Consider the following 71827-nt stretch of genomic DNA (forward strand, 5'->3'; position numbering starts at 1 on the left):
GTTGAAGTTAATATTTCAATCAAATACCCGAGTTGAGAGATATGAAGTCTCCAACAAGTTCTATAGCTAAAAGATGGAGGAGAATCGCTCAACTAGTGAGCATGTGCTCAGATTGTCTGGGTACTACAATCGCTTGAATCAAGTGGGAGTTAATCTTCCAGATCAGATAGTGATTGATAGAATTCTCTAGTCACCATCACCAAGTTAGTAGAACTTCGTGTTGAACTATAGTATGCAAGGGATGACGAAAACGAATCCCGAGCTTTTCATGATGATGAAATCGATGAAGGTAGAAATCAAGAAATAGCATCAAGTGTTGATGGTTGACAAGATCACTAGTTTCAAGAAAAGGGCAAAGGGAAAAAGGGGAACTTCAAGAAAAATAGCAAGCAAGTTGCTGCTCAAGTGAAGAAGCCCAAGTCTGGTCCTAAGCCTGAGACTAAGTGCTTCTACTGCAAAGGGACTGATCACTGAAAGTGGAACTGCCCCAAGTATTTGGCGAATAAGAAGGATGGCAAAGTGAACATAAGTATATTTGATATACATGTTTTTGTTGTGTACTTTACTAGTGTTTATAGAAACCCCTCAGTATTTGATACTAGCTCAGTTACTATGATTAGTAACTTGAATCGGGAGTTGCAGAATGAACAAAGACTAGTTAAGGGTGAGGTGATGATGTGTGTTGGAAGTAGTTCCAAGATTGATACGATGTGTGTTGGACAAGGGGTTTGGGGCACGGCCCCTCTCTCCCTTCCTTCCCCTCTTCCCCCCTTTCCCCCTTCTCCTAGTTGGACTAAGAAAGGAGGAAACCTACTCCAACTAGGAGTAGGAATCCTACTCCCTGGCGCGCCCCTCCAAGGGCCGGCCTCCTCTCCTCCACTCCTTTATATACGGGGGCAGGGGGCACCCCATAGACACACAAGTTGATCCACGTGATCGTTTTCTTAGCCGTGTGTGGTGCCCCCTTCCACCATAATCCTCGATAATATTGTAGCGGTGCTTAGGCGAAGCCCTGCGACGGTAGAACATCAAGATCGTCACCACGCCGTCGTGCTGAGGAACTCTTCCCTGACGCTTTGCTGGATCGGAGTCCGGGGATCGTCATCGAGCTGAACGTGTGCTAACATTTGGAGGTGCCGTAGTTTCGGTGCTTGATCGGTCGGGCCGTGAAGACGTACGACTACATCAACCGCGTTGTGCTAACGCTTCCGCTGTCGGTCTACAAGGGTACGTAGATCACACTCTCCCCTCTCGTTGCTATGCATCACCATGATCTTGCGTGTGCGTAGGAAATTTTTGAAATTACTATGTTACCCAACACTGCACATATCTCGTTCTCAGGGCACACCGGATAGGTCAAGCTACGAGTAAAACCAGCCCTCGAGTTGCCCCGAGGTGGCCCTGCAGGCTGCCCATTTCGGACCAACACTCAGAGGAGCACTGGCCTGGGGGGGTTAAAATAAAGATGACCCTTGGGCAGGCCTACCCAAGGGAAAGAAAAGGCTAGGTGGCAAATGGTAAAACCAATGTTGGGCCTTGCTAGAGGAGTTTTATTCAAGGCGAACTGTCAAGGGGGTCCCATTATAACCCAACCGTGTAAGGAATGCAAAATCCGGGAACATAACACCGATATGACGGAAACTAGGGCGGCAAGAGTGGAACAAAACACCAGGCATAAGGCCGAGCCTTCCACCCTTTACCAAGTATATAGATGCATTAATTAAATAAGAGATATTGTGATATCCCAACAAAATATCCATGTTCCAACAAGGAACAAACTCCAATCTTCACCTGCAACTAACAATGCTATAAGAGGAGCTGAGCAAAGCGATAACATAGCCAAACAACGGTTTGCTAGGACAAGGTGGGTTAGAGGCTTGGCTTAGCAATATGGGAGGCATGATAAGCAAGTGGTAGGTATCGCAGCATAGGCATAGCAAAAGAGCAAGGAACTAGCAAGCAAAGATAGAAGTGATTTCAAGGGTGTGGCCATCTTGCCTGAAATCCCGCAAGGAAGAAGAACGAGTCCATGAAGAAGACAAACGGACGTAGTCGAACGGTTCCTCACAAACGCGACGTTATCGGAACCAACCCGAAGAAGCAACACCGGAAAGAAGCACACAACATAGTAAACAAACAGGCATAACATGACATGATGCACAACCCAGTATGATGCATGTCAAGATTAAAATGTTGTTAACATGTCAAGAGGTGAAGCATATGCAAACTACCTATTTAGGCAAGTTTAAATGAGGCGGAAACACAAACAACAATTTCGAAAAATCCCCCATATGCATATTTCAAATTTGGTACTGTTCTGCCTAAACCATATTTTATAATTGTTAAACATGCAAAGTGATGCCACCATGTTAAACTAGGCATTTTTCTACCCCATTTACACATAAAGATTATTTAAAACCGAGCTACGGTTATTAAGTTATGAAATAAACTATTTTAACATGTCATTGTGCAAAACAATGCAAACAACAATTTTAATCAGTTTTTTAACAGGGATGGAAGTTGCATATTGTTAAAGAACATGAAAAACTGAGCAAGATGCACATATGACATGTTTCATTTGGATGCATGGATATTTAGTTATGAGCATTTTAAACTGATGGCATTATTGTAAATAAGAATGCACTGGGAAATGGTAAAATGCACATACTGAAAAAAATATGCACGGGCCCGATTCAACGCACTGTGCAAGCCCGGTAGCAGATCGGACCCAAAGCGTGTGAGAGAGAAAGCAGGGCAATAAAAAGAAATAGAGGCGCCTGAGATTCAAACTCCAGACCTCCTGGTTGGATACTAGCTGCGCTAGCCACTGGGCTAGCTATGCATTCGTGATAAAACGAGCTCCCAGGCTATTTTGAGCTATACAGGAACGGGTCGAGCTTGGCCATGGCTGCACGGCGACAACCGACGGCGAGGGCAGGCAAAAGCGACGGCCGTTGGGGTTATGAACCTGCGGCGGGCGTGCGGAAACAGAAGACGGTGCACGCGTGCTTACGGAGAGCTGCGAGAGGGGCCGGAGCATAAGCCTCGAGCAGAAGCTCGTCCCGGCCGAGGCACGACGTGCGACTATGCGGCAGCTGCTGGGCGTGAGCGAAGAAAAACTGGCAAGGACGCGAGCATGGCGCGGGTGCAGACAAAGGAGGGGGGTGCAGTGCAAGATGCTCACGTGCATGCGGGGCTTCTATGAGTGTTGGTGAAGTGTGTGGACTCGCTGAAGATGCATGCATTGGGTCTCAACCAAGCGGAGCAAGACAGAGAGATAGGGCCGGGCTTGCAGGTCGAGGCGCTCGGCCACGGCCATGGCCACGGCGGGGCGTGCGTGCAGCACTTGAGGCAAGGCTGCAGCGAGGCGACGAGGTGAAGCGAAGCAGGGGACCGAGCGAGGCGAGTGGGGACAAGATCCGATGGGGCACGGCAGCGTTTCTCTGAAATTTTCAGAGAATCGCCGGAGCAACGAGGGCACGACGATGGCATGGATCTAGTAGTGACTCCGGTGACCTAAACGCGACAGGAAGAAAAGGGAGGGAAGCAGGTATACCTAGCTCACCCTAGGACACGCAGACGGCCACGGAGACGAACCAGCAGCGACGCGGACGACCTCTGAACCCGACGCGGTTCCTATCCGAGGAAGAAGGAAGAAGGGAAGGACGCCAGGCGCGTGACTTGGCGACGCAGAGGAAGCAGACGAAGTAGAGGAAGAAGATCGCGGGGCCCTTGGACCCTTCTTGCTCCAGGACTTGCTTGAAGTTGAAGAAGACAACGAGGAGGCCTCACAAACAACGGCGGAACACGCTTGGTGGGTCTCTGCTCCTCTGTTTCCTTAGGAAGAAGGAGAAACAGAGGGGAGGAAAAGGGTGGCGGCGGCGAGAGGGAAACCCTAGGGGCACAGACGCCAAGCGGGACTTCTTATAGGTGGCTAGGAGGGGTGCGGACGGCGAGACCTCGACGTCCGTGAGCCTCCTGCTCACGGCGCTGCTGCTGCTATACTCTGGAGGAAGGAGAAGCCTTGAGGGAGGGAGCAGGTGGCCGTTCGGCTCGGCTGGGTCGGGGAAAGAAAGTCCCAGGTGGGCTTCGGCTGGGATTGAGGCCTTCCTTCCTTTCTTATATTCTGCCTAAAAACAAATAGACACCTCCAAGATTGAAAAGGGCATGAGTTTTGGGAAGGAAAGGCTCAGAGACAAAAATATATATGGAGTCCTAGATTTATACATGATTTTAATGAATTGACTTGGCAATTTTTAGAGGTAGAAAAATAATCCAAGTTTGAATTAAATTCAAACTTGAGCCATTTTTTAACCCAACCAAAACAACTCCAAAATAAATGAAATTTGACAGAGAGGTAAAAGGCATGTAGCAAGATTTACAGGAAAGAAGTGAACATTTTACTAGGATAGGAAAATGCCACTTGCAATAAATGTGTGACAATTGAAAAGAAGAAGCTAGTCATGGGGTGTTGCACTAGATGATGGTTTAGATGGAAGGGCAAGATGGAACAACAAAGAAGATGAAGGAGAAGGAGTTCACAAAGATAACAAGCACATGAGAAATATGTACACTACAATGATGATCATGATGCAAATGCAACAAAAATGACAAAGGCCATATCACATCATGAAGCATGAATCAAAGCAAGTGAGATGACCATGGCAAACAAACAAGGATGGCACAATGCAATATAATAAAAGATGAACATGATGCAAGAAGCAAAAATGATAAGGCACTCAACATGATCTTGGCATAAACATATATGAATGAAATGTGCAAAAAAATTATGATGAACGAAGTTGAAAGCACTCCGATAAGAAAGAGGAATAAGAACGAACCGATTTGGGTAGCACTCCGGTTGAAAAGAGATGAGAGACTTGATAGGATGAAAAGGACTTGAGCAAAAGGGCAAAACACTCTGGTTAAATGGATAAGCAAAGGAAAAAAACATGGTCTTCACAAATTCGAGATGATGTCCGAAAAGAACAGCATCACAAAGCCTCCGGAAGAAATGAAAGAATGGAATGGAATGGACGGAGGGAAACAAGATCTTGAGAGAGCATGCTTACAAGAAATGCTGGAATGGAGTTGTTGGATTATCCACAACGAAAAGGAAAAGGCTTGACATTGCCTTATGGAATATATCTCAAAATTATGAGGTGACAAGCTGCCACTCACGAAAAGCGATTGGATTGATATGAACAAGGAGATGAGAAACTATATCACCGGGAGGATAAATGAAGAACTTGGGTTATTTGTGAGCACCATAAATAGCAACAATCCTTAAGGAAAAGCTTTAGGTGAAATATAACCCAAGATAATTCCAATGAAGAGATTGGTGGATTTAAAATACCTCATTCTTAACAACATGTGAATCATGAAACATGAACTCAGATTATCAAGAATGACATAATACCACCTCCTGATACGGTAGAAAGAATTCCACTCCGGATTGTGAGATGAAGAATGCTTGAGCTCCTCTAAAAAGAATGTTGATGAACACTTAGAGACGAAATTAAATCCTTGATGAACCATCATGTAGAACCTTCATGAAGAACTCCGGTAAACAAAAGAATGGTCAAACGGAAGAAAAAGAGGTTGAAAACACAAGGTGAAGCCTTGCGATGATTTAGATGAATGTCCGTGGTGAAATAATTGAAAAAGGTTGGAACTCCGAGAAAAAGAGAAGATGAAACAATTGAAATCAGGAATTTGATGAGCCTCCGGAATAGAGAATTGATTTCACACGATGAAACAAGAATAAGAATTACATTATGCTTATCCTTCACCAATTCAAATTGATGACAAGCAATGGAATTGGAATACTACTTATTCTCGTAGAAAGGATTTAAGATAGATATAGCGCAAACTTGAGAAGGTCTTCAACGAACCACCGGTAGGATTTGGAAACAACGAATGAATTGATATGATAACCAAGGAAGAGAACTCTTGAACGAACCACCGTAAGAATTGAAAATGAACGAAGTAAAGGGATGAATCACCATAAGAATTAGAGAACGAATGAGGATCCTTGCTGGGATTTAGATACAACTGAAACGAAGATATCACGAGCTAATTAGAGAATATTGAATGATGCACCGGTAAGGTTTGGATAACGAGAGCTGAAAGCTGAGATGAATACTTCTGAGATGATGGCCTCCGGAGAATCAAACTGAAAAGACTCTTGAATTTCTCCGGATGGGTGAAAAGAGTTGTCACAATCAAAAGCAATTATGAGAGGACGGCATCAAGCTAGAATCACGACTCTTTGGGAGAACGGATAAGATTTGAAGGAAAACTCTTCTTTGGTCTTCAAAATCTGAGAATGACGATGAGAAACACCACCTTGAGTTGTTGAGGCACTCTGGAATGGAAATTAGAAAGGTTGAACCAACGATGAAATGAATTTGAAAGATCTTGGAGAAAGGCAATTGACTGATGATAACTCATTCTTACGTCAAACTTAGAAAAGAATTTGAGAATAGCTCCGGGAATATAACAAGAGTCAGGTAAGATCCTGGGAAAAGACCTGTGGGTTAGGGCCCACTCAAAAGATACACCATTGAGATGATTACTTGAAAAGAGAGATGCACCGATTGAATTAAATGGCTTGAATGAGATAACAATCTCGAAAGAGCTTGAACGAAAGCAGAGTGGAAACACGAATCTTCTGAGATATCTTCAGCACTCCGGAACAAATGAATAGCTAGGAGTGGATGATTAAGAGGTGCACCGACATGAGAAGGTATTTGAAACGATAAAAGGATATAATCGACAAATCTTGACTTGAATCCACCAGAGATGAAAAGAATGAAGAATGATGAACTTGTGGAGCATCTTCATGAGAATCACCGGGTAAGAACGTTGATTGAAAAGAATGGAGAGACTTCACATCCATAAGTTGGATACTTGATAAAGAAATCTGAGTCCTTGAAGAGACAAGGGTGGGAGGGTGGGAAAAAACAAAGGCAATTTGGGACGGATTAAGCAACACCATTGAGAAGACTGATAATTGATCTTGCTGATGTTGAAATGATCGAATCCACTTGAAGAGGGGCACACCGGTTGAAAAGAATTGACATGACAATCTCGATAACGAGAAGGATTGGTATTCACCTCGGAGTATGAGAACACCGCTTAGGAAAGGTATGGAATCAACATTTGACTTCGAAGCAACTCGAATACCACAACTGAAAACAAAACAAAGGATTGACTTGCAAAATAAGCCGGAACAAACATATGATAGAGATTTCGTCCGAAGTTTTTGTGGTGCGGCCTACACGGGCTCGATCGTACAACACCATCATGTACAAGGCAGTGCGCATGACATACAAAGCGTCCCCGAGTCGGCATAGCCAAGGACTCTTTAAGACACAATGAGACCACTGTAAAACCAACCGTGGATAGGCGGACCACTAGACGTCGAACCCCAATTTCGTATCGTACATCTGTCAGAAAGATATCCTAGGAGCTATTTGAATTCCCACTTATGAACTCCTGAAATTTTCCGGATATGCAATCAGGTGTTGGGGATACAGGGGAAGCATAATATCTCACCCAAAACTAGCAAATCCTACATCCAGCTGTATCCATCCTTCAACACATAACCAAGAAACCTTCGGAAATCGTTTACCTCAACCTTCGAAAAGCATCCGTTATACGAGTTATGGCAATACTCCCGAACTCCCGCCCCAGTACTGGGTGGCATCGAGGTTATCTCACCAACAACTGCATAAAAGAGATTTTTTATGTCGGCGAAACTCAGGTATTCCAGAATCTCAATGATAAAATTGTGACGACAACACCTCGGAGCTCAACTCCCCGGGACACGGCCACAACCCTTAAATGTCAGGAGGCACCAAGAACAATGTTCTCGTCACAAAACCATCGGAACGATTCCAAGATACCTGCGTGATCCTAATTTTTTTTAGTGAAATGAGAAGAGAAGAGTCAAAACTCTATGTCAGGAGGCCTCACCGGAGCGACGAAGGGACTGAGGAGTAAAAACAATCCTACTCTCCGATATATATAATCCTAAATGACTTAATTTTTTTCTAGACTCAACAACGCCAGCAATTCGATCAAGCAGGGGAGCTCCTAAAGTCGGGGAAGGCTCTGATACCAACTTGAAACGCCCTCGATGCGGCTATATCTCCCACGTGTCGAAGCATGACTTAGAGGCATAACCGCATTGAAAGCAATGTCGCAAGTGAGGTAATCTTCGCAAACAACCCATGTAATACAATAAAAGGAAAGGTACATAGTTGGCTTACAATCGCCACTTCACACAATACATGAATAAAGCATTACATCATCCAGATACAATCAAGGTCCGACTATGGAACCAAAATAAAATAAGACTACCCCAAATTCTACACAGATCCCCGATCGTCCCAACTGGGCTCCACTACTGATCAACTGGAAACGGAACAACATAACAAACATGATCTTCATCGAGCTCCTCCTTGAGCTCGGTTGCGTCATCCGTACCGTTCATCGGCACCTGCAAGCTGGTTTTGGAAGTAAACTATGAGTCACGGGGACTCAGCAATCTCACACCCTCGCGATCAAGACTATTTAAACTTATAGGAAGGGTAAAGGTATGATGTGGAGCTGCAGCAAGCGACTAGCATATATGGTGGCTAACATACGCAAATGAGAGCGAGAAGAGAAGGCAAAAGCATGGTCAAACATCTATGATCAAGAAGTGATCCTAGAACAACCTACGTCAAACATTACACCGACACCGTGTTCACTTCCCGGACACCGCCGAAAAGAGACCATCACGGCTACACACACGGTTGATGTATTTTAATTAAGATCAACTTCGGGTTTTCTACAACCGGACATTAACAAATTCCCATCTGCCCATAACCGCGGACACGGCTTTCGAAAGTTCAAATCCCTGTAGGGGTGTCCCAACTTAGCCCATCACAAGCTCTCACGGTCAACGAAGGATATTCCTTTTAGCGGGAAGACCCGATCAGACTCGGAATCCCGGTTACAAGACATTTCGACAAGGTAAAACAAGACCAGCAAAGCCACCCAGATGTGCCGACAAATCCCGATAGGAGCTGCACATATCTCGTTCTCAGGGCACACCGGATAGGTCAAGCTACGAGTAAAACCAGCCCTCGAGTTGCCCCGAGGTGGCCCCACAGGTTGCCCATTTCGGACCAACACTCAAAGGAGCACTGGCCCGGGGGGTTAAAATTAAGATGACCCTTGGGCAGGCCTACCCAAGGGAAAGAAAAGGCTAGGTGGCAAATGGTAAAACCAATGTTGGGCCTTGCTGGAGGAGTTTTATTCAAGGCGAACTGTCAAGGGGTTCCCATTATAACCCAACCATGTAAGGAAAGCAAAATCCGGGAACATAACACCGATATGACAGAAACTAGGGTGGCAAGAGTGGAACAAAACACCAGGCATAAGGCCGAGCCTTCCACCCTTTATCAAGTATATAGATGCATTAATTAAATAAGAGATATTGTGATATCCCAACAAAATATACATGTTCCAACAAGGAACAAACTCCAATCTTCACCTACAACTAACAACGCTATAAGAGGGGCTGAGCAAAGCGGTAACATAGCCAAACAACGGTTTGCTAGGATAATGTGGTTAGAGGCTTGGCTTAGCAATATGGGACACATGATAAGCAAGCGGTAGGTATCGCAGCATAGGCATAGCAAAAGAGCGAGGAACTAGCAAGCAAAGATAGAAGTGATTTCAAGGGTATGGTCATCTTGCCTGAAATCCCGCAAGGAAGAAGAACGAGTCCATGAAGAAGACAAATGGACGTAGTCGAACGGTTCCTCACAAACGCGATGTTATCGGAACCAACCCGAAGAAGCAACACCGGAAAGAAGCACACAAATAACAATTCCGAAAAATCCCCCATATGCATATTTCAAATTTGGTACTGTTCTACCTAAACCATATTTTATAATTGTTAAACATGCAAAGTGATGCCACCATGTTAAACTAGGCATTTTTCTACCCCATTTACATATAAAGATTATTTAAAACCGAGCTACAGTTATTAAGTTATGAAATAAACTATTTTAACATGTCATTGTGCAAAACAATGCAAACAACAAATTTAATCAGTTTTTTAACAGGGATGAAAGTTGCATATTGTTAAAGAACATGAAAAACTGAGCAAGATGCACATATGACATGTTTCATTTGGATGTATGGATATTTAGTTATGAGCATTTTAAATTGATGGCATTACTGTAAATAAGAATGCACTGGGAAATGGTAAAATGCACATACTGAAAAAAATATGCACGGGCCCGATTCAATGCACTGTGCAAGCCCGGTAGCAGATCGGACCCAAAGAGTATGAGAGAGAAAGCAGGGCAATAAAAAGAAATAGAGGCGCCTGAGATTCGAACTCCAGACCTCCTGGTTGGATACTAGCTGCGCTAGCCACTGGGCTAGGTATGCGTTCGTGATAAAACGAGCTCCCAGTCTATTTTGAGCTATACAGGAACGGGTCGAGCTTGGCCATAGCTGCACGGCGACAACCGACGGTGAGGGCAGGCAAAAGCGACGGCCATTGGGGTTATGAACCTGCGGCGGGCGTGCGGAAACAGAAGACGGTGCACGCGTGCTTACGGAGAGCTGCGAGAGGGGCCGGAGCATAAGCCTCGAGCAGAAGCTCGTCCCGGTCGAGGCACGACGTGCGACTATGCGACAGCTCCTGGGCGTGAGCGAAGAAAAACTAGCAAGGACGCGAGCATGGCGCGGGTGCGGACAAAGGAGGGGGGTGCACTGCAAGATGCTCGCGTGCATGCGGGGCTTCTATGAGTGTTGGTGAAGTGTGTCGACTCGCTGAAGATGCATGCATTGGGTCTCAACCAAGCGGAGCAAGACAGAGAGATAGGGCCGGGCTTGCAGGTCGAGGTGCTCGGCCATGACCATGGCCACGGCGGGGCGTGCAGGCATGCAGCGGGGCGTGCGTGCGGCACTTGAGGCAAGGCTGCAGCGAGGCGACGAGGTGAAGCGAAGCAGGGGACCGAGCGAGGCAAGCTGGGACAAGATCCGATGGGGCACGGCAGCGTTTCTCTGAAAGTTTTAGAGATTCGCCGGAGCAGCGATGGCACGACGATGGCATGGATCTAGTAGTGACTCCGGTGACCTAAACGCGACAGGAAGAAAAGGAAGGGAAGCAGGTATACCTAGCTCACCCTAGGACACGCAGACGGCCACGGAGACGAACCAGCAGCGACGCGGATGACCTCTGAACCCGACGCGGTTCCTGTCCGAGGAAGAAGGAAGCAGGGGAGGACGCCAGGCGCGGGACTTGGCGATGCAGAGGAAGCAGGCGAAGTAGAGGAAGAAGATCGCGGTGCCCTTGGACCCTTCTTGCTCCTGGACTTGCTTGAAGTTGAAGAAGACGACGAGGAGGCCTCACAAACGACGGCGGAACATGCTCGGTGGTTCTCTGCTCCTCTGTTTCCTTAGGAAGAAGGAGAAACAGAGGGGAGGAAAAGGGTGGCGGCGGTGAGAGGGAAACCCTAGGGGCACGGACGCCAAGCGAGACTTCTTATAGGTGGCTAGGAGGGGTGCGGATGGCGAGACCTCGACATCCGTGAGCCTCCTGCTCACGGCGCTGCTGCTGCTATACTCTGGAGGAAGGAGACGCCGTGAGGGAGGGAGCAGGTGGCTGTTCGGCTCGGCTGGGCCGGGGAAAGAAAGTCCCAGGTGGGCTTCGGCTGGGATTGAGGCCTTCCTTCCTTTCTTATATTCTGCCTAAAAACAAATAGACACCTCCAAGATTGAAAAGGGCAGGAGTTTTGGGAAGGAAAGGCTCAGAGACAGAAATATATATGGAGTCCTGGATTTATACATGATTTGAATGAATTGACTTGGAAATTTTTAGAGGTAGAAAAAAATCCAAGTTTGAATTAAATTCAAACTTGAGTCATTTTTGAACCCAACCAAAACAACTCCAAAATAAATGAAATTTGACAGAGAGGTAAAAGTCATGTAAAGGTTTACAGGAAATAAGTGAACACTTTACTGGGACAGGAAAATGCCACTTGCAATAAATGTGTGACAATTGAAAAGAAGAAGCTAGTCATGGGGTGTTGCACTAGATGATGGTTTAGATGGAAGGGCAAGATGGAACAACAAACAAGATGAAGGAGAAGGAGTTCACAAAGATAACAAGCACATGAGAAATATGTACACTACAATGATGATCATGATGCAAATGCAACAAAAACGACAAAGGCCATATCACATCATGAAGCATGAATCAAAGCAAGTGAGATGACCATGGCAAACAAACAAGGATGGCACAATGCAATATAATAAAAGATGAACATGATGCAAGAAGCAAAAATGACAAGGCACTCAACATGATCTTGGCATAAACATATATGAATGAAATATGCAAACCAATTATGATAATGCAACAAACCTAGTAAATACACGTCAACAACTAAAAAAATGGAAGGGCAACTAAAGCATCGGTCTCGGGGCGTTACAAACGTCCTCTAGGTGGATCCGAGTGGAGTCTTCGAGTCCCGAGTACATCCACATCGGATGGTCACGGGCTTGGAGTGGTTGGATGCGTCGACTGAGAAAGACCTCCAGCAGGTCCATACCAGTCACTCCGTCGCGGACAAGTTGGATGACCCGCTCGACCAACACCTTCACCTGCGCCTTCTCTTCCGGGATCACCCTCAAGGAGGAGAGCTTCTCCACTCAAGCCAAGGAAAAGGGGGGAAGTCCAGTCGACTGACCCGGGGTCGGCTGGTCCTTGCAGTAAAACCAAGTCGACTGCCAGCCCTGGACCGAGTCGGATCATAGCTGGGAAGGTGCTCTTATTCCTCATTTGGATTCCAAGGCCCCCGCACATCTGTATCATGTGCGTCCTCTCGTCACTCGGGTTGGCCTTCTTGACCGACTGGGAGCGACATGTGAATATGTGCTTGAAGAGACCCCAGTGCGGTCGGCAACCCAAGAAATTTTCGCACATTGACACGAAGGCAGCAAGGTACACAATGGTGTTTGGAGTAAAGTGGTGGAGTTGAGCCTCGAAGAAGTTCAAAAAACCACGAAAGAAAGGGTGGGGAGGCAAAGAAAACCCGCGGTCGACATGAGTGGCGAGGAGAACGCACTCACCCTTCTGCGGCCGCGGCTCGGTCTCGTTCCCCGTGAGCCGCGCCGATTCGTGGGGGATCGGTCCCCCCTCAACCAGATCGTCGAGGTCGTCTTGGTTGATCGTCGAGCGGATCCAGTCGCCCTGGATCCAGCCTGGCGGCAGGCCGGACCTTGACAAGGATCCACCCCGGCTGGTCCTCTTTCCTTTCGCCTTCGCCGTCGCCTTCTTTGCGCGCTCCAACGCCACCGTCTTCTCCTTTCCCATGGTAGCGGATCAAGTCCGAGAGGGGCTACGACGCCGAGAGCAAAAGTAGGTGCAGTGGAGAAATATGAGGAAGAAGAAGGAGAATGAGGGCGCACTGTTCAAAAGCCCGGTCCGATGCCTTTTATAAGGACACTTTCGAGTGACTGACTTGTAGGCCCGGACGATCTTATCAAATCCCGCAACAGTCACGTGCGTGATACGTGGCAAAAAAGGTGGCACGGGAATTGAGGTGACCTACCTAATCCGTCCTGATTACCACGGCCTTGCCCGTCCGGCGCGTTTCCCAAAATTCAAATCCCGCGAAATCCGCGGACAGCAGAACAACTTATCAGACGGAAGACATCCCCCACATCATCACTCGAAACTCTTCGGTAAAAATTCACTCGACAAAAGCTAAGAATGGATCAAGGCGACTGAAAAAGAAGTTGGTATTGTCCCCTTAGTTCATTGATCCAGAACAAGATATATTCATAGCACGAAAAATGAGTCGGAAGTGTTCTCAACTCCTTCCTCACTCAAACCTTGATCCATTCGGGGGCTAATGATGAAGCTATGTACCTAGGGTAGGGTCATGGATCTGTCCAAGATACTCTCCCCAAGGGCATCTCTAAAGGAACCAGAAGCATTCGAAGAAAAATCACCATCCACTCGACCATGAAGCTATGTTCCACTCGACAGTCTCGAAGACACTCGACCGTATAGATAAGCACTCGACTACCAGAAGATCTAGAACCACTCCACTCTACAACGGTCGGGAATTAAGTCATAGCTTTAATGGTCATTACGTATCTTTATTACAGGCGTTATCAGTAACATCTTGATGTCTACTACACAACCTTCTTCTTGTAGACGTTGTTGGGCCTCCAAGTGCAGAGGTTTGTAGGACAGTAGCAAATTTCCCTCAAGTGGATGACCTAAGGTTTATCAATCCGTAGGAGGCGTAGGATGAAGATGGTCTCTCTCAAGCAACCCTGCAACCAAATAACAAAGAGTCTCTTGTGTCCCCAACACACCCAATACAATGGTAAATTGTATAGGCGCACTAGTTCGGCGAAGAGATGGTGAAACAAGTGGTATATGGATGGTAGATAAAGGTATTTGTAATCTGAAATTGTAAAAACAGCAAGGTAACAAGTGATAAAAGTGAGCGTAAACAGTATTGCAATGATAGGAAATAAGGCCTAGGGTTCATACTTTCGCTAGTGTAAGTTCCCTCAACAATACTAACATAATTGGATCATAAAACTATCCCTCAACATGCAACAAAGAGTCACTCAAAAGTCACTAATAGCGGAGAACGAACGAAGAGATTATGGCAGGGTACAAAACTACCTCAAAGTTATTCTTTCCAATCAATCCGTTGGGCTATTCCTATAAGTGTCACAAACAGCCCTAGAGTTCGTACTAGAATAACACCTTAAGACACAAATCAACCAAAACCCTAATGTCACCTAGATACTCCATTGTCACCTCAAGTATCCGTGGGTATGATTATACGATATGCATCACACAATCTCAGATTCATCTATTCAGCCAACATAAAGGACCTCAAAGAGTGCCCCAAAGTTTCTACCGGAGAATCACGACGAAAACGTGTGCCAACCCCTATGCATAGGTTCCCAATGTCATGAAACCCGCAAGTTGATCACCAAAACATACATCAAGTGGATCAATAGAATAACCCATTGTCACCACGGTTATCCCACGCAAGACATACATCAAGTGTTCTCAAATCTTTAAAGACTCAATCCGATAAGATTACTTCAAAGGGGAAACTCAATTCATTACAAGAGAGAAGAGGGGGAGGAGAAACATAAGATCCAACTATAATAGAAAAGCTCGCGATACATCAAGATCGTATCATCTCAAGAACACGAGAGAGAGAGAGATCAAACACATAGCTACTGGTACATACCCTCAGCCCCGAGGGAGAACTACTCCTCCTCGTCATGGAGAGCACCGGGATGATGAAGATGGCCACCAGAGAAGGATTGCCCCCTCCGGCAGGGTGCCAGAATGGGTCTAGATTGGCTTTCGGTGGCTACGGAGGCTTCTGGCGGCGGAACTCCCGATCTATTATGTCCTCGGATGTTTTTAGGGTATATGGAGATATATAGACGGAAGAAGTACGTCAGGGGGGACAAGAGGGTCTCACGAGGGTGGAGGGCGCGCCCAGGGGGGTGGACACGCCCCCCTGCCTCGTGACCTCCTCGCAGATCCCCCGACATGCACTCCAAGTCTTCTGGGCTTCTTTCCTTCCAAAAATGAGTTCCGTGAAGTTTTAGGTCAATTGGACTCCGTTTGGTTTTCCTTTTCTTCGAAACCCTAAGATAGGGTAAAAACAGAAACTGGCAATGGGCTCTGGGTTAATAGGTTAGTCCCAAAAAATGATATAAAAGTGTATAATAAAGCCCATAAACATTCAAAATAGTAGATAATATAGCATGGAGCAATAAAAAATTATAGATACGTTGGAGACGTATCAGCATCCCCAAGCTTAATTCCTGCTCGTCCTCGAGTAGGTAAATGATAAAAACAGAATTTTTGATGTGGAGTGCTACTTGGCATAATTTCAATGTAATTCTTCTTACTTGTGATATGAATATTCAGATCCGAAAGATTCAAGACAAAAGTTCATATTGACATAAAAACAATAATACTTCAAGCATACTAACTAAGCAATTATGTCTTCTCAAAATAACATGGCCAAAGAAAGTTCATCCCTACAAAATCGTATAGTTTAGTCATGCTCCATTTTCGTCACACAAGAATGCTCTCATCATGCACAACCCCGATGACAAGCCAAGCAATTGTTTCATACTTTAGTAATCTCAAACCTATAAACTTTCACGCAATATATGAGCGTGAGCCATGGACATAGCACTTTGGGTGAAATAGAATAATGAGGGGATTATGTGGAGAAGACAAAAAGGAGAAAGTCTCACATCAACGAGGCTAATCAATGGGCTATGGAGATGCCCATCAATTGATGTCAATGCGAGGAGTAGGGATTACCATGCAATGGATGCACTCGAGCTATAAATGTATCAAAGCTCAACAAAAGAAACTAGTGGGTGTGCATCCAACTTGCTTGCTCACGAAGACCTAGGGCACTTGAGGAGGCCCATTGTTGAAATATACAAGCCAAGTTCTATAATGAAAATTTTCCACTAGTATATGAAAGTGATAACATGAGAGACTCTCTACTATGAAGATTATGGTGCTACTTTGAAGCACAAGTGTGGTAAAAGGATAGTAACATTGTCCCTTCTCTCTTTTTCTCTTATTTTTTGGGCCTTTTCTTTTTTTATGGCCTTTCTCTTTTTTGGGTCTTCTCCTTTTTGGGGGCGTTCTCTTTTTTTTGGGCCTTATCTTTTTTATGGCCTTTCTCTTTTTATGGCCTTTCTTTTTTTTATTTTGTTTATTTATTCCTCACTTGAGACAATGCTCTAATAATGATGATCATCACACTTTTATTTATTTACAGCTCAATGATTACAACTCGATACTAGAACAAAGTATGACTCTATATGAATGCCTCCGGCGGTACTGGGATATGCAATGAATCAAGAGTGACATGTATGAAAGAATTATGAACGGTGGCTTTACCATAAATACGATGTCAACTACATGATCATGCAAAGCAATATGACAATGATGATGCGTGTCATAATAAATGGAACGGTGGAAAGTTGCATGGCAATATATCTCGGAATGGCTATGGAAATGCCATAATAGGTAGGTATGGTGGCTATTTTGAGTAAGATATAAGGAGGTTTATGTGTGATAGAGTGTATCATATCATGAGGTTTGGATGCACCGGAGAAGTTTGCGCCAACTCTCAATGTGAGAAAGGGCAATGCACGATACCGAAGAGGCTAGTAAGGATGGAAGGGTGAGAGTGCGTATAATCCATGGACTCAACATTAGTCATAAAGAACTCACATACTTATTGCAAAAATCTACAAGTCATCGAAAACCTCGGTACTATACGCATGCTCCTAGGGGGATAGATTGGTAGGAAAAGACCATCGCTCGTCCCCAACCGCCACTCATAAGGAGGACAATCAAATAACACCTCATGTTTCAAATTTGTTACACAACATTTACCATACGTGCATGCTACGGGATTTGCAAACTTCAACACAAGCATTTCTCAATTTCGCAACTACTCAACTAGCACGACTTTGATATTATTACCTCCATGTCTCAAACAATCATCAAGCATCAAACTTCTCTTAGTATTCAAAACACTCATAAGAAAAATTTACTAATCTTGAATACCTAGCATATTAGGATTTTAAGCAAATTACCATGCTATTTAAGACTCTCAAAATAATATAAGTGAAGCATGAGAGTTCATCTATTTTTTCAAAATAAAACTACCACCATGCTCTAAAAGATATAAGTGAAGTACTAGAGCAAATGACAAACTACTCCGAAAAATATAAGTGAAGATCAATGAGTAATTGAATAATTATGCCACTATATGAAGACTCTCTAACATTTAATAATTTCAGATCTTGGTATTTTATTCAAACAGCAATAAAAGCAAAACAAAATGACATTCTAAGAATGGCAAGATCATGTGAAGAAGCAAAAACTTAGGATCAACCGAAACTAACCGATAATTGTTAAAGAAGAAAGGTAGGATGCCAACTGGGGCATCCCCGAGTTTAGACGCTTGAGACTTCTTGAAATATTATCTTGGGGTGCCTTGGGAATCCCCAAGCTTGAGCTTTTGTGTCTCCTTAATTCCTCTAATATCATGGTCTCCCTAAATCTCAAAAGCTTCATCCACACAAAACTCAACAAGGACTCGTGAGATAAGTTAGTATAAACCATTGCCAAAACCTTATCATACTCTACTGTAGCGAATCACTAAAATTGTTATTCAACATTGCATATTAAATGCCTCTGCATATTTAATAGTCCTATCCTCAAATATAATTATTAAAGAAGCAAACATATGCAAACAATGCAAACATAACAGCAATCTGCCTAAACAGGATGGGAACGACTAGAACAGAAGAAGAGGTCTAGGTGCAAAAATAGAAAAATCGACTCTGGGCCGTCGGATGGATCATGCATGGTACAGATTGTACTGAGTGGAATCTGTGCGCACAATTGCCATTCGAGTCCCCCGCTCCTAACTATTTTCCTCCTGACACCCTTCTTCTTCGAGTCCCTCAGCGGCAGCGCAAGCCCCCTCCAACCCTATCCCTCCGCCGCACCAGGCCGATGCCGCCGCCCGCCGATGATGATTGGCGAGCTCCTAGAGGATCTACTCCTTACTTCCTTAGACAGTAGCCGCTGATACAGCACGCCGCCCGCCCGACCGCGAACCCCCTTGCAACGGCGACGTATCCATGACCACGGTGGTGAGTTCCACCAGTCCTCAAGCTTTCTTCCCCCTCCCTCCTTCACAGAGTGCAGAGCCACCACACGGCTGACTTCCTTGCAGAAATTCCTCACTCCCCTTGCCCCTCGCTATTATCTTTCTTGTGTGGTGCATCTGTTCCCCCTCGGATGGCCCCTCTTCTACCCCCTTGCTTGTTCTCTCATGAAATTCCCGCAAACCGAGCCACCTCTCAAGCTCCAATCCCCTTCCTGGATGCAAGAAATCTGGTCTCATTTTCCCTATATATATATTGCAGATCACTTTGGAGCTGTAGCCATTTTTTTGCGACAAAGCTGTAGAAGAAATTTAGATGCCAAACCAGATCAAGTTTGAGGTAATGAGCATCATTCTGGTGTCATGGGAAAAAAATCGTTGTATGTGCTGCTGATTTTGTACCATTGTTTCAGCATATATGGACGCATCTTCTTTATTACTGAATACCTCTCTTTTGTGTGTCTTGATTCTGAAGCATATGTAAGCCTGGTTACTCCGTACTTTGATTCTGAAGCATGTGTGAGGCTGCTGTATTTTTGGACAGTGGATTTATAGAGATTGTGACTGTCACACAGGGAAGACATTTGATTTCCTGTGTTCTTTGGGTCCACATTGTTCCTCGGGCGTTATGCTTACGGAAATATATGTTCTCACGCTGATGTATTCCTCCGATGGTAGGCATCGGAGTAGAGTAGGAACTAAAGTTTAAACTACATAATTTCTCCCTAACGTCTGGCCTAGAAGCAATGATCTCACTCCTGACTTTGTAACTTTCACGTCAAGATCCAGTGATGGAGGGGAGCAGTGCGACGTTGCCTTTAGTAAAGCTGATAGTTCCAATTATCTCAGCATGTGCACCAGCACTATCAGGTGAGAACATCGGTCTAAGAAAGTAAAGAATATGTTGATGCACCTGACATTCTGTTAATCCTGTGTGCGATGTTGTTTGCTAAAAAATTGTTTGCAGCCATGGAATTTGTCAGCAGTGCTCAAAATCAACATTAATTCCTCAATGCTTCTCATTGATGATTCCAGTATACCGAAAAAGAAACAATCATTCTCTCAAGAGGTACACACACTTTCAAAATTTATGTACTTTAGTTTCTTATGTCTATCAATGTTAAATTCCATGACTTCATTCATGTTTCATAGGAAAGTATACACCCCTATCATGTGCCATGTCCATGCCAAACCATTGGCCTTGCAATTTGACTGACCTATTTGTTATCACTAGAGCAAGTATGCATGTTCATGATTTAGGATTAATTCTTCTTCCATGACACATGCCTTTCTCTTTTCCTGTTCACTTATATCTCTCAAGATGTTGTAGTTTTCTTGTTATTACAAGGTATAATATAATGCATGTCATCAGTAATCTGCATCAGTAGGATAGTCATAAAACCCCCTTTCTTGTTTGTCGTCGTTGCTACTTATGAAATTATGCTTTTTAGATAATCGTTGAAACCTGTAATCTGCTAACAGGGCCGTACCTCCTAAACACGGGGCCCAGTGCGAAGTCAAAATTTAGACCCATGTGTACAAAGCCTATAACATTTTTTATTAAGATATAACCCTAGTATATTCGTGAAATAAAGGTAATCACTAGTACAGTTGTACAATTTTCTTAGAGTTAGTCTTAGGCAGGCCATAAGGAGATCCAGTGAATGTTTTTTATTCTTGAGAAGGTGCAGGAGGTGGGAGTTGGGCCTGGAGTGGTTCCGTGGTTAATTTGGAGTCTAGCAGCCAGCCGCTTAGTCCATTTTACTTTGATGTCTACTGGTCCATTAGTCTTTAATTCCTAAAGCTGTACGTAGAAAAAATGGGGGCCCTGTGCAGCTCCACAGGTTGCACATGTGAATGTACAGCCCTGTCTGCTGATCTTAGCTCTATACATGGATGTTCAGGCAGTCATTCCGTGTGGATCTGTAAGCCATGTTAAAATTTTGTCAAGGCACCCAATCAATTCTTTTGCAAGCTAGTGTGCTTGCAAATAATCTTGCAAGATATTTTTCATACAAGATGACCTAGTGGAGTAACCAAATAAAAAGTATCGAGTTCTTTTCAGTAAAAAGTACTATAGTGATGATGTTATGTTAAGTGTAGAAAAACATACATATTTGTTAATGCTTCACAATGTCAGGAATAGACATTGTGATGTGTCTATTATTATACTTGGTACATGGTTCACTGGTTATATTAGGAAGAGTCTCTGCTAATATTGTTCTTGTCAAACTCATGACCAGTTTTGAGTGATTAAAATGTCCAATGGCTCCGAGGGTTCAACACACCATTTTATCGTACAATATGCTCTTTTCTTATTTGTACATACAATAGGCTATTTGAAAATGCCAAGGTTTTATAAAGGATGGATTTCTAATAGCACAGTTAAATAATTGTATTGCCTAATTCTGCCGGTTGTGGCGAATCTCTAGAATGCACTAGAGTGGTTTTTCCTATACAAGATAAATAATGTTTATATAATTTGTTCATTATTGGTAAGTTAGGATTATCCACAAAATAGTTGGCTTGTCTGTGAATTCCAGCATAGAAACATACTTTTGTATTTGTGATGAATGCGATTTCTTCTCCATTTTTCCTTCAGTGTGGTATATATGTGCATGAAACACAGTCAGATGCTGTTGTTAATGCATTTGATTAGCTCATGATTAAAAAGTTTTAAGTATGAATGTACGACACATACACGGACTTGCACTAACTGAATCATATTTGCTCCGTCCCATCTCTCACAGGACAAGAAGCTCGATGAACAAGAAGCATTGCATCTAGAGGCAACTGTCGTGTGCCATCAAGATATCAACGTTGATGCAATTTTTAATGGCAATTCTTGTTGAGCAATGATTATTATACTCCTTCAGACTTAGCCTTGCCCGTTATGTACCAAAGCTGATGCAATTTTCACTAGCAAGGCTTGTTGATCCTGTCATGTTATTTATAACTTGATATGAATGTATTTTGTTATGTCTGGGATGTTCCACTTTGACATGTACTAAACAAATTAGTATTTGTGCCTGGAATGGTCCATTTTAACATAAAGTGCCTGTGCCTATGATGGTGGCTTAATTTTTGTCATGTACTCGAATATCTTTGAAAAATGTTGACATACTCTTGAGTGACCGCCATGTTCTAGTTTCTTGCATAATTAGTTTATATGGTAAAACCCACTATTGTACTTAATAGAGGTGCAAAGGGAAGGAGCATGAATGAACGCTGTGAAGACATGGCATTTGTTTTTGTCAGAAGATATGGCATTCTTACCAGTAAGAACAGAATGTTTGGACATGAAAAAGTAGAGGTAGTTACTGCAAAAGTCTATTTTACATCTAACTACTAGCAAGGGGGTTTTCATAAAATGCACATTAAGTACCCTAGGATCCCTCCACTTGAATCTGTACCATCCACACTGGATCAGACGGCCCACATTCATTTTTCTATTTTTGCACCACAAGCTGTGATTCTATTGTAGTCGCTCCCAAACAGGATAGTCTGTAAAGAATGCAGTAACATCCATACTTCCCTAGCTCCAAAAATTATGAAAGAAAATTCTCACTGTAGTAAATTTATCAAAGCTTAATATGCAAAGGGTTTCAACATTTTATCACATTCTGACTTTTCTAGGGAAATTATTACAACAACAGTAAACTTTCTGTTTTCAAACAGCAACATGTATACCTGTAACATAGGCATAGTAAAGGCTATCAATGCCACATTTATTAAAATAAAAGATGCAAAACATTATTCTAAATAACAGCAAGAAAATCCTAACAAAATAAATTGACGCTCCAAGCAAAACACATATCATGTGGTAAATACAAATATAGTTCCAAGTAAAATTACCGATGAATGAAGACGAAAGAGGAGATGCCTTCCGGGGCATTCCCAAGCTTAGGCTTTTTGGTGTCCTTGGATATTACCTTGGGGTGCCTTGGGAATCCCCAAGCTTAGGCTCTTGCCACTTCTTATTCCATAGTCCATCGAATCCTTACCCAAAAACATGAAAACTTCACAACACAAAATTTAACAGAAAATTCGCAAACTCCGTTAGCGAAAGAAAACAAAACACCACTTCAAGGTACTGTAATGAACTCATTCTTTATTTATATTGGAGTTAAACCTACTGTATTCCAACTTCTCTATGGTTTATAAACTATTTTACTAGCCATAGATTCATCAAAATAAGCAAACAACACATAGAAAACAGAATCTGTCAAAAACAGAACAGTCTGTAGTAATCTGGATCAAACGTATACTTATGAAACTCATAAATTCTAAAATAAATTGCTAGACCTGAGGAATTTATCTATTAATCATCTGCAAAAAGAATTAACTAAATAGCACTCTCCAAATAAAAATGACAGCAATTCTCGTGAGCGCTAAAGTTTCTGTTTTTGACAGCATGATCAACAAGACTTTCTCCAAGTCTTCCCAAAGGTTTTACTTGGCACAAACACTAATTAAAACATAAAACCACATCTAAATAGAGGTTAGATGAATTATTTATTACTAAGCAGGAGCAAAAAGCAAGGAACAAAAATAAAATTAGGTTGCCTCCCAACAAGCGCTATCGTTTAACGCCCCTAGCTAGGCATGATAATGACAATGATGCTCACATAAAAGATAAGAATTGTAACATAAAGAGAGCATCATGAAGAATATGACTAGCACATTTAAGTCTAACCCACTTCCTATGCATAGGGATTTTGTGAGCAAACAACTTATGGGAACAGGAATCAACTTGCATAGGAAGGTAAAACAAGCATAACTTCAAAACTTTAAGCACATAGAGAGGAAACTTGATATTATTGCAATTCCTACAAGCATATATTCCTCCCTCATAATAATTTTCAGTAGCATCATGAATGAATTCAACAATATAACCAGCACCTAAATCATTCTTTTCATGATCTACAAGCATAGAAAATTTACTACTCTCCACATAAGCAAATTTCTTCTAATGAATAATAATGGGAGCAAACTCAACAAAATAATTATCATGTGAGGCATAATCCAATTGAAAACTAAAATCATGATGACAAGTATCATGGATATCATTATTCTTTATAGCATACAAGTCATCACAATAATCATCATAGATAGCAACTTTGTTCTCATAATCAATTGGAACCTCTTCCGGAATAGTGGATTCATCACAAAATAAAGTCATGACCTCTCCAAATCCACTTTTATCACTATAATCATCATAAATAGGAGGCATGCTTTCATCATAATAAATTTGCTCATCAAAACTTGGGAAAAAATATCATCTTCATCAAACATAGCTTCCCCAAGCTTGTGGCTTTGCATATCATTAGCATCATGGATATTCAAGGAATTCATACTAACAACATTGCAATCATGCTCATCATTCAAATATTTAGTGCCAAACATTTTATAGATTTATTCTTCTAGAACTTGAGCATAATTATCCTTTCCATCATACTCACGAAAGATATTAAAAAGGTGAAGGGTATGAGACAAACTCAATTCCATTTTTTATAGTTTTCTTTTATAAACTAAACTAGTGATAAAACAAGAAACTAAAAGACTCGTTTGCAAGATCTAAAGATATACCTTCAAGCACTAACCTCCCCGGCAACGGCGCCAGAAAAAAGCTTGATGTCTACTACACAACCTTCTTCTTGTAGACGTTGTTGGGCCTCCAAGTACAGAGGTTTGTAGGACAGTAGTAAATTTCCCTCAAGTGGATGACCTAAGGTTTATCAATCCGTAGGAGGCGTAGGATGAAGATGGTCTCTCTCAAGAAACCCTGCAACTAAATAACAAAGAGTCTCTTGTGTCCCCAACACACCCAATACAATGGTAAATTGTATAGGCGCACTAGTTCGGCGAAGAGATGGTGAAACAAGTGGTATATGGATGGTAGATAAAGGTATTTGTAATCTGAAATTGTAAAAACAACAAGGTAACAAGTGATAAAAGTGAGCGTAAACGGTATTGCAATGATAGGAAATAAGGCCTAGGGTTCATACTTTCGCTAGTGTAAGTTCCCTCAACAATACTAACATAATTGGATCATAAAACTATCCCTCAACATGCAACAAAGAGTCACTCCAAAGTCACTAATAGCGGAGAACGAACGAAGAGATTATGGGAGGGTACGAAACCACCTCAAAGTTATTCTTTCCAATCAATCCGTTGGGCTATTCCTATAAGTGTCACAAACAGCCCTAGAGTTCGTACTAGAATAACACCTTAAGACACAAATCAACCAAAACCCTAATGTCATCTAGATACTCCATTATCACCTCAAGTATCCGTGGGTATGATTATATGATATGCATCACATAATCTCAGATTCATCTATTCAGCCAACACAAAGGACCTCAAAGAGTGCCCCAAAGTTTCTACCGGAGAATCACGGCGAAAATGTGTGCCAACCCCTATGCATAGGTTCCCAATGTCACGAAACCCGCAAGTTGATCACCAAAACACACATCAAGTGGATCAATAGAATAACCCATTGTCACCACGGTTATCCCACGCAAGACATACATCAAGGGTTCTCAAATCTTTAAAGACTCAATCCGATAAGATTACTTCAAAGGGGAAACTCAATTCATTACAAGAGATAAGAGGGGGAGGAGAAACATAAGATCCAACTATAATAGCAAAGCTTGCGATACATCAAGATCGTATCATCTCAAGAACACGAGAGAGAGAGAGAGAGAGAGAGAGAGAGAGAGAGGGAGAGAGATCAAACACATAGCTACTGGTACATACCCTCAGCCCCGAGGGAGAACTACTCCCTCCTCGTCATGGAGAGCGTCGGGATGATGAAGATGGCCACCGGAGAAGGATTGCCCCCTCCGGCAGGGTGCCGGAACGGGTCTAGATTGGCTTTCGGTGGCTACGGAGGCTTCTGGCGGCGGAACTCCCGATCTATTATGTCCTCGGATGTTTTTAGGGTATATGAAGATATATAGGCGGAAGAAGTACGTCAGGGGGGCCACGAGGGGCTCACGAGGGTGGAGGGCGCGCCTCCCTACCTCGTGACCTCCTCACAGATCCCCCGACGTGCACTCCAAGTCTTCTGGGCTTCTTTCCTTCCAAAAATGAGTTCCGTAAAGTTTCAGGTCAATTGGACTCCGTTTGGTTTTTCTTTTTCTTCGAAACCGTAAAACAAGGTAAAAACAGAAATTGGCACTGCGCTCTGGGTTAATAGGTTAGTCCCCAAAATAATATAAAAGAGTATAATAAAGCCCATAAACATTCAAAACAGTAGATAATATAGCATGGAGCAATAAAAAATTATAGATACGTTGGAGACGTATCACGTCTCCATCTTTATGTACCTTAAACCCTTTGTAATTGAGGGCGGGAGGGGTCTGGCAAACTCTATATAAGCCACCCTCCTCCTCAGAGAAAAGGGTTCGCACCCCCTGTAACACATACGGATATAATCTAGTCGATCGCCTTCGGGCTCCAAGACGTAGGGCTGTTACTTCTTCCGAGAAGGGCCTGAACTCGTAAAACTCGCGTGTACAACTCCTCCATAGCTAGGATCTTGCCTCTACATCCCTATTCCCCATTCTACTGTCAGTCTTAGAACCACGACAGAAGGTGCCGGAGGAGGTGGTGGAGGAGCCGCCCATCGCCGCGTGGAACCCTCGTCTTGTGGGCCAGTGGTGAGCTGGTCGTGCACGACTCCAGAGATGGCTGACTCAGTGGGTGTCGGCCCATGGTCAACCATGCTGCCGCGGTAACCAGAGCAGGAGCAGGAGCCACGGGAGGAGTTGGTGCAGACGCTGTCGGCGCCTCCCATTTGGCAGGGGCCGCCAGCCCACCTTTTGCAGCCACCTCTCTACGTTGATCTCATCAGCGACGACGATGAGTAGGAGGGCGGCTCCTGAAGATGACGGCGGCCACTGGCGACGGGCTTTTATCTAGTTTTTTATGTCTTTTATTAAGTTTTAGTTTAATTAAGACCGATCTTGAACTTGGGTACCATGGACGTATGGACGTTTATGTTTATATTTATGTTTTCATATTATTTGCAAGTTTTTTTAAATAAATCGAAGTCTACAAACTCGGACGGTTTAGGACGAGAAGTGCCGATTAAGCGCATCGATGGCCACGTAACCGCAAGCGAACGGTTCTGTCCATTTTCCTGCCTCAAACGAACAAAAAACGAACGAACAAAACGTCTGTCAGAGATCGTGCATTGAAGTTGCTGCAGCCTCATAGTTGACCGAAGGGTGAAGGCTGACCGGAGCCCCACGGACCGCTTCCTCCGGAAAAAGTTTGGCGGAGACTCCCACCACGTATGCCATACCTGGAAATTTCTTTTCTTAGAGAGAGAGGCCATGCCACGATTTGACAACACACCTTTACCCTGCTAGTCTGCCCATGCCACAGGCCTGAACCCAGCTAGCAGTACACAGGCTCGTAGGAAAGCATGCTGAGTACTGAGGGTGAGTTATTTCAGACGAAAGGGCCTCGGTTGCCGTGAAGACAGTGAAACAGCAAATGCTGAGGTCTTTTTTCTTTTTACATGAATGAAAATGAATGCTGAGGTCTTCAGAAGCTGGACTGGTACTGCTGGAGCTGGACGAGCTCCCTCCGCTCAGCGTTGTCACTCCACATACTACTACTGGCAGAGACCAGCCGAAGGCGGCGAGAAGGAGAAGTAAAGGCGGCAGGATAAGCAAGGTAGGAATCGCAAGATAAAAATCTTAAGCATCGTATTTCCAGTCCCAGAATGACTCACCGGGTGGCTTCTTTCGATTCAGTTGTCGATGCGGTTGGGGACGGCGGTGATTCTTTCTGAAAATCCTCTTTCTTCTGTTCCTTTACTAGTGCTAAATAGTGGTAGTAGTAGACTAGTAGTAACTCGGATGATTTTGACCATCCTTTCCTTGGCCTTGGTGGCGTGATTCTGAATGCGACATCGCATTTCCCTTTGTTAGTAACATGGTCAATACAAGTACATTTGTGCGTGGAGAGATGGGGGAGGGTGTGACGGCGACGTTGTGATACATGCCGGTGCACAGCGCGACGGCCGTGGTGGCCCTGGCGTGCTCTCGGTGGGGCCGAGGGAGCTCCCAACACGCCGGAGAATCGGCCGCCGGCGAGGTGGTTTGTGCTGGAGAATCGTTTTTTTTTCTTTCTTGCAGGTCACCACGTCGGGGCGTCAGTTGGCAGAGGGGAGGCCCCATGGGCCATGGGGAAAAGGATAGGAGGCGGCGTGAGGTTGGCGAGCTGGGGACGAGCTCAGCTCGGCCAGATGAGAGAACTTGGGTTCCTGGAGAAATCTCTTGTCCAATCCATGGCGAATCCTCTTCTCATCCATTAGTTGTGGCTTGAATCAAAGTCCCTTTCTTCAAATCAAACTAAAAAATAAAAATAAAGAATAGACCTCTCCCTAAACAAACCCTAGCCACCAGCCCACCACACAGATCTCCTCCTCGCTGGCGGATTCAGTCGGCCTCCCTCGCCCCCGTTGCCTGTTTCGGTTGACAGGAGGCGGAGGAGACCTTGAATCTTCACGCTCGTGTGGCCTCTGTCTACTTTTTTAGGTTTTAGTGTCCTCGTGTCGATTGTTTGGGCAGTGGAGGCGTTGGCGCGGTGGAATAAGTAACTCCGGCCCTTCCACGTTGCGGCGACGATGGTTCTAGCGTCGCCGCAGGACGCGAGTATTGGTGTTTACAGATCCGGTCTGTCGGGTTGTGGGGAAGAGTTGTCAAACAACAATGCTTATGCGGTTATGCCTTGGTTCGCGGTCGCTTCGGAGGTCTCGTCAATAAGATCCTGAAGCGGTGCTTTCGGCGTTTATGTGGGATTGTGTCTCCTTGTCCTGTCTTCGCCTTCGTCTTCAGGTCGATAGCTCGTGCCTGTGCCTCGGATTGTCGTTGTCGTTGTTGTCCCCTGGCAACGTCTGGTTACTTCCCGGCTGCAGTTACAATGACAGAATGACTCCATGGCTATGGACTATGGTGATTCAGAGCAGGTGATGTATCTAGCCAGGCTCAAGGCAAGCCATCAATGCAGGTTGGGATAGGATGACAAATTCCCCTCGGGCCGTTTGTAACTCTATTATCTTCATCAAAGGGTGTTCTTGTAAAGGTTGGACTTGGTTATATATAGACGTGCCCTTTTTTTTTAAGAATCAAAGTTCCAAATTCATATTGAGGAGTACATGAATATCGGGTCAAGTACAAATCTTCTTATTGTTCATGACATAATATCCTCTTACCACCTATCACTGTAAATTAATTTTGCACTGCACAGGGGCGGCTAAAAGGATGGGCATATCTTTTGGAAGCTGCAAGCTGCCGGATGAGCAATACTACAAGCATTTGGATGATGAAAAGAAGTATTTCTTGGTGCTTATGTTGGGTGATTTCCAAGATTCGATGGTAACCCTCTTACCTATATGTGTTTTCTAAGACCAATGATGTTTCTACTATCTACGTACTACTTTAGATTCTGTGTTGCAGTCAATTCCTTTGACAGGCAGACTACTCAGTTAGTTCACACCAAATTTCCACATAGTTTTTTTTGGGCAATTACAAGTAAGAAAGTCATTATCCTTGTTTTTTCTAAGATTAAGATACCGGTCAGGTAAGAAAAAGGCAAAGAGGACATACCTCGATTATAACTAGTGTCATTTGGATCTTGCGCATAGACTTTCCATCAAAAAATTATTTCTTTATCAAGATTTATCTTTCTGCAGATAATCCCGGAAGAAGTTGTGCGGCGCTTGAAAGGTGAGATCCCAGGAGAGATCAAGCTAGAAACCCGAAATGGTTACGGTCACACTATTGTGGTTGCCAAGAACCAAGAAAAGCTTGTTCTTACAGTGGGTTGGCGGCAATTCATCGAAAACTATGATCTACAGATTGGTGATTCCTTAATGTTCAGATACAAAGGGAACTCTCAGTTTAATGTCATGACCTTTGATAAGCTTGGTCGTGAAAAAGCATTATCAGTTGTTCTGGATCCTTTTTTGCATCGGGTCCAAGACAAGCGCAACGAGGCACATGAAATCGGGTTAAATATTAAACTTTATTATTCACTGCTTCATTTCCTGGTACCAAATTTCACTTGAAATATATTTTGCACGGCAGGTCTTCTAAAAAGATGGATGTGCCTTCGGAAAGATGCAAGAGCCGGACTGAATATCACTACGCAAACTTGGATGATGAGAAGAAATATTTCTTGGTGCATATGATGGGCGATTTTCAACAGGAGATGGTAAATTCATATTCAAATACAGTAACACCCTTTTATCAGTTACTTTGTTGTTTTTCTGGATTCCAATGATTCCAATGATTTGTGTACTTTCTAATTTAAATTATATGGAGATATATATTGCTTTAGAGGTGTACACAAACTATATATAGTCTTTGCAACTTTTTTGTTATGTCTCATGTTAATTTGATGCTTGGATTGAATCCAGCATGGTAGCACGTTTAGTGATGTTTGTTCACAAAAAGCGTCCTCATCGTTTAAAGTAAAGATATGCTTTAGGCATTCACATTGTTACTAAGATACTAGTCTTATTCATTTCCCTTGGTATGTCAGATATATTGAACAGACAAAATATGCTTTGATTACAGAGAGTATCTTTTTCATCCTGTTTACGGTCCATTTTTCAAACAAAAATATTGCTTGTTTCTCTCCAGATCATCCCAGAAGTATTTGTTCAGCGCTTCAAGGGCGAATTCCCAAGAGAGATGATACTTGAAACACAAAATTGCCACAGTTACGTAATTGGAGTTGCCAAGAACAATGGAAATCTTGTCCTTACAGTGGGATGGGGGAAATTTGTTGGGACCTTTGGTCTAGAGATGGGTGACACCATAGTATTTAGATACATTGGGAACTCTCGATTTAATGTCATAATCTTTGATGAACTTGGCTGTGAGAAGGTATCATCAGTTTTTGTGGATCCTTCTCCACCTCCTGCGCAAGAAAGACGAATAAGTGCTACTGATACTGTGAAAAGTTCTCATTTTCGTCCTCAGGCCATACAAACGCAGCCATTTAGCATAGGGAAAGAGATGCCAATGGAGTCACCACGCCTCCAAATGGAAACGGACAAGTCATGTCAAGACAAGAACACCGTGATAAGTACTTCCTCCTGCGAGTCATCAGGTCTCAGTTTACTATTGTAGATATATCTTCCCTTGCAAATCATTCTCATATTTTTGTAGCTAATATTTAGCCCTATTTCTTGGCACAGGAGATTGTTTCTCCTCTGAAGAAGAATATGGAGTACGTGAAGATGAAGAAGAATATGGAGTACGTGAAGTGCCTGGTTCCAATTTCACCGTCAGGAAGAAGAAGGTCAGGCTATCTTCAATTCAGAAGGAGCAGTTGAAGGATGGTTACATTACCGTGAACAAGACCAAACTAACTCCAGCTCAGAAGGAAGTTGTGAAGCATAAGGTCCATTCCATAGACTCAGAGATCCCCATCTTTGCTGCTGTGATGCGCAAGTCTAACCTCAATTCAAGATTCAATCTGGTGAGTTCCATTTTTTTAATGTGTGTCCTGCATCGATCATCTAGCTGCCTGTGTAAACTGTTAAGTGCTGCTTATGGAATATTAATGAAACATTATCTCATAATGCAAATTCATAACCAGTCATGTCTGAATTTAAATACAGATTGAAGATTGCTTCCTAATATCGTACAAATTTAGGAAGCAATTCAACATGTTATTTTACAGAGTTTTTTTGCCATTATCTGCTAACTCTTTTGGTCACTTTAAACAGACTTTTCCCAGACACTATGCTAAGAAATATCTCAGAGAGGAGCCAAGCATGTGTCTTCGGCGGCGGGAAAGGAAGTGGGGGGTGCGGTTCGGTGAAAACAATGGTGGTAATAAGCTCAGGATCGGATGGAAGCAGTTTGTAGAAGGCAACAAGCTGAAGATGGGCGATATCTGCCTCTTTAAACTGTTGACCGATGAGAGGGGAACCATGACGGTCTTTATCATCCGCGCGAAATTTGTCAATTACTGGGCACGTCTCAGTGATGCTGACCGTGAAGCAGCGTTCCAGAGAGGGGCTCTTGCTCATCAGGCTGATGGGGCGCGTGCTCCTGTCTCAAGGTTGCTTCACATCGCTAAAACTGAAGCTATGGAGGATGATGTTGTTGCCCCTGAGTGCCTGATCGCTGAAGCAAAAATCTGGCGTGGTGTGGGTTAAACGAGTGATCCTATATATCGATCATGAGGCCTCAGTTACATTGTACTCCCTCAGTTACATTTGACTTATATTTCGAAACGGAGGGAGTAGATTTGTAGTAGAAACTTGAAACTGTTCTGATGCTCGACCTACCTCTGTATTTTGTTCGTTATTTCTGTTGGCTGTAGTTTTAGCTGCCTTTTAATCCATTGCACGTATGGAGGCTGTAGTTTTAGCTGCCTTTTAGTTTCCTGTTGCACGTATGGAGGCTGCTTTTGTGGTCGCTGTTTATTTCGTTAGTTATCGTGGTGATGGTGGAACCCGGTCCTTCGCTGGCCGTTTGGAAGACAATGGATGCCAAATCCAAATTGATCGATATGCCATGCTGAGCACTGGAGCGCCACCGTCCAGCAACAGGAGACAGACAAACAGCATTCAGCTGCGCCATATGGCCAACATACAGGACACACGACAGCATGCAAGCACCACGTACACCACCATGCATTTACACGTCCCCGATACCAGACCGCCACGTGTGCAGTTACCAGCAAGCCTGCAGGAAAGGAGGCAGGCAGGCTCAGCTCATCAGTCAACAACGACGCTACAGTCTACAGAGATCCGACCCACCTAAAACTGCCAACGAAACAGTCAAACAGAGACACTCTTCCTGTAATCGGGCGCGCCGCTCTGCCCATACCTGCAGTAGTATTCAGGTACAGATCCGGTCGCCCCTTTGTAATCTTGTGTCGTGCATCGGTGTCTTTATACGAGTATAACAGAAGTCGGTTATACGGACGGAGTACTATACTTTCAATTGACACCTATTACAGATTTACAGTTATATACTCGTACTGTACATGATGCCATAAAACACCGCGTCAAGTATCTACCGTGTTGTAAAAAGGCCACGCTTCGGTTGTTGTGAAGACAGTGAAACAACAAATGCCGAGGTCTTTTATCCTTTTACATGAGTGCTGAGGTCTTGGGGAGTTGGATCAGTACTGCCGGGCGAGCTCTCTCCGCTCAGCGTCGTCGTATCCTACAAGCAGAGAAGCAAGGCCAAGAAGGAGAACCAAGGTGACAAGATAAGCAAGGTAAGAATCGGGAGATAAAATCTAAGCATTGTATTCCCACTCCCCGGGGTGGCTTCTTTATTTCGATTTACAGTTGTCGATGAGGGTTGGGGGTGAGGCTGATTTCATGTTTTTTCTCAAAATGGAGGCATAAGATTTGCCTCATCTATTAGATGAGAAGATTCTTTGTTTTCAATAAAGGACGTTTTTATTATTTCAAAATGCAGGAGAAGATTCTTTTTGTGAAAGTCCTGTTTCCTCTGCTTCTCTGCCAGTGGTAAATAACCCAGACGATTTCCACCATCCTTTCCTTGGGTCTTGCCGTGATACTGGATCCAACATCGCATTCGCATAACCCTTTCTCCATTAGTAGTACTGTAAATACAAAGTACATTTATGCGGCGGCCATGATGGCCACGCGGTGTCTGCACTGCACGCGCTCTCAGTGGAGTCGAGGGAGCTCTCCGACACGCCGGGAAATCGGCCGCCGGCGTAACGAGCCGTCAGTCGAGGGAGCATCGGGGGTTCTGGTTACCACGTCGAGCCGTCGGTTCGCAGTCGGGAGGCCCCATGGACCATGGGAGCGACGACGAGGGTAGGAGGCGGCGTGAGGTTGGAGAGCTGGATGATCTCAGCTCGGCCAGACCGGAGAAATTGGGTGGTCTCATGGAGATTTTTCTTCTTCTTGTCCAATCCATCGCAAATCCTGTTCTGAACTTCTGATCGATTAGTTATGATTTTTTCTTTCTTGTTCAGATACAAGCAATGGAGGCCCCTGGCAACGTCCGGTTTAATTACCTCCCAGCTGCAGCTACAATGACTCCATGGCTATGCTGATTCGGAGCAGGTGCTGTTTCGAGCTAGGCTCAATGCAAGACACCAAATTTGTGCATGTCGGGAGAGGATGGAAAATTCCCCTCGGGCCGTTTGTACTCTTATTATTCTTCCTCAAGAGTCTATGGGACATCTGCACCCTATATGGATTTTTTTAGTAATTCAATAAAAAATAAAAAAAATATGAAATAAACTTAACCTTCCATTATACTCGTGAGAAAAATTCCACAAAAAGAAAATTTCCCTTTGACTTCTTTAAAAAAAACAAAATTTTAGCCAAAATAGTGTGAATAGTGACCTATAATAGCAAATAAATTTTGTATTCTTCACTATGAAGTTAACGTTTTTTTTTGTGCAAACGTAAGTCAAGTTTATTCTAAAAATAGTTCTTAACTATTTTGACTTTTTATTTAATTATTAAAAAGAAATCCCCATATAGGGGGTATATACAACCATAAACCAAAGTGTATTTCCCATCAAGAGGTGCTCTTTTAAAGCTTGGACTTGGTTGATATATAGCTTGTGACCTTGAAAAAAAAGAAGAAAGGATCAAAGTACCAAATCTACATCGAGGAGTGCTCCCTCTGTGAAGTAAATCCACATTTAGGGTGTACATGAAATCCGGTCAAGTACAAGTCTTCTTTTTTGTACTTTAGTGCCAAGTCTTCTTGTTGTTCATGACATCATGTCCTCTTACCACCTATCACTGTTAATTAATTTTGCACTGCAGAGGGGCTGCTAAAAGGATGGGCACGTCTTTTGAAAGCTGCAAGCTGCGGGATCAGCAACACTACAAGAATTTGGATGATGAAAAGCAGTATTTCTTGGTGCTTATATTGGGTGATTTCCAAAATGCGATGGTAACCCTATTATCTATCTGTGCTTTTTTTTAGGAACAATAATATCTAGTACAGTACTTTAGATTCTGTGAATTGCAGTCAATTCCTTGTTTTTCTGTGAATCACAAAAATTGGACCGCAAGTAAGATCACTAAATCTAAAGTAAGATCACATAATCAATTCAGTTAGTTTACAAAAATTGGACCACAAGTAAGATCCAGAGCCATTTCCCTTGTTTTTCTTAAGATTAAGATACTGGTGAAGTATGAGAAAGGCAAAAACGACACACCTTCATTAAGATACTGGTCAAGTGTGTCGTTTGGATCTGCGCATAAACCGTCTATCCAAAAAAATCTATTTTTTCTGTAGATTTTTTTTATAAAGGTAATATATTGATATCAAGATTTCTGTCTGCAGATAATCCCAAAAGATGTTGTGCCGTATTTCAAAGGCGAGATCCCAGGAGAGATCAAGCTAGAAACTCGAAATGGTTACTGTCACACTATTGTGGTTGCCAAGAACCAAGAAAAGCATGTCCTTACAGTGGGTTGGCGGCAATTTGTTGAAAGCTATGATCTACAGGAGGATGATTCCTTAATATTCAGATACAAAGGGAACTCTCAGTTTAGTGTCATGATCTTTGATAAGCTTGGTCCTGAAAAAGCATTATCGGTTGTTCTGGATCCTTTTTGGCCTCAGGTCCAAGACAGGTGCAACGAGGCACATGAAAACGGGTGAAATACTATACTTTATTATTCATGTCTTTATTTCTTGGCACCAAATTTCACTTCAAATGGCTTTCACACTGCAGGTATTCTCAAAAGATGGAAGTGCCTCGGAAAAGAAGAAAAAGCCGGATTGAATATCACTACGCAAACTTGGATGATGAGAAGAAATATTTCTTGGTGCTTATGATGGACAATTTTCAACATGAGATGGTAAATTCATATTCAAATACAGCACCACTTCCTTTTATCAGTTATTTTGTTGTTTTCCTGAAGACCAATAAATTTCTACTTTCTTGTTTAAATTCTATAGCAATATATATTCTTTTAGAGACACAAACTATATGTAGTTTTTGCAAAAACATTGAATCCAGCATGGTAGCACATTCATATATGTTTGTTTGCAATTCCTCACAGTTTAAAGTAAGGATAATAGGCTTTTGGCATTCACATTGTTCCTATGATACTACTCTTCTTTATTTCCCTTGGCATCTCAGACAAATTTGCTTTGATTAGAGAGTATCTTTTTTATCCTGTTTACAAACCATTTTTCAAACAAAATTATTGATTGTTCCTCTCCAGATCATCCCAAAAGAATTTGTTCAGTGTTTCAAGGGCGAATTCCCAGGAGAGATGATACTTGAAACACAAAATCGTTGCAGTTATGAAATTGGAGTTGCCAAGAACAATGAAAACCTTGTCCTTATAGTGGGATGGGATAATTTCGTTGAAACCTTTGGTCTAGAGATGAGTGACGCCATGGTATTCAGATGCAATGGGAACTCTCAGTTTAATGTCATAATCTTCGATGAATCTGGTTGTGAGAAGGCATCATCTCCGCCTCCCGTGCAAGAAAGGCGCACAAGTGCTACTGATACTATGAAAATTTCTGATTTCTATCCTAGTCACCACCAACGAAAAGGGATGCCATACAAACGCAGCCATTTAGCACAGTGAAAGGGATGCCAATGGAGTCACCACGCCTCCAAATGGAAAGGGACAAGTCATGTCAAGATAACAGCACTGTGATAAGTATTTCCTCCGGCGGGTCATCAGGTCTCAGTTTACGATTATAGCTATGCCTTCCCTTGCAAATCATTATCATATTTGTGTAGCTAATATTTAATTGTTCTGTTTTCTTTGCACAGAAGATGATGTCTCCTCTGAAGAAGTACGTGAAGTGACTGGTTCCGAATGCATTGTCTGGAAGAAGGTACGATCTTCATTTCAGAAGGAGCAGTTGAAGGATCGTTATATTACCGCCCACAAGAGTAGACTAACTTCAGCTCAGAAGGAAGTGGTGAAGCAGAAGGTCCAATCCATACAACCAGAGATCCCATTCTTTGTTGCTGTGATGCGCAAGTGCAACGTTGTTTTAGAATTCTTTCTGGTGAGTTTCATTTTCTTTCGATCATGTAGGTGTCTGTTTAAACTGTAAAGTACTGCTTGTGGAATACTAATGAAAACGCTATCTAATAATGTAAATTCATAATCAGTCACCATCTCTGAATTTGAATACAGATTGGAGATTGCTTCCTAATATCGTACAAATTTAGGAAGCAATTGAGCATGCTATTTTACAGAGTTTTATTGCCATTATCTGCTAACTCTTTTGTCCACTGTAATCAGGTTTTCCCAAAACGATATGCTAAGGCATATCTTAAATAGAAGCGACACTTGTCTCTTCAGGTGATGGGCAAGGAGTGGCCGGTGTGGTTTCGTGAAAACAGTTGCGATAAAAGGCTTGGAAATGGATGGAAACGGTTTGTAGAAGACAACAAGCTGAAGATGGGTGATATGTGCCTCTTTGAACTGCTGAGAGATGAGAGGACCATGGAGGTACATATCATCCCCACTGCAAACGATGACAATTATCGGGCAGGTCTCCAGAATGGTGCTGACCGGGAAGCGGCGTTCCGGGGAGGGGCTCCTACTCATCATACGAATGGAGCGTGTGATCCTGACACAAGGTTGCTTCGCATCACTAAAACTGAAGCTATGGAAGATGATGCTGTTGCCCCTGATGGTGCCTGATCGCCCAAGGAAAAGTCTAGCGTGGTGTCTAAACCAAGCATGCATACTGCTGTTTTTGCGCTCTGGGGTTAAACGAGCGATCCTATATATCGATCATAAGGCCTCGGTTACACTGTATGGTAGAAACTTGAAACTGTTGTGGTGCTCGATCTACCTCTGTATTTTTTTGTTCGTTATCTTGGCAGGCCTGGAACTCCTCCGGCTGTAGTTATAGCTGCCTTTTAGTTTCCTGTTGCACCTCTGGATGCTGCTTCTGTGGTCGCGGTTTATTTTCGATAAGTTATCGTGGTGATAGTGGAACCCAGTCCTTCGTTGGCCGTTTGGAAAACAATGGATGCCAAATTCAAATTGATGGATATGCCATGCCGCTGATGCTGCGGGATTCCCTGGCATCAGTGGGCTGCTAATGCTTTCTTGTTGGTGGCACTGTTCTTGTTGTTGATTACAGGCAGGCAGCGCTAGAGCGCCACCGTCCAGCAACAGGAGACAGACAGCATGCAGCTGCCAGATGGCCACGCCAGGACGCATGGCAGCATGCAAGCACCACGTACACCACCATGCATTTACACGTGCCCAATGCCAGACCACCACGCACACAGTTACCGGCAAACCAGCATCCAGCATTGACAGCCCCCCAGCAACAAAATACAGTTACCGGTAAACCAGCATCCAATATTGACAGTCCCACAGCAAAAAATAAAATGGAAGGAACAAGAAATGAATCGAGGCATGCAGGCTAAAGAAAATGTAGAATAGCAATTTCTTTGTTCCAAACAATACCAGAACAATACCAAAGATTTTTTTATAGAAATATTATCCTTCAAAATCTTTATGCCTTTCATTCTTTCTTTTGAACTGGGGGCTAAAGCATGTCTAAACCCTAAACCCTTAAAATTTCTCATGTCTTTACATTCGCAGGTTCCAGCTTAAGTATCTACCGTATCCTAAATGACCGTGCTGAGAGACAACGCGTTAACTCAAATAAAAAGCAGCTCACGGGGCCTCGGTTGTCATGAAGACAGTGAAACAACAAATGCTAAGGTCGTTTATTTTCACTGTAAGAAACAAAGTGCTGGACGAGCTCTCTCCGCTCAGCGCGTGGTCACATCCTACTAGCACTAGCAGAGTAGCAGGGCCAGGCGGAAGGAGGCCAGAAGGAGGACAAAGGTGACAGGATAAGCAAGGTAAGAATCACGAGATAGTAAAATCTAAGCATCTTAATCGTAGTCCAATCCCAGAATAAATCTCCTAACGGCTTCTTTCGATTTAGTTCTCCATTGGTAGTGGGGGCGTTTCTTTCTTCTCTTTTTTTTCTTTTCTTTTTCTTTTGCGGGTGAGGGGGCGATTCTTTCTGAAAACCCTGTTTACCTCCGTTCCTCTGCTAGTGCTAAATAACCCAGGCGATTTTCACCATCTTTTCCTTGGGTCTTGGCGTGATTCTGGATCCAACATCGCATTCGCATAACCCTTACTCCATCAGTAATGTAACACAAGTACATTTATGCGTGTGTGGGGGACGAGGGACATGCGTCTTTCCGGTGGCCAGCGGCGACGGCCGGCCACGCCTTGTCTGCACTGCACAAACGCGCTCTCGATGGGGCCGAGGGAGCTCTCCCACACGCAGGCGAATCGGCCGCCGGCGGCGCAACGAGCATCGGGGCGACGTTAGGAAGCGGCGTGAGGTTGGCGCTCGGCCAGAGGAGAGAAATCTGGTGGTCTCTCATGGAGATTTTTGTTCTTGTCCAATCCATCCCAAATCCTGTTCTGATCGATTTGTTATGGTTTGAATCAAAGTTCCTTTCTTCTAACTAAAGAAAATACCTTTCCCCTGCCAAAAAGAAAATAAAACCCTAGCCGCCCCACAAATCCATGGCAGATCTAGTTATCCACAATACTTCCGAGTCGGCTTGAGGCGGCGTTGGTGGTCTCGTAAATAAGATTCTTCGGCGGCGATGAGTCTCCGGCCTTCGCATTCTTCTCTGGGCAAACAGCTCGTGCCTCGGATTGCCGTTTGCTGGTGTCCCCTTGCAATGCCCGGTGACTGATCCGGCCGCAGTTACAATGAATCCCTGACTCCGGTGATGCGGAGCAGGTGCGGTATCAAGTTAGGCTCACAGAGCGCCATCGGGGGAGGGCGACCCCTTCGGCCTGTTTGTAGGCTTTCTTCGTCAAGAGGTGCTTGGACTTGGTTAATTTACAGCTTCTAGCCTTCACAAAAAATAAATAAAATGAAGAAAGAATTGAAGTTCCAAATGCACATTGTGGAGTGCATGGCATTAGGTCAAGTACAACAGAAAAAAAGTACATGTCTGCTTATTGTTCATGACTTCATGTCCTCATACCATATATCATTGCTAATAAATTTTGCATTGCAGGGGGGCTGCTAAAAAGATGTGCACGTCTTTAGAAAGATTGAACCTATGGGATGAGTATCGGTACAAACTTTTGGATGATGAGGAGAAACATTTCTTGGTGCTTATGTTGGGTGACTTCCGAGATGCGATGGTAACCCTATTATCTATCTGTGCTATTTTTGTAAGACCATTGATGTTTCAACTATCTTCTACTTTCAATTCTGCGTCGCAGTCAGATTCCACATAGTTTTTATTTCAGCAATCACAGGTAAGATCTACACTCATTTTCCTCGTTTTTTTTGTAAGATACTAGCCAGGCATCATAAAGACAAAGATACACCTTGATTGTAACTACTGTCTTTTGGATCTTGTTTATAAACTGTCCATCCATCCAATCTTTTTTATTTTATCTTTCTGCAGATATTCCCAGAAGAACTTGTGTGGCGTTTCAAATGTGAGATCCCAGGAGAGATCAAGCTAGTAAGCCGAAAGGGTTATAGTCACGCTATTGTGGTTGCCAAGAACCAAGAAAAGCTTGTCTTTACAGTGGGTTGGAGGCAGTTTGTTGGACAGTATGATCTACAGATGGGTGATTCCTTAATACTAAAATACAATGGGAACTGCCAGTTTGATGTCATAATCTTTGATAAGCTTGGCCGTGAAAAAGCATTATCGGTTGTTGTGGATCCTTTTTTGCCTCAGGTCCAAGAAAATCCCAACAAGGCACATGAAATCGGGTGAAATACCAGTCTTCACTATTCATGCCTTCATTTCCTGGTACTAAATTTCACTTCGAATGGATTTTGCACTGCAGATCTTCTAAAAAGATAGATGTGCCTTCTGAAAGATACAAAAGCTGGACTGAATATCACTACACAAACTTGGATGATGAAAAGAAATATTTCTTAATGGTTATGATGGGTGATTTTCAACATGAGATGGTAAATTTATATCCAAAATTCCAAATGCAGTAACACTCCTTTTTATCAGTTACTTCGGTGTTTTTCTGTAGACCAACGATTTTCTACTTTCTACTTTAGATTATGTGGAGATATATAATGCTTTAGAGACATATACACAACTATATGTAGTCTTTGCAACTTTTGCTCATGTCTCATATTAATTTGATGCCTGGATTGAATCGAGCATTGTAGCACATTCAGGTATATTTATTTGCACAAAATTTCCTCATAGTTCAAATTATACCATGCTGTCAGGTATATTGAACAGACAAATTCGCTTTGATTATAGAGACTATATCTTTTTATCCTGGTTACGGTTCATTCAAACAAAACTATTGGTTGTTTTCTCCAGATCATCCCAGAAGAATTTGTTCGGCGTTTCAAGGGCGAGTTCCGAAGAGAGATGATACTTGAAGCAAAAAACCGTTGCAGTTACATTATTGCAGTTGCCAAGAACCAAGAAAAGCTTGTCCTTACAGTGGGATGGGGCATATTCGTTAAAACCTTTGGTCTAGAGATGGGTGACACCATAGTACTCAGATACAATGGAAACTCCCAGTTTAGTGTCATAATCTTTGATAAACTTGGCTGTGAGAAGGCACTTTCAGTTGTGGATCTTTTTCCGCCTCTTGTGCAAGAAAGGCACACGACTGTGAAAAGTTCCCATTTACATCCTCAGCCCATACAAATGGTACTGCCAGAGTCACCACCAACGAAAAGGCAGCGGCACTTCCAAATGGAAGTGGACGAGTCATGTCAAGGCAAAATCACTGCAATAAATATTTCCTCCGCCGAGCCATCTGGTCTCAGTTTACGATTATAGATATATCTTCCCTTGCAAACCATTCTCATATCTCTATTGCTATATTTAGTAGTTCTCTTTTCTTGGCGCAGGAGAGTCTTTCTCCTCTGAAGATAACCATGGAACACGTGATGTGCCTGGTTCCAATTACATTCTCAGGAAGAAGAAGGCCAATCTATCTTCATTTCTTTTTGAAGGAGATTCTTTCTCCTCTGAAGATGGCCATGGAGGACGGGATGCCATTGTCAAGAAGGAGGCAAAATTAACTTCAGCTCAGAAGGAGCAGTTGAATGACGGTTACATCACCGTGCGCAAGACCAAACTAACTTCAGCTCAGAAGGAAGTGGTGAAGCAGAAGGTCCAATCTATACACTCAGAGATCCCCATCTTTGTTGCTGTGATGAGCAAGACCAACGTTGATTCAGGATTTTTTCTGGTGCGTTATTTTTTTTAATGTGTGTTCTGCACCGATCATGTAGGTGCCTGTGTAAAGTGTAAACTGCTGCTTATGGAATACTAATGAAAGCACTTCTCGATAATGTTGATTTGTAACCAGTCATCTCTGAATTTACATGCAGTTTGCTTCTTACTATCGCACGAATTTAGGAAGCAGTCAACATGTTATCTTACATAGAGTTCTCTTGATGCCATTATCTACTAAATCTTCTGTTCAAATTTGTGAACAGACTTTCTCCAGGTACTATGCTAATAAATATCTTGGAGAGGAGCCGCACATGGATCTTCAGCTGCTTGGCAAGAAGTGGGGGGTGCGGTTCCTTGACCACCGTTGCGATAGAAAGCTTGGAAGTGGATGGAGACAGTTTGTAGAAGAAAACAATCTGAAGATGGGTGATATCTGCCTCTTCGAGCTGCTGAGCAATCAGAAGAGAACTATGGAGGTCTATATCATCCCTGCGAATGGTTACAATTACTCGGCAGGTGTCCAGAATGATGTGGACCAGGAAGCGCTCGAAGGTGGTTCAGCGGCGCTGCAGAGAGAGGCCCTTGCTCATCACGCGGATGGAGCGCGTGATCCTGACTCGATATTGCTTCGCATCACTAATTAACACTGAGGCTATGAAGATGATGTTACCCCAGATGGTGCCTGATCGCCGAAGGAAAAGCCTCTGGTGTCTGAACCAAGCATAACTGCGGTTTTTGCGCTCTGGGGAAGTCAAGCGATCCGATCGATCATAAGGGCTCTGTTACGTTGTAGAAAGTTGAAACTGTTCTGCTACCTGCGTATTTTCTTCGTTCTCGTAGCAGGCTAGTCTTGCACGCGGACTGGAACTCCCCTGGCTGTAGTTTTAGCTGCTTTTTAGTTTCCTTTGGCACCTCTGGGTGCTGCTTTTGTGGTTGCAGTTTTATTTCGTTATCGTGATGATGATAGTGGAGTCTGGTCCTATGCGGCCTTTGGAAAAAAAAGAACACCAATTGATCGATATGCCATGTTGCTGAATTCCCTGATCTGATGGGGGTAGACTGGTAACGCTTTCATGTTGGTGGTAGTGCTTTCGTTGTTGGTTCGTGAATCGCATTTACAACAAAGAGCCCCCCCCCCCCCCCCCCCCCCCCCCCCCCCCCCAACTTCATCGATGCAGTCATCTCCTTGACGGCAGCGACCACTCCTGGGAAGAAGAAGAAGCAGGCAAGGCGGCTGCGACATCTTCGTTGGCCGGTGCTCTGGCTACAACGGCCTGAACAGCTTCACTCGTTTGATTTCCTGTGTTATCTCTGTTTCTTATGGATTTAGCCATCTTAAGTTGGAATGTTAGAGGTCTTTGCAATTCAGCCAAGAGGAGATCAGTCATGAGGACTGCCCAAGACCTTTCCTGTAATGTGGTTTGCTTGCAAGAAATTAAGATTGATTTGATTGATGCTGCTTTCATCTTCGAGGTCCTAGGCCCTCGCTTTGCTGATAATTTTATCTGTAAGCCAGCCCCGGGCTCAAGAGGAGGCATCTTCATTGCCTCTACTGCGGATTTCAAGATAGAATTGTGTGCTGCCGGAGTGCGCGATTTTTCTGTCTCTGGAACCATAACTGACAGAACAAATGGTCTAATCTGGTCAATAACGGGTGTTTATGGTCCCCAAAGTGATGCTGAGAAGGTATTATTCATGCAAGAGCTCATGGACACCAAATCGGCCATGTTGTGTAGATGGATGGTGCTTGGCGATTTTAACCTGATTAGTAGAGCCAGAGACAAAAGAAACAACAACATCAACCTCCAAATGCTTAGCAGATTCAGAAACACCATTGACACCTTGGAGCTCAAAGATATCCCCCTCCTGGGCAGAAGGTTCACTTGGTCCAATGAGCGGGAAAATACCACGCTGACCAGAATCGACCGAGTGCTCATCTCTAATGACCGGGACTGTTCTTTTCCTCAATGCCAGCTCACGCCTGCTTCCACTGCAATTTCTGATCATTGCCCTTTAATCCTCCGGAAAATGCAGACTCAGGCTTACAAGGGATTCCGGTTCGAGACACACTGGCTCAAGATGGATGGTGTTGCTGATATTATTGCGTCGGCCTGGAACAAACCTTTGCTCTCCAATGATGCAATCCGAGTGCTGCAGATTAAGCTTGCAAGGACAGCCTCTACTCTCAGAAAATGGGATAAGCAAAATAGGGTCGAACGCAACTTGGCAACCAATGTGGTAAATGAGGTGATCTTCAACCTGGATATTGCCATGGAAAAGAGAGAACTCTCTGATGACGAGTGGCGGCTGAGAAGGTTACTGAAAAGCAGACTTTTGGGAATCGCTGCTTTAGAGAGATCCAAATGGAAACAGAGATCAAGGCTGACAAAAATCCGGGTGGGTGATGCAAATACTAAGCTGTTTTACCTCAGAGCAAATGGTAGAAGGCGCAAGAATCACATCCCAGTTCTGTTGCGCAACCTCGAGGAGGTTACTGACCACACCCAGAAGGAAGACATTCTGTCTCAACATTTCAAATCTTTGATGGGAAAGACGGTGAACAATTCCTTGCATATGAATTGGGAGGCCCTTCACATCCAACCAGCTGACCTCCAGCACCTTGATGGAAATGTTTCAAAGGATGAATTAAAGCGAGCTGTTTTTGATATTCATGATGAGAAAGCCCCTGGGCCGGATGGGTTCATTGGTAGCTTCTTCAAGCGTTTTTGGCCTATTATTGAACATGATCTATTCGCCGCCATCTATCAACTGTTCCAATTAAGAGGTAACCAATGGAAGCTCATAAACAGCGCCAACATTGTACTGATCCCCAAGAGAGAAGGTAGCAACACTGCTGCTGACTACCGCCCTATTAGCCCGATGCACATTGTGGCTAAGATCGTTGGCAAGATTCTAGCCATGAGGCTAGGACCAGAACTGAATAAGCTAGTGTCAAGCTGCCAGAGCGCTTTTATCAAGGGAAGATCCATCCATGACAATTTCCTCTATGTCCAGAACATCATCAAGACGGCTCACAAAAAGAAATGCCCTCTATTGTTCTTGAAGTTGGATATTACCAAGGCCTTTGATTCCGTTAGCTGAAGTTATTTACTTCAGGTGCTTGAGGCTTTTGGCTTTGGCCAACGATGGAGGGATCTTATCAGCATCATCCTTGCCACATCCTCCTCCAGAGTGCTCCTGAACGGACGGCCGGGCCCCCCTTTCATGCATAAGTGTGGATTGCGACAGGGCGACCCCCTCTCCCCCATGTTGTTCATCCTTGCCTTATAACCACTCCATTTGCTCCTCTCTAAGGCTAATGAGGCTAGCATTCTCTCTCCGCTCACCATCCCGACGGCGAAGCTGGGATCTAGTTTCTATGCTGATGACGCTGCAATTTTTGTCAATCCGGTTCAGCAAGAGATCACAGCCATCCAGCAGATTCTTCGGGCCTTTGGAAACATTGGGGCTCAAAATGAACGAGGCCAAATGCGTGGCCTATCCCATACAGTGTCAGCATATCAATAGTGAAGAGCTCCTTCGATGCTTTGGGGGCACACATGGTGTTTTTCCCTGCAAGTACTTGGGACTTCCTCACTGCCTTTGCACCGGGCAAATGGGCAATAAAAAAGTTTGACAAACTTAGAAGAAACTTCCTTTGGAACGCTGACGAAGAGGCTCATGGTGGTAAATGTTTAGTCAAGTGGAAGCGAATTTGTGCACCTAAAGATGTGGGCGGCCTCGGGATCAAGGACTTGGAGGCCTATAGCCGAGCCCTCCGGTTAAGGTGGCAGTGGTTTGAATGGGAACCCACGGACAGACCGTGGAAAGGTGCTAGCATTCCCTGTGACTCCTCTGACCGTCAGCTTTTCGCCTCCTGCATAAAGATTACCGTGAGAAACGGGAGCAAAACATCCTTCTGGATGGATAAATGGCTTGATGGCAATGCAACAAAAGATTGTTTCCCAGCTCTCTTTGCCCTTTCTCGCTCAAAATCGAGCTCGGTCAGGCATGCTCTACATGATGACAGATGGATGAGAGGCCTAAACAGGATGGACGGAGCTGCTGAATTGGAGGAATTCCTATGCTTATGGACGAAGGTGCAGGCAGTTAAACAGGACATCCTCGACAACATGAATGAGGACTTGATTGAATGGACTCTCACCACCAACAATGTTTACTCAGCCAAATCGGCTTATGACATCCAGTTCAAGACAAGAATCCCAATCCCGGCCCTGGCTAATGTTTGGAAGATCAAGGCTGAAGGCAAAGTAAAAAAATTCATGTGGACGCTCTTGCAGAATCGGCTATAGACTGTTGACCGGCTCCTTCGTAGAAACTGGGATCATCATGATAGCTGCTGCAACTGTGACCAGGTTATTGAATCAGCTATGCACCTCATTCTCAGATGTCCCTACGCAAAAGAAGTCTGGCACTCCTTCAGCTCCACCAACCAGCTTGTCGCTGGATATGCTCGTGAGGCCAGCTCCATTGTGGGATGGTGGGAGAAAGTGTTCTCCCATCATCGTAAGAAGGAAGAAGCTTTCCAGATTTGCACCACTTCGGTTTACACTGCCTGGAATCTTTGGAACGAGAGAAATCGTCATCTCTTTCAACATGAGAGCCTGCCTATTCAACGGCTTTGTAACATTATTTATGATGAAATCTGCCTCCTTAAGGAGGCATGGGAGTAGTGCTTGTAGTCAGTTATGGCTAAGCTGAGACCTTCTCAGCCTCTAGCCTTCCTTTTTTTCCTTTTCCTCTTTGCTTTCTTTGGGTTTTTACCCCTGTACAGTATTTCCCCTACCTATAATGAAAAGGCAGAGCACCTACGATTCCGCTAAAAAAAAATCGCTAGCAATGGTGATATGATAGTGCTTTTGTGTTAACTAGTGAATGGCTGATGAAGTTTTCTCCTTTCATTTTAAGGATGGCAGATCACTCGTTTATTAGCTGGTTACTACTTGATCTGCAAGATGATGCATGTTACTGCTGATCATACTTTTGAGTTTTGATTGATGCTAGGTTGAATAAGTATGTACCGCGTTGAATCTCTGTGTGATTCATTGGTTCTTGGACTCGTTATCCTCAAATTAGGCGTAGCAGGTCTAAATACAACTTATTTATTTGTAGAATCTTTCATTACCCCGTGAAAGTTTATATGGAACGGCAAAGGCCACCTGAAAAATTGTACATTCAAGCGCCACAAAAGTGGAAAGATCGTTACAGGTTCACTGGGTGCGTAGCAGTAGCCGTATCCAGCGACGCGTAGAGACTGAAGCAACTCGATTGATGAGGTTGATGAGCTTAAGCGGCACCAACCTCGATTGATGCCGACGACAATGGTGCCCTTAGAGGTGTCGTTGTGGAGGCCCTTCGCCCCCCTCCCCTTGGGCGGGGCATTTTGTTCTTGTGATCTCTAGGTAGAAACCCAAGTTTTAGCCTAGCCCGGAGCGGTTGGCGAAGATGTACTTGTTTGTAACGCCCTCGATGCGGCTATATCTCCTACGTGTCGAGGCACGACTTAGAGGCATAACCGCGTTGAAAGCAATGTCGCAAGTTAGGCAGTCTTCACAACATCCCATGTAATATAGATAATAAAAGGCGAGATACATAGTTGGCTTACACTCGCCACGTCAATCAAAGTACATAAATAGCATTACATTAAACAAACACTCATGGCCCGACTACGGCGCCAAAATAAAAGATAAAGACACGGTCCCGATCACCCCAACTGCGCACCACTACTGATCATCAGGGAAAGACACGTAGTAACGACGTGAGTCCTCGTCGAACTCCCACTTGAGCTCAAGCACGTCATCTGGAACGGAGTCATCAGGCCCTGCATCTGGTTTGGAAGTAATCTGTGAGCCACAGGGACTCAGCAATCTCGCACCCTCGCGATCAAGACTATTTAAGCTTATAGGTAAGGCAAGGTAAGGTATGTGGAGCTGCAGCAAGCGACTAGCATATATGGTGGCTAACCTGTTCGCAAAAGAGAGCGAGAAGAGGAGGCAAAGCGCGAACGAGAAACTAGAGAGCAACCTGCGGCAAGCATTACTCCAACATCGTGTTCACTTCCCGGACTCCGCCGAGAAGAGACCATCACGGTAACTCACACTGTTGATTCATTTTAATTAAGTTAAGGTTCAAGTTATCTACAACCAGACATTAACAAATTCCCATCTGCCCATAACCGCGGGCATGGCTTTTGAAAGTTCAAATCCCTGCAGGGGAGTCCCAACTTAGACCATGACAAGCTCTCACGGTCAACGAAGAAATAGACCTTCTCCCGAGACATTCCGATCAGACTCGGTATCCCGGTTCTACAAGACACTTCGACAAGTTAAAACAAATCCAGCAACACCGCCCGAATGTGCCGACAAATCCCGATAGGAGCTGCACATATCTTGTTCTCAGGGTACACTCAGATGAGCGCTCCATACAACTAAAAGCAAACCTCGAGTTTCCCCGAGGGGGCGCTGCACAGGGCTCTAGTTTGGACCAACACTCAGAGGAGCACTAGCCCAGGGGGGGCTTAAAATAAGATGACCCTCGGGCTCCGGAAACCCAAGGGAAAAAGAGGCTAGGTGGCAAATGGTAAAACCAAGGTTGGGCATTGCTGGAAAAGCTTTAATCAAGGCGAACTATCAAGGGGTTCCCATTATCACCCAACCGCGTAAGGAACGCAAAATCCGGGAACATAACACCGATATGATGGAAACTAGGGCGGCAAGAGTGGAACAAAACACTAGGCGAGAGGCAGAGCCTTCCACCCTTTACCAAGTATATAGATGCATTAAGATAACAAGGCAATATAATGATATCCCAACAAGTAAATAATGTCCCAACAAGGAACGGTCTTCAATCTTCACCTGCAGCTAGCAACGCTATAAGAGGGGCTGAGCAAAGCGGTAACATAGCCAATCAACGGTTTGCTAGGACATGGTGGGTTAGAGGTTTGACATGGAAATTTGGGAGGCATGATAATCAAGTGGTAGGCATCGTAGCATAGGCATAGCAAAAGAGCGAGCATCTAGCAAAGCAAAGATAGTAGTGATTTCGAGGCTATGATCATCTTGCCTGCAAAGTTGTCAGAGTAGACTGGATCCTCGAAAGCAAACTCAACGGGCTCCTCGTTAGCGAACTCGTCTCCCGGTTCTACCCAAACAAGACAAACAAGCAACAAGGACACAATCAACCACGTGCAAACTCAAACAACATGATGCAAAGATGGTATGCTATGCAGGATGCAAATATGTGATGCATATGCAAGATTTGACAAGGAATGCATGAACCTGGCCTCAACTTGGAAATCCAAGTGTGCCACTGGAAAGGTGAGATGAAACCGCTTGAAAACGATATAAAGAACGCCGGAATCGGAGTTACGGTTTGGAAATGGCAAGCAATTCAAATATGACCATGTTCTGCGATTTACAACAAGTATCCATCTAAATGCAACAAGATGAACATGCTACAACACCAAAAAATGACAACAAAATACATGGCAGGTATCCATTCATGATGCTTAACAAAAGAGGAACAATGAGCTACGGCCAATTCATCCATTAACAGGTTCAAACAAGCATGACAAATATGCATTTGGTAAACAGATTTCAGACTTGGTGAAATTAACACTTGTCTGGAATTTCAGATCAGATAGCACACTTTGGAGCATGAAAACTATAAGCTACAGGACCTAAACATGGCAAAGTAAAGCATGGCATGGAGCTACTCAAAGAGCTTAACAAAAGTCTCTTAGTGACCTTGAGCCAAAAAGGATCAGAAAATACATTTGCAAGCATGTGAACATGGCAAAAACATAATCAGTTCTCAAACTTAGTGAAAACTGGAGCATGCTGAAACAGATATCAAGTAGGCATGTTTACGAGCTCGATGCACTCACTACAGAGCAAGTAATGACAATCTAAGCATATACCCATCAAGAATACACAAAATACAAGCTAGACATGGCAAGAACAATAGTATAGCATGCACGGATCAACTACAACATCCTCGGCAAAATCGCTAACAAGTAGACAATCTGCCCAGATTCACGAAATAGCAAAAGTAGAGCTCGATTGACTCAAGCTAGGGTGCTCCATAATTGCAAACAAAGACATGGATGGATAGAGCACTACAAGATTAACAAAACATCCTTACTGATCATCCTCAAAAGAGGCACGGATCACTAGAAAACAACATGAACATATGGCATATTGAGATAAACAGCTCAAGGACTTGGTGGAATTGCTAAGTCCCTGAAATCAGCATTAGCGAATGCACCACTTTGCAAGCTTGTGCTAGTCACCACACACATCACAAAAATACATGGATTGCACCTCTGGATAGATGGCAAAACATATAACAAAACTCATGAAGAGCTCAAGGGCATATCATGCACACAATAATCATGGCAAAAATGACAAATATCTAATTGGAGCAGCAGATCTGACAATTATCTCAAATAGCACTCTTCCAACAGCATTTCGGGCATCAAGATGAACTCAAATGAAAATGATACAATGAGATGAAATGATGTGCTCTCTGGGACGAACATTTTGATATGCTATATGCCCAAAACGGAGCTACGAGTGCAAAGTTACGGCATGACGAACATAGCAAAATAGTTAGGGTTTCGGGGCGAAAAGTCAACCGAGACGGGATTCTCAGATCTGGATCCGGATTTTGGAGGGGGGAGAACGAGAATTTCGGAGGGTGGTCTTTATATAGAGGTAGAGGAAGCTAGGAATGTCCAAATGAGGTGCGGTTTTCGGCCACGCGATCATGATCGAACGCTCTAGATGATGGAGAGGGTTTTGGTGGGTTTTGGCCCAAATTGGAGGGGTGTTGGGCTGCAACACACACGAGGCCTTCTCGGTCCCTCGGTTCACCGTTGGAGCATCAAACGAAGTCCAAATGGTACGAAACTTGACAAGCGGTCTACCGGTAGTAAACCAAGGCCGCTTGGCAAGTCTCGGTCCAATCCAGAAATGTTTAATCTCCACACACGAAAGAAAGGTAGAAATGACCACCGGAGGAGAACGGAGCGCCGGAATGCAAAACGGACAACGAGGAAAATGCTCGAATGCATGAGATGAACACGTATGCAAATGCAATGCACATGATGACATGATATGAGATGCATGACAACGATAACAACACACGGAGAAAAAAACCCGAACCCGAGAAAAATAAAATAACTTAAGGCCGAAAACGGCAAGAGTTGGATTACATATTAGGAAAATCATATCCGGGGTGTTACAACACTCCACCACTACGAAAGGATCTCGTCTCGAGATCTAGGACTGAAAGAACGCCGGGTACTCAGAACGGAGGTGATCCTCGCGTTCCCAGGTAGCTTCACGGTCGGAATGGTGTGACCACCTGACTTTGAGGAATTTGATCGACTTGTTGCGAGTCTTGCGTTAAGTCTCTTCAAGAATAGCAACGGGGTGCTCACGATAAGAGAGATCTTATTGGAGCTCAATGTCCTCGAAGTTGACGGTGCGGTCAGGAGTCTTGAAGCACTTTCGGAGCTGAGAGACATGGAACACATCATGAACATTTGCAAAGTTTGAAGGAAGCTCGAGTTGATAGGCGAGATCACCTCTCTTGCTGACGATCTTGAAAGGTCCCACGTATCTGGGGGCAAGCTTCCCTTTGATACCGAAGCGACGAGTACCTTTCATTGGAGAGACGCGGAGGTAAACATGATCTCCGATCTCGAAAGCCAAATCACGGTGCTTACTATCATAGTAGCTCTTCTGGCGGGATTGGGCTGCTTTAAGGTTATCTCGAATGACTTTGCACATTTCCTCTACCTCTGTGATTAAGTCATTACCCAAAAGCTGACGTTCACCGGTTTCAGACCAGTTGAGAGGGGTACGACACTTCCTGCCATACATAATTTCAAATGGGGCCTTGCCCGAACTTGCCTGAAAACTGTTGTTGTAGGAGAATTCAACATAAGGAAGACAATCCTCCCACTTCATGCCGAAGGAGATCACACAAGCCCTGAGCATATCTTCAAGAATCTGGTTGACACGCTCGACTTGACCGCTAGTTTGAGGATGGAAAGCTGTGCTAAACCGGATGTTGGTGCCCATGGCCTTCTGAAAAGAATCCCAAAACTTGGAGGTAAAGATGCTGCCACGGTCTGAAGAGATCACCTGGGGAATACCGTGCAGAGAGACAATTCGAGAGGTATAGAGTTCTGCCAATTGAGCTGCAGTGATTGACTCTTTGATAGGCAGAAAATGAGCCACTTTAGTGAGTTTGTCGATGACAACGAATATAGCATCATTATCACGCTTGGACTTAGGAAACCCAGTCACGAAGTCCATCTCAATGTGGTCAAACTTCCATTCTGGAATGGCAAGAGGTTGGAGGAGACCAGCTGGCCTTTGGTGTTCTGCCTTCACTCTTCTACAGACATCACATTCATTCACGAATTGAGAAATCTCGTGCTTCATTCGAGTCCACCAATAAGCCTGCTTGAGGTCCTGATACATCTTCGTGCTCCCAGGGTGGATGGAGAGGAGAGAATTGTGAGCCTCGTTCATGATCACTTTACGAAGGTCACCTTTGGGCACAACAATACGATCCTCGAAGAAGAGAGTATCCTTGTCATCAAGGCGGTAGCACTTGTACTTGGGTTGACTCTTGGCAATCCCAATCTTCACCCTTTTCACCATAGCATCAAGAAGCTGAGCTTGGCGAATCTGGTCTTCCAAGGTAGGAGAGACTTGAAGGTTGGCGAGAAACCTTGAGGAACAACTTGCATATTAAGTTTGCGGAAAACTTCACAAAGCTCGGGTTGATAAGGCTTGAGAATCAGACTGTTGCAATAAGCCTTCCTGCTCAATGCGTCAGCAATCACATTGGCCTTGCCTGGAGTATACTCGATACTCGGATTATACTCTTGAATCATTTCGACCCATCGAGTTTGCCTGAGGTTGAGATTAGGCTGAGTGAAGATGTACTTGAGACTCTTGTGGTCAGTGAAAATGTCCACTTTTCTTCCCAATAAGAGATGTCTCCAAGTCAAAAGAGCATGCACAACTGCCGCCAACTCGAGATCATGAGTGGGGTAGTTCTTCTCATTGGGCTTCAACTGGCGAGAGGTATAAGCCACAACTTTCTTTTCTTGCATCAACACTGCGCCAAGACCTTGGAGAGAGGCATCACAAAAGACCTCGTACGGTTTGGATTCATCAGGAGGAGTCAGAACTGGAGCAGTGACCAATTTCTCTTTCAAAGTGTTGAAAGCAATGTCACACTCCGGAGACCAAACGTACTTGACGTGCTTCTGGAGAAGATTTGAGAGAGGCTTCGCGATCTTAGAAAAGTTTTCAACGAATCTTCGACAGTAGCTTGCGAGACCGAGGAAGCTACGGAGTTGCTTCACGTTCTGAGGAGGTTCCCAATTCACAATTGCAGACACCTTCTCAGGATTCACCGCAATGCCCTTGGCAGAGATGATATGACCAAGATAAAGAACCTCATCGAGCCAAAATTCGCACTTGGAGAACTTGGCGTAGAACTTGTGTTCCCTGAGCTTATCGAGTACCAAACGCAAGTGCTTGGCATGATCTTCCTTGTTCTTCGAAAAGACCAGAATGTCGTCGAGATAGACCAAAACAAAGTCATTGGTGTAGGCGTTGAAGATGAAGTTCATCATGCGAGAGAAAGTCGGAGGAGCGTTGACGAGGCCAAAAGACATGACAGTGTATTCATATGAACCAAAGCTTGTCCTGAAAGCCGTCTTGGGAATATCTTCCTCACGGATTCGAATCTGATGATAACCCATACGGAGATCAAGCTTGGAGAATACTTGGGCACCTTTGAGTTGTTCGAACAGCTCGTTGATGTTGGGAAGTGGGTATTTGTTCTTGATGGTCTTCTTGTTCAATGGACGGTAGTCAACACAAAGTCGGTCCGTTCCATCCTTCTTCTTCACAAAAAGAACACCACAACCCCACGGAGAAGAACTAGGTCGGATGAGACCCATTCTCTCTTGAATATCGAGTTGCTTCTTCAGCTCCTTCAACTCTTCAGGTCCGAGCTTGTAAGGATGCTTGCACACTGGTTCCGTGCCAGGCTCAAGATCAATGACGAATTCAACTGGCCAGTGCGGAGGCATTCCTGGAAGATTTTCTGGAAAGACGTCTTGATATTCGCAAACGACTGGAATTTGCGAGATAGTATCTAGTTCACCCTTCTCATTGAGAGAAAACAGACGGATGGTATCATCACGAGCGGCAAAGACAATTACATCCTCAGACGAATGAGTCAATTGAATCTGCCTGGCTGCACAATCAAGCTGAGCCTTGTGCTTAGAAAGCCAATCCATCCCGAGAATAAGATCAATATCCGAGTCGCCCAGAACAATAGGAGAAGCTAGAAATTTGTAATCGCCCAACGTGATAGTAACCTCCGGGACGCAGGTATTAGCTGTCATCTGCTTGCCCGGTGACACAATTTGCAAGGAACTTTGCAGATACTGATAATCGCACTCATACTTCGATGCAAAAGGTTTGGAAATGAAACAATGCGATGCACCAGTGTCAAAAAGAACTTTAGCAGGAATATCATTAACAGGAAGGTTACCCATGATGACATCTGACGAGTCCTCTACCTGAGCTGCGTTCATCAAGTTGACCTTGGCGTGCTTGGGGTTATGCTTGACCACAGCTGTACTTGCCAATCTCACAGGAGGAGGAGGAAGACGCCTCTGATTGAAGCATTTGTTGGCATAGTGACCCTTCTGTTGGCACTTGTTGCACGTGACCTCTGAAAGCAGACGGTGATATGGAGCACTCGATCTTGGAGCTTGAGACGAAGTCTTGTTCTGAAAGCTAGGGTTGGGTGGGTGGGAAGATCCACTGCCACCTTTACTCTTCTCTGATACGGCTGACGGAACGGAGGAGGAGGAAGCCAAACTTCTGCTGCTTGGCCACTTGAGTAGAGGAAGAAGGAGTAGTGTCTCTGACTCGCTTCTTGGAAGCATCACACCTCAGTTGAGCGCCTCTTGCTTCAATGCCATGTTGTAGAACTCATCGTACCTCAAGGGCTCAAAGAGAACAAGAGCTAGCTGAATTTCTTCTCTGAGACCACCCCTTAACTGGTATATCATGCTCTTCTCGTTAGGGACATCCTGCTTAGCAAAGCGGGCGAGCTTCTGAAACAACTTGTTGTAGTCATAGACAGACAAATGGCCTTGCTTCAGGTTGCGGAATTCCTCACGCTTGCTTTCAACCATGCTCTGAGGAATATGATGAGCTTTGAAGTCTTGACGGAATTCATCCCAGGTAATAACATGTCCACCTCTGGAATCCTCGTACTGCTGGAACCATTCTGCAGCTTGGTCTTTGAGTTGGAAGGAAGCGAACTTGACAAAGTCCTCAGGCCTGACGTTACTGCACTCGAAATGCTTGCACAGATCCACGAGCCAATCGTCAGCATCAGTTGCCTCAACACAATTGCTGAAAGTCTTTGGCCCGTTAGCAAGGAACTGGTTGAGTGTAGCAAAGTGATTCTGATTGTTGCCTTGGTTGCCTTGGTTCTGTAAGTGCATCTAGTGCCACCCCTAGTTGGTTTTGGAGTATTGACGACAAACCTAGTTGAGGGACTAATGTGTTTGTGAGAATTGCAGGATAACACAGGTAGAAGTCCCTCATTGATTCGGTTTTCTTACCAGAGATGACCCCTAAAAATGTATGAAGACATTGATGTCAAAGGTGGTATATGAAGATATTCACATTAAGACTATGACAAGAGAAGACATCGCATGAAGCCTATGGAGCTCGAAGACTTAGATCTTTCGTAGCTCTTTTTCCTCTTCCTTGTTGAGTCATAGGAACCACCGTACTGTTAAGTGGGGTCCAAGAGAACCATTCAGAATGACTCAAGTGATGCTTAAACAAAACCTATGTCTTCGAGTGAAGACTATGAGAGCGAATCTTGTGCAGAGTCGGACAAGTCAGCTTTGCTTGTAGCCCAAGTAAAGTTGCCGTGTGAGTTTGAAATCTGACCGTTGGAACACGTGTCAGTTCCTTAGTGACCCAGGGTCATTTCGGACAAATCAGGTCAGGTTGCCTAGTGGCTATAAATAGCCCACCCCCTACAACCATAGACGGTTGGCTGCTCAGAGTTAGTGTACGGCTTTTGTCGTTTGAGAGCAACCCACCCCGAAGCCTTTGAGAGAGAATTCCTTGCGAGGATAAAGCCCTAACCACCCAGAGCCAAAGAGAATTAGGCATCACTTAAGTCTTCGTGTCTGTGTGATCTGAAGACTTATTACACTTGAGGACTGTGCATCCTCCAGCCGGTTAGGCGTCGCGTTCTGAGCATCCAAGAGACATTGTGGATCACCGGTGAACGAAGTCTGTGAAGGTTTGGGAGTCTACCTTGAAGACTTACCAGAGTGATTGGGTGAGGTCTGTGTGACCTTAGCTCAAGGGGAATACGGTGAGGACTGGGTGTCCTGAGCTGCGTGTTCAGGACTGGGTGTCCGGGACTGTGTGTCCTCAGGTTTAAATACCTAGCCGCCCTAACCAGACGTACAGTTGTCACAGCAACTGGAACTGGTCCAACAAATCATTGTCTTCAATGAGTCACTGGTTTCATCCTTCCCGTCCCTCTACTTACTGTTACTCCTTGTGAAGTAATTGTATGATTGCTCTATCTTTTGTCTTCACTAAGTGACTGCGTGTTCTGTTTGGCTTCATAATATCTTCCTACCTGATCCTTACTGCATTGCTGCTATTAGTCATTGTGCTCTCACTTGAATACTTGACTATAGCTTGCCTAGTGTAGTCTACCTTCCGCTACATGGTAATAGGTTTATTTCTATCATTTGTCTTCGAAACTTCCACGTTTTGAAGACTTCCATAAAAATTGCCTATTCACCCCCCTCTAGTCGATATAACGCACTTTCAATTGGTATCAGAGCCTGGTACTCCCTTGTTCTGTGTGATTTGGTTTAACCACCTGGAGTTTTAGCTATGTCGACTGCAGAGATAATCAAAGTCTCCGCTGCGTGCCCCGTCTTTGATGGAACTGAATATCCCTACTAGAAGAATAAGATGCGCATGAATCTTGAAGCCATTGACGTCGACCTATGGTATGTCATCAAGAACGGCGTTCCCAAGGCTGGAGAAGGTGTCACTGCTGCTGATGTCAAGAAGTTCGTTCAACTGGACTCTACCGCCAGGAATATCATCTGTGGTCATCTGACCAAAGGACAGTATGGCCGTGTGAGTGCTTTGGAAACATCTAAGCTGGCCTGGGACTGGCTCTCCAAGGTCAACGAAGGCATCTCAACCCAGAGAGATCAGAGAATTAGTGTCCTTCGCAACCTCTTCAACCGCTTCAAGCGAAATGACAATGAGAATGTCCAGCTCACGTTTGATCGACTCACTGACATCACAAATGAGCTTCAAGCCCTCGGCGCTACTGAGATCACCAAGCATGAAGTCGTCAAGACACTACTGAGATCACTTGACAGTTCGTTTGACACCCTAGCCCTGATGATTCAAGAACGACCTGATTTCAAGACACTCGATCCGTCCGACATACTTGAGAGGCTCAACACACATGAGTTTCAGCTTTCTGAGAAAAGAGGTATCTATGGTCCAAACTATGGGCGAACTCGTGCCTTGAAGGCAAAAGCTGTCTCCTCATCTGAAGAAGAATCTGATAGCAGTTCTGATGATCCTGAAGACATTGGAAAGGAACTTGCTATGCTTGTGAAGAAGTTCCAAAAATTCACCAAGAAGAAAGGCTTCAGAAAGTCTTCACGATCAAGCTCAAGGAATGATGAAGCTTCTGCTCATGACTACAAGAAGAAAACATGCCACAAGTGCAAGAAAACTGGCCACTTCATCTCTGAGTGTCCGCAGTGGGACAATGAGAACAGAAAGAAGAAGAAGTGCAAGGAATATGACTCTGACGACAAGAAGAAGAAGAAATACTCAAAATCTTCTTCCAAGTCTTCCTCAAAGTCTTCATCACACAAGAAAAGCTCATCTGGCAAGGCACGTGCGTTTGTTGGCAAGGAAATGGATTCAGAGGAGGAGTCCGCTTCTGAGGAGGCGGAGGCGGAGTCTGAGGAGGAGTCCGATTCTGGCATTGCAAGTCTGGCTACAGCATATGTTGCCAAGTCCATCTTTAACACTGAAGACAATGACTTCACCACCGACACCGATGCAAATGACAAGGACCACTCTGCTCCTACCTACTGCTTCATGGCACGCGGTGCCAAGGTAAACTCACGCACTACTCACTATCAAACATCAAGTGACGATGACTCTGATTGTGGTTCAAAACCCAGCTACAAAACACTTGCTAAAATTGCAACTGAACAACAGAAAGCCATGGAACATATTCAAAAACTGTTAGACAAAAGCGATGATATGTTAGGCGCAGAAATGACTCGATCTGAGTCCTTAATTGAAGACATAAAAAATCTTCACGTTAAGTATGAGGAACTTGAAAGTCGTCATGAAACGCTCTCAATAACTCATGAAAAGCTTTCCTATGATTATCTTCAAAGGAAGCAAGATCTTGAGAAATTGAGAGCGGCTCATGAAGATCTTCAAAAAGAAAATGAGTCACTTCGCGCCAAACAGATCAGTTCCGCTCAGGAAGGATTTGAACCACCATGTCTTAAATGCATTGAGCATGAAAATGCTACTTCTGTTGCTGAATGTTCTACTGCTGCTACTGTTGCAATATCTTCAACTGTTGATGTGGGAACTAACCCCTCTACTGAGGATACCACTGCTATTACTGATGAGAATGCTAGGTTGAAGACATTGCTTGAAACAGGGATGTACAAAAGTCTCAAAGGGCATCAGACACTATGTGATGTCCTCAAAAGACAGATCCTGAACCGAAACCCTAGGAAAGAGGGTGTTGGGTTCGTAAGGAAAATGAATGCTGATGGCTCTTACTGGAAACCTGAGCAGTACCCCAAAACCACATGGGTTGCTGCAAAGGAACCTTCAGCAGATCCATCCAATCTATCTGGATTCACTTGTGCTAACCCCGTTGTCATTGATGAATCCTTTGATGCAAACTATAAACTGTTTAAGAGTCAGAAAGGTGAAGTATTTGCCAGGTACATTGGTACTAACTGCAGGAATGGACCACCTATGAAGAAGATCTGGGTTCCGAAAAAGTGTCTGGAGAATCTTCCTGTGAATGTCATCATGACACCACACGTGAAGAAGACAAACCTCAGACCACAGGCTTCATACGGTCCAAAGGCTTCATACAGACAGAGGACTCACTTGAGTCGCACTAACGCAAATGTTTTGCAGGGAAACCACACTCAGGCCTATGAATATGAGCGCGGTTCATCAAACCGCCATGTTCATAAGACCAAGAACTATTCTGCGTATTCTTATGAGTACTATTGTCCGCCTGCAAGACTTTTTGCTAGGGCTCCAAAGCCAAAATTCTCAGACGCTGCACTTAGACTTATTGCTTCTAAGCCACCCTTGAAGATGTGGGTGGCTAAGAAAGCTTAACTCTCTTTTGCAGGGAAAGGTCTCCAGCAGAAAACCAAAATCGTCTGACACTATTGCTGGGGACCTTAAGCATCTTGTAGGGCGCAAGATCAAATGCCCGAATGGTCTTACTATGTACTTCGTTCCTGAATTGCTTGCTACTCTCCCTATCAGTCCTAATCTGGATCTAAGCTTTCATAACCCACTGGTTCGTCAAATGTTTTTGCTTCACAATTCTCTTCGTGAAGCCTATCCCCCTAACTGCACTGTAGGGTATGACACCGGCGTCTTCAGAATGGATTATTGATAGTGGGTGTACCAATCACATGACTGGCAAAAGAAGCCTTCTTATGGACTCAACCTTACGTCCATCCGACAAGAGTCACATCACATTTGCTGACACTGGTAAAAGTAAGGTATTGGGTCTAGGTAGAGTTGCAATCTCAAAGAATCAACACATGGATAAAGTCATGCTTGTTGAATCCCTTGGCTTCAACTTAATGTCTGTCTCAAAGCTTTGCGATTTGAACATGATCGTAATATTTGGAAAATATCGTTGCCTTGTTATAATGGAATGTGACAAGTCTCTAGTGTTTGAAGGGTATTGGAAAGATGACTTGTACGTGGTAGATTTCTCAGCAGGACCACAACTTGCCGTATGTCTTCTAGCAAAGGCTTCAGAATGTTGGCTCTGGCATCGGAGGCTAGGGCATGCCGGCATGAGGAACCTCCACACCCTTGCAAAGAAGAAGCATGTCATAGGCATCAAGGGCGTCAAGTTCAAGAAAGATCACTTATGCGGTGCCTGTGAAGCAGGGAAGATGACGAGGGCCAAACATCCCTCGAAGACAATCATGACAACCACTCGACCCTTTGAACTGCTCCACATGGATCTTTTCGGTCCCACTCATTACTCAACTCTTACTACTACTGCTTGCCTCTATGGCTTTGTTATTGTTGATGATTATTCTAGATATACTTGGGTGCACATAATCCTCTACAAGACTGAAGTGCAGGATGTCTTCAGACGCTTCGCCAATCGAGCAATGAACAATTATGGCGCCAAGATAAAGCACATCAGAAGTGACAATGGCACTGAATTCAAGAACATTGGCCTTGATACATATCTTGATACCTTGGGCATCACACATGAATTCTCAGCCCCGTACACGCCACAGCAGAATGGCGTCATCGAACGCAAGAACAGAACACTCATTGAGATGGCCAGAACGATGCTAGATGAATACAAGACCCCAAGAAAATTCTGGCCTGAAGCCATTGATACTGCATGCCATACAATCAATCGTGTTTATCTTCACAAGCTTCTGAACAAGACATCTTATGAGCTCCTTACTGGCAAGAAGCCAAATGTCAGCTACTTCAGAGTATTTGGCGCCAGGTGCTGGATCAAGGATCCACATCACACTTCAAAATTTGCACCAAAAGCACATGAGGGTTTTATGCTTGGATATGGAAAGGATTCGCACTCCTACAGAGTCTTCAATCTCTTTCATTATAAAGTGGTTGAAACAGTGGATGCGCGATTTGATGAGACTAACGGTTCACAAAGAGAACACCTGCCAAATGTGCTAGATGAAGTTCCATCCAGCGAATCAATCAAGCTGATGGGAACTGGAGAAATCATGCCCTCTGAAGCTCAAACTGAAGAGGAACTCATCATCTCCGCACCTGATCAACCTGAAGACAATGCTCAGCCTAAAGACAATCCCTCTAACAACGACAATGATCAGCAAGAGCAAAATCTTCGTCCTGTACATCCTCGCGTTGCCAGTGAAGTGCAGATTGAGAGAATAATTGATAGCATCAATGCACCAGGTCCACTCACTCGATCAAGGGCAACTCAGCTAGCAAATTTTTGTGGTCACTTCGCATTCGTCTCAATAATAGAACCCAAGAAAGTTGAAGAAGCCTTCATGGAACCTGAATGGATTCAAGCTATGCAAGAAGAGCTTCAACAGTTTGAGCTGAACAATGTATGGGAACTGGTTAAGCGTCCTGATCGTCGGAAGCACAACATAATAGGCACCAAATGGATATACCGCAACAAGCAAGATGAGCATGGTCAAGTTGTCAGAAACAAAGCTCGTCTCATTACTCAAGGATATACTCAAGTGGAAGGCATTGAGTTCGATGAAACATTTGCTCCTGTGGCTAGACTTGAAGCCATACGCATACTGCTGGCCTATGCAAATCATCATAACATACTTCTATATCAAATGGATGTGAAGAGTGCCTTTCTCAATGGCAAAATTGAAGAAGAGGTGTATGTTGCACAACCGCCTGGCTTTGAAGATCCAAAACATCCTGACATGGTATACAAGCTCAACAAGGCACTGTATGGCCTCAAAAAAGCCCCTCGGGCCTGGTATGACACACTCAAATATTTCCTGAAGAGCAAAGGCTTCATACCTGGTTCCCTAGACCCCACTCTCTTCACGAAGACATATGATGGTGAACTGTTTGTGTGCCAAATATATGTGGATGGCATTATCTTCGGCTGCACCAATCAGAAGTATAGTGAAGAGTTTGGATATATGATGAAAGAGCAATATCAGATGTCCATGATGGGAGAGCTGAAGTTCTTCCCTGGTCTTTAAATACGACAGCAACGCAACGACATCTTCATATCTCAAGAAAAGTATCTCAAAGATTGCCTGAAGAAGTTTGGTATGCAAGACTGCAAAGGCTTCACGACGCCAATGCCAGCCAAGCATCATCTGGGTCCTGACGACAATGGTAAAGAGTTCGATCAAAAGGTATACCGCTCCATGATTGGTTCTTTGCTTTATCTATGTGCATCTAGGCCAGATATTATGCTTAGTGTTTGCACGTGTGCTCGATTTCAAGCGGCACGAAAGGAGTCGCATCACTTAGCTGTGAAGCAAATTCTTCGATATTTGGATCACACCCCAACTCTAGGATTATGGTATCCAAAGGGCTCAGAGTTTGATCTGGTTGGATTCTCGGATGCTGATTATGCTGGTGACAAGGTGGATCGCAAGTCTACATCAGGCACATGTCATTTTCTGGGACGATCACTTGTATGTTGGTCTTCAAAGAAGCAGAACTGTGTATCTCTCTCTACTGCTGAATCTGAATACATTGCTGCTGGATCTTGCTGCGCTCAGCTTCTGTGGATGAAGCAAACACTCAAGGACTATGGCATTCATCTGAAGCAAGTGCCACTCTACCGCGACAACAAAAGCACCATCAAGATTGCCAACAACCCAGTTCAGCACTCGAAGACAAAGCACATTGAAATTCGTCATCACTTTCTCAGAGATCATGTTGTGAAGGAAGATATTGATATCATACACGTCAACACTGAAGAGCAATTGACAGATATCTTCACCAAGCCCTTGGATGAGAAGAGATTTTGCAAGTTACGGTGTGAGCTAAATATCTTGGAATCCTCAAATGTCCTGTGATTAGGCACACATCCTAACACTTATGCATATTGATGACTTAGATGTGCAACACACGAAGAAAAGTATATCTTCAATCAATGAAGACATACATTCTAAGTGTGAATACATTAATGTGGAATTTAACTTCGGAGCACCACGATAATTGTGTGCTGTGTCTGGGTCTAATACTTCCTATACGGTGGGTAACGCTACCACCAAACTTTTTGTTTGAAGTGCTTCACTCATGGTGTTACATTAGCTATGTCTTCACATTTGGTTTGGCTTCAATCTCAACATGTCTTCATGATTATCTTCACTATGTTGATTATATATATATATATATATATATATATATATATATATATATATATATATTAGTGTTCTGTCCTCTACAGCATTCACTTATAGCTATGTCTTCTTGTTGAATCTTTTGAACTAAGTGAATGTGATCGGACCCTAACCTCTCTATGCTTTCTATCTCAAACTCTATCTCTCCAAATCATATGCATTCTATTGAAACTGTCGAATGTCTTCTCTGCGTCCTTGTCAGTAGAAGATACAGAGACAAACATTAAGTCCATTTTCAATGCTCATTCCTTCACCTGAAACCCGGAGAAGTGGGAACGACCACCCGACAATCCAGGCGTGCGTGGGATGTGGAACAACCCCCGATATGCTGCATGATGGCCACGTGCCCATCAGATGTGAATCGCCAGGGGCACCTGTGTAATAACGCAGTGCCGCCCTTGTACCTATAAATACACGCCTCACCACATTCATTATCTCTTCTTCCACTCTCGCACAAACCCTAGCGCCACCGCTAGCCCTCGATGACGCCGAAGATGAAGCGCTTCGCTGCCACAACCTCTCTGACACCGTCTTCACGCCGACCGCGGACATCGTCCTCTCCGCCGTCGCCGTAGGTGTCCTCCGTCGCCAAGTTAGGGCACGGAAGATCGAACTGCTCGGCCTCCTCTTCCACTCTGTCTAGCAGTTCTTCATGTGGTAAATAAAACTTCCTTTTTACGGCCCCGTTGATCCTATAGCTTTGTCACTTTATACCACAAGCAGTTTCTATTCACACAAGTTGGATCTCTTTCATACTGACATGCCTAGTATATTCACTTATGCTTCACAAAGTAGTTAGATTCCTCACTTGTACTGATCTCTGGATTCGTACAAATCTGGAACCAACTCCTTATCTATGAGTGAATGTCTTCGCACGATGAGGTCAATGTCTTCTAAACTGATTTATCTTCAAAATCTTCTGAGAATGCATATGACCTCTTCCCCTTCCCTCGCACCTTAATGCTGTCACAGGTACATGTCCGTGGGAGAATCCCTTGGTTCTCATAGTCTGCATTCATTTGCAGAATTCTTACAGCATCATATAAATTCTCCCGAAGCCAGTTCCTGTTTGTCCAGCAAGCGAAAACCTTTGAAGCCTTTGAACGTATTGAAGCCTTTCAGTTTAAAATTCATGGCTTCAGAGAAATCTGCAATGAAGGGTGTCAGAAAGCGTCGAGGAGAAACATCAAGAGATCTGCCCGATGACCTCTCAAAGCTGTACAAGACAGATACTGAAGAGGATTACTATCAGCGCAAGACACGAATCCAATGGATTCGACGCTATTGGGCAGAACAGTGGTTCAAGTACAGATTTGTGACCAAGGAATATGCTGAAAAGAATGCCATCAAGCGACCATGGGGAGACATCCTCTACAAAAATCTTCAACCCAGGACCAGAGATGAAGCCATTGAACAAGGCTTCTATCCCTGCATGGTCCGTGGACCACAGCCTGCAGATGCTGACCCATCGTCACTGCTATGGTGTCGTGACGACATTCTGTTCAAGCGCAACTTCCAGTTTGCCCAGAACTCAGCAAAGCAGAACAAGAAGACATTGGGACTAGACTTCAACCCTGGTCCTTCTGCTCCAAGGGCTGACGGCACACTTGATGCAGAACCCAATGTCGTCGGTCCTTTCTACAACCTTGAAGGTCTCATCACTCATATCTTGGTTCAAGAGACAGCCGTGAATGAGCCTGCAGATGACGCTGAATCAGATGAAGCGCCTGCAGCGCCGAAGCCAAAGAAGCTGAAGCAGCCAAAAGCTTCAAAGCCTGCCTTTGCACCAAAAATCTCACGGGCGAAGCCACTGGCAACTGCACCTCCTGAAGACAGTGTGCAGTCTGAAGATTTGTCACGCATTTCCAAGCCCCAGAAGGTCAAGATGCCTCTGCCACACACCGGCCAAGAGCTAACAGCCGCGGCCATTATGCGCAATGATGCCATTGATCTGTCAAGTGATGAAGATCTTGCAGATGACGCTCTTGAGCAACTCATCAAGAGCAAAGAAGAAGGAGAAATCTTCAATAATCTGCCTCTCTTTGACGTGGCCATCATCCACAACTTCATTGATGAATGGTTTGACACGCCCAACATCAGCTTCGACGATCTGCAACTTCCCATTGGCCTCAGTGTCGCCTTCCATGGCGCCATTGCTTCAGAGTTAGCTATCGCCCAGCGCATTGTTGAACTGAAGCAGAAGATTGACTTTGAGAAATCTCAGTTCAAGAAGCATATGGCCAAGCTCAGCGTGCAAGAAGTGAAGAACTTCAAGATTATGCTTCACGAGCTCAAGGAAGCCTTTCTCACGAAACGTGCAGAAGCTCAGGGTTTTCATGAGCGCATGAAGGTTCTGGCTGACAGGTGTGTACAAGCCTACAATGAGGCTGAGAAGCGCAAGGCCCTTGGGCATCCTGGCATCGACCCCAGGATGGCTGCAAAGAAGAAGAAGAAGCCCGCTACGGCTGAACCCGACGCACCAAGGCAGGAAGCAGATCCCATTGTCTTCCTAACCAGCATGACTGGCTCGAAGCCAAAAGCCTGGTCAACCGCTTCAGAGTTGAAGACGACAAGGACTGCTGAGGCTGAAGCCAGGAAGAGGAAACATCCTGAAGCCTCTCCTACTGCCCCCTCCAAGAAGAAGAGGAAGACCAAGAAAGAACAGGCTGCTCCCACATAGCCTTTGATTGTTAAACCCATTTCCATGGTTCGTCCTGACGCTGAACGCCAACTGACAATCCATGAGCCTGCTTTCACAGAGGCTCATGAAGCTGAAGTCTTTCCAGCAGCTGATCCCATCGCTGCTGAAGATATTGGTCACCATGACCATGTAGAAGATGGTGCAGTCCTTCCTCAGCTCGAGCACATCGAACTCATCAGCATTGGTCGTCCTCTGACGCCAATTGCTCAGGATACTTCATGGGCTGATCGTCCACAAGAGGAAGAAGACTTTGAGGCCCAGCCAACACCAACTCCACAGGCGTCGTCAGCGTTACGCAGGCTTTGAAAAGGACCAAGGCCTCCAATCTCTGAGTCTGAAGCTAAAGCTGCTGAAGACATTCTGGCTGCATCAGCCGATGAAGAAGAAACCCCAGAAGCTCCTACTCCCCCGTCCCACCAAGAAGCTGTTCTCGAGGAGAACGTGATTGTGACTGACCCTCCAGCTCGTCAAGTGGAGGTTGAAAATCTTGAGGCTGCCACCACCAACACCACTGAAGCCACTGACGCAGTCGTGGCTGAAGCTAATGTGGAGCCCTCACCCACAAAACCACCAGAAGTCAGCGAAGCCACTGATCCCACTGCTTCTGTTCCTGCACCTGCTACCGGTCCCTAGTTCGACTATCATGTTGAGCACAGGCCTCAGGTACAGAAGCCAATCCCAAGATTGCCCAGGTTCCCAGGTCCTGCATCAGCACCTGGATCCTTCAATATCAATGGCTTCAGAGCAGACAACACATTCTTCAATAGCTCCAGGAACCCCTACTCAAGGGAAAGAATATCATCTGATCGGTTCTGGAGCTATCCGCAGCAAAGCTATTACTCCTGCATTCTATACAATCAAGGTCGCATCTTCCCACACAAGCGTCTTGACATTGAAGCAATAGCTGGTCTGCCCTGTCTGGAAGAAGCTCTGGATTGCTTCAAAGAAGTTGGATTGCTGCCATTCGTCACTGACCAAGAGCATTGGAATAAAGAGTTGCTGCTCCAATTCTATGCCACACTTCACATCCGCGGGTATAACAGAGATCCGAAGACTTGGGTCCTGGAGTGGATGACAGGAAACGTTCATCACGAAGCCAAAGCCTTTGACATCATTGAGCTCACTGGTCTGCCCATTCCCGGCGATCTCTACGAATCTGGCTGTCAACTTCACAGTGAAGCTGTGGAGAGCATCTTTCAGAGGCCTGAACCTAACATGAGTCAGATGCTCAGTATGATGAAGCCATTACCCCAAGATGCTGCATATCCCAAAGAGTTCTTTGTTGAAGACCTAGAGTATCTGCCAAGGACTATTTATCACATCATAAGGCGAACTCTCTGGCCCATCAAAGGGCACTCTCCACACGCCAAGCTGGAAGGTGCAATGAAGACTTTGGTCTTCTATATTCTTCATGGAAAATGCTTCAATGCACAGGACTTCTTCATTCGCCAACTTGCTGCATCAGGCTCTGATCTGTTTGGCTTGAAGTTCTACGCCCCATGGGTCATGCGGCTGATCAAACTTCACTCCACTATCTCATATCAGCCATCTGCTCGCAATCATCGGATTTTTTTGCCTGATGTGGATATGTCTATTGAAGCCATCTATCCTGAGCCTACCAAGGAACCTCTAAGTCTTCAGAATGCAGAGCATCAGAGTTTTTCTCAGAATATTGAAGGAGTTGAAGCAGTCGCTCGTGTGTATCCTTTGGCTAGCACTACACGTGCACCGCATCCTGCTCTCACTGAAGCCACTGACAGTACAACTGCTCCACGACCCAAGAAGCGCACTCGTGTTCTCAATGACCAAGAGCTTCTTGTGGCTCTTCATCAGAAACATGATAGGCATCATGACTGGCTGAAGCGTCAAATGCAAAGCCTCTTGGTGGATGTTAATCGCATTCGCAATCTTGCCACCAAGAATGCTTTTGTTGCCCATGAAACCTATCGCTGCACATGGAAAGGGCTGACGCCGATGTGTTCTGAAGATGATCTTCAAGAGGATGGCTTCTCTGAGCGCTTCAAGTTTGACTCCACACCTCCTTGAAGGGCAGTGCTACGACGAACTCCATCTCTTGAAGACTCTGAGTTCTCTTCCTCTGCTGCAATTGTGAATGCCAGAGTGATCGAGGATGAAGACGATGCTACTTCACCGCCACCTCCTTCAGCACGCTTCGACTCTGCTCCAAGCTCTTCTGCACCGCCAAACACCACCAACGACCCTACTGCTTCACCTACTCTTCATGGGAACGAGTAGATGCTCTATGTCTTCAAACTTTTTTGGTCCTTACTGACAAAAGGGGGAGAAGCATATGAGTTTGATAGTCTTCAAGCGGGTCTATATGGGCGGGTGCTTTATATTTTGCTTCGTGTTTACAACTCTCGTTTTGATACATTTGGTTCTTTGATTTGTAACACTTAAACTCGATGGTCGTCTGCTACCTATTTGCCATTTTGTGATGCGATGATAAATTCCGCATGTGTGACGATAAATTCCGCACTTAGATCATTTTGCAGACGTCCATTTTCCATTATGCATGTCATTATCTTCACATACCTTCACATGCATAGTGGATTGTCATCATAAGTTGAAGATGATCTCCACAAGCACAACCTGCCATGTGCATTTGCATTCCAAAAGCAAATTACTTATACGCACATCTTCAGGGGGAGCCCTTGCAACTTATGAAGACAATTCCTTATCCTTTACAATTTCACATATTATATTCCCCGTTGAAAACTTCAACTAGTTTGTCATCAATCACCAAAAAGGGGGAGATTGTAAGTGCATCTAGTGCCACCCCTAGTTGGTTTTGGAGTATTGACGACAAACCTAGTTGAGGGACTAATGTGTTTGTGAGAATTGCAGGATAACACAGGTAGAAGTCCCTCATTGATTCGGTTTTCTTACCAGAGATGACCCCTAAAAATGTATGAAGACATTGATGTCAAAGGTGGTATATGAAGATATTCACATTGAAGACTATGACAAGAGAAGACATCGCATGAAGCCTATGGAGATCGAAGACTTAGATCTTTCGTAGCTCTTTTTCCTCTTCCTTGTTGAGTCATAGGAACCACCATACTGTTAAGTGGGGTCCAAGAGAACCATTTAGAATGACTGAAGTGATGCTTAAACAAAACCTATGTCTTCGAGTGAAGACTATGAGAGGGAATCTTGTCCAGAGTCGGACAAGTCAGCTTTGCTTGTAGCCCAAGTAAAGTTGCCGTGTGAGTTTGAAATCTAACCGTTGGAGCACGTGTCAGTTCCTCAGTGACCCAGGGTCGTTTCGGACAAATCAGGTCGGGTTGCCTAGTGGCTATAAATAGCCCACCCCCTACAACCATAAACGGTTGGCTGCTCAGAGTTAGTGTACGGCTTTTGTCGTTTTAGAGCAACCCACCTCGAAGCCTTTGAGAGAGAATTCCTTGCGAGGATAAAGCCCTAACCACCCAGAGCCAAAGAGAATTAGGCATCACTTAAGTCTTCGTGTCTGTGTGATCTGAAGACTTATTACACTTGAGGACTATGCATCCTCCAGCCGGTTAGGCGTCGCGTTCTGAGCATCCAAGAGACATTGTGGATCGTCGGTGAACGAAGTCTGTGAAGGTTTGGGAGTCTACATTGAAGACTTACCAGAGTGATTGGGCGAGGTCTGTGTGACCTTAGCTCAAGGGGAATACGGTGAGGACTGGGTGTCCTGAGCTGCGTGTTCAGGACTGGGTGTCCGGGACTGTGTGTCCTCAGGTTTAAATACCTAGCCGCCCTAACCAGACGTACAGTTGTCACAGCAACTGGAACTGGTCCAACAAATCATTGTCTTAAACGAGTCACTGGTTTCATCCTTCCCGTCCCTCTACTTACTGTTACTCCTTGTGAAGTCATTGTATGATTGCTCTATCTTTTGTCTTCACTAAGTGACTGCGTGTTCTGTTTGGCTTCATAATATCTTCCTACCTGATCCTTACTGCATTGCTGCTATTAGTCATTGTGCTCTCACTTGAATACTTGACTATAGCTTGCCTAGTGTAGTCTACCTTCCGCTGCATGGTAATAGGTTTATTTCTATCGTTTGTCTTCGAAACTTCCATGTTTTGAAGACTTTCATAAAAATCGCCTATTCACCCCCCCTCTAGTCGATATAACACACTTTCAAGTTCGCTTGATTGCGCTCTTGAAGAATTTGCATGATCAACTGTGTGTTTGCATTGTTTGTGGCCATCACAGCTTGCCATGCCTCCGGAGGAGGAGGAGGTGGTGGCGGATCTTGATTCCGATTCTGATTGGTGCTCTTAGCAGGAGCCATCCTGAAGAGGGTGTCAACCGTTAGCACAATGACAGATAAAAAGAAGCTGAATCAAACGGGTTGAAATTGCAACATCAAGTCTTCACATCAGAACATAAGAACGAATGCATTCCCCTTGAAATGGTCACATATCCATAAATTGAGAAGCCACTTAGAATTTAGGTAGAGGAATAAATCAACAAGGTATGGATCAAGAACGAATACTCGGTAAGAAATCCCAATCTCAAACCAAATATCCGTGGAAGAAGAACTAGAGCTACAAGAATTCCCACCTATGAAACTCCCGAACCTTTCCGATTATGGAATCAGGTGTTGGGGATACAGGGGAAGCATAATATCTCACCCAAATCTAGCAAATCCTACATCCAGCTGTATCCATCCTTCAACACATAACCGAGAAAACTTCGGAAACCATCTACCTCAACCTTCGAAAAGCATCCGTTATACAAGTTATGGCGATACTCCCGAACTCCCGCCCTAGTACTGGGTGGCGTCGAGGTTATCTCACCAACGAACTGCATAAAAGAGATTTTCGACGTCGGCGTACTAAACTCAGGTATTCCAGAACTGCAACGATAAAATTGTGACGACAACACCTCGGAGCTCAACTCCCCGGGACACTGCCACAACCCCTAAAGACAGGAGGCACCAAGAACAATGTTCTCGTCACAAAACCATCGGAACGTTCCAAGATACCCGCGTGATCCTAAATTTTTTTTAGTAAAATTTGAGAAGAGAAGAGTCAAAACTCTACGTCAGGATGCCTTACCAGAGCGATGAGGAGACTGGGAAGTAAAAAGAATTCCTAAACTCTCTGATATATAATTCCTAAATGACTCAAAACATTTTTCTAGACTCAACTCGGCCGCTAAAAACGATCAAGCAATGGGGCTCCTAAGGTCGGGGAAGGCTCTGATACCAACTTTTAATGCCCTCGATGCGGCTATATCTCCTACGTATCGAGGCACAACTTAGAGGCATAACCGCATTTAAAGCAATGTCGCAAGTTAGGTAGCCTTCACAACATCCCATGTAATATAGATAATAAAAGGGGAGATACATAGTTGGCTTACACTCGCCAGATCAATCAAAGTACATAAATAGCATTACATCAAACAAACACTCATGGCCCGACTACGGCGCCAAAATAAAAGATAAACCCAAACATGCGACACGGTCCCGATCACCCCAACCGGGCACCACTACTGATCATCAGGGAAAGACACGTAGTAACGGCGTGAGTCCTCGTCGAACTCCCACTTGAGCTCAAGCGCGTCATCTGGAACGGAGTCATCAGGCCCTGCATCTGGTTCGGAAGTAATCTGTGAGCCACAGGGACTCAGCAATCTTGCACCCTCGCGATCAAGACTATTTAAGCTTATAGGTAAGGCAAGGTAATGTATGTGGAGCTGCAGCAAGCGACTAGCATATATGGTGGCTAACCTGTTCGCAAAAGAGAGCGAGAAGAGGAGGCAAAGCGCGAACGAGAAACTAGAGAGCAACCTGCGGCAAGCATTACTCCAACACCG

At 44.4% G+C, this 71827-nt stretch overlaps 2 protein-coding genes, 1 long non-coding RNA gene and 1 pseudogene across 7 annotated transcripts; all 4 read left to right on the forward strand.

The window, feature by feature from the left end:
* Positions 1 to 18506: 18506 nt before the first annotated feature.
* Positions 18507 to 21872, forward strand: LOC123105395 (uncharacterized). Of its 2 annotated transcripts, none has more exons than XR_006450818.1 (5): positions 18507 to 18768; positions 19045 to 19122; positions 19566 to 19652; positions 19750 to 19851; positions 21533 to 21872. It is a non-coding gene; the product is annotated as an uncharacterized lncRNA (long non-coding RNA). The 2 variants fall into 2 exon arrangements; XR_006450819.1 differs by having other exon boundaries at positions 19572 to 19652.
* Positions 21873 to 27284: 5412 nt separating this feature from the next.
* LOC123105397 (putative B3 domain-containing protein Os03g0621600) lies at positions 27285 to 32158 on the forward strand. 4 transcript variants are annotated; one of them, XM_044527456.1, is made up of 8 exons: positions 27944 to 28883; positions 29049 to 29176; positions 29494 to 29810; positions 29888 to 30014; positions 30446 to 30691; positions 30788 to 30917; positions 31006 to 31289; positions 31540 to 32158. In XM_044527456.1, the coding sequence occupies exons 1-8, from the start codon at positions 28820 to 28822 to the stop codon at positions 31972 to 31974; spliced, it is 1731 nt and encodes a 576-aa protein (XP_044383391.1). In that variant the 5' UTR covers positions 27944 to 28819; the 3' UTR covers positions 31975 to 32158. The 4 variants fall into 4 exon arrangements, with proteins under 4 accessions (XP_044383389.1, XP_044383390.1, XP_044383391.1 ...); XM_044527454.1 differs by lacking the exon at positions 27944 to 28883 and adding an exon at positions 27285 to 27470 and having other exon boundaries at positions 30446 to 30917; XM_044527455.1 differs by lacking the exon at positions 27944 to 28883 and adding an exon at positions 27571 to 27893 and having other exon boundaries at positions 30446 to 30917.
* Positions 32159 to 33339: 1181 nt separating this feature from the next.
* LOC123105398 (B3 domain-containing protein Os03g0620400-like) lies at positions 33340 to 37766 on the forward strand (annotated as a pseudogene).
* A 622-nt stretch (positions 37767 to 38388) lies between these two features.
* Positions 38389 to 43004, forward strand: LOC123105399 (putative B3 domain-containing protein Os08g0325100). Its single transcript, XM_044527458.1, has 7 exons — positions 38389 to 38642; positions 39834 to 39963; positions 40233 to 40549; positions 40627 to 40753; positions 41127 to 41577; positions 41669 to 42012; positions 42263 to 43004. Exons 2-7 carry the CDS (start codon positions 39850 to 39852, stop codon positions 42641 to 42643), a joined length of 1734 nt encoding a protein of 577 aa, XP_044383393.1. The 5' UTR covers positions 38389 to 38642; positions 39834 to 39849; the 3' UTR covers positions 42644 to 43004.
* Positions 43005 to 71827: the final 28823 nt, after the last annotated feature.

Source organism: Triticum aestivum, chromosome 5A (genome assembly GCF_018294505.1).
Source record: "Triticum aestivum cultivar Chinese Spring chromosome 5A, IWGSC CS RefSeq v2.1, whole genome shotgun sequence".
In the NCBI taxonomy this organism is placed as follows: Eukaryota; Viridiplantae; Streptophyta; class Magnoliopsida; order Poales; family Poaceae; genus Triticum; species Triticum aestivum.

What these genes read in the sequence shown, in the direction of transcription:
- LOC123105397 (XM_044527453.1), top strand. Translation starts at nt 28,820, where the DNA reads ATGACAAATTCCCCTCGGGCCGTTTGTAACTCTATTATCTTCATCAAA. An exon ending in CAAAGGGTGTTCTTGTAAAG is followed by an intron (nt 28,884 to 29,048) that starts GTTGGACTTGGT and finishes TGCACTGCACAG; the next exon opens with GGGCGGCTAAAAGGATGGGC. An exon ending in GTGATTTCCAAGATTCGATG is followed by an intron (nt 29,177 to 29,493) that starts GTAACCCTCTTA and finishes ATCTTTCTGCAG; the next exon opens with ATAATCCCGGAAGAAGTTGT.
- LOC123105399 (XM_044527458.1), top strand. Translation starts at nt 39,850, where the DNA reads ATGTGCACGTCTTTAGAAAGATTGAACCTATGGGATGAGTATCGGTAC. An exon ending in GTGATTTTCAACATGAGATG is followed by an intron (nt 40,754 to 41,126) that starts GTAAATTTATAT and finishes TGTTTTCTCCAG; the next exon opens with ATCATCCCAGAAGAATTTGT. An exon ending in TTCCTCCGCCGAGCCATCTG is followed by an intron (nt 41,578 to 41,668) that starts GTCTCAGTTTAC and finishes TTCTTGGCGCAG; the next exon opens with GAGAGTCTTTCTCCTCTGAA.